The sequence below is a fragment of the Camelus ferus genome, chromosome X (assembly GCF_009834535.1).
Source record: "Camelus ferus isolate YT-003-E chromosome X, BCGSAC_Cfer_1.0, whole genome shotgun sequence".
Classification (NCBI taxonomy): Eukaryota; Metazoa; Chordata; class Mammalia; order Artiodactyla; family Camelidae; genus Camelus; species Camelus ferus.
In genome coordinates this window covers 99,977,924-100,050,012 of record NC_045732.1, presented here as the reverse complement: position 1 = coordinate 100,050,012, position 72,089 = coordinate 99,977,924, and the positions used below count along the sequence as shown (strand labels likewise).

The following is a 72,089-nucleotide window of genomic DNA, read 5'->3' as shown; positions in this document are numbered from 1 at the left end:
TTCCATTCTGAAATTTTACCAAATGCGTTGATAAGCCCTAGTAGTTTTGTCATGCCATCTTTAGGATTTCTGTTTAAAGTATGTCCTCTGCAAACAGATACTTTTAATCATTTTGTTAATTAGTTATATTTTATTTACTTTTATTTTGGATAGCTATGGCTGGAATTTCCAATACTATATTGAATAAAAGTGGTAAGAGTGAGAATTCTTGTCTTCTTGCTGCTCTTACAGGAGATTCTTTCAGCTTTTAATCAGTGAGTGTCATGTTAGCTGAGTTCTTGTCACATATGACCTTAAGTGTGTTAAGATATGTTTCCTCATGCCCACTTTGAGGGGAAATATAATCATAAATACATACTGATTTTGTCAAAGTATTTTATAATTCTATTGAGGTGACCATAAAATTTTTATTCTACAGTTTGTTAGTTTGGTTCATCATATTGATTAATTTGTAGGTATTGAATCAGTTTGGCATCCCTGGAATAAAATGGACTTAATCATATTGCATAAACTTTTAATGTATTGTTTGGCTTGCTAACAATTTAGTGATGATTTTTGCATCTATGCTTATCAGTAATATTTAACCTGTAATTTTTTGAGGTATTTGTTCCAGTTATAGTAGTAGTGTGATATGGAAAGTTGGGGTAGGAAGCCTTCATTCCTCTGCAAATTTTTGGAATACTCTGAGAAGTATAGGTGATTGCTCTTTAAATGTTTGACAGAAGTCACCTGTGAAGATGTCTAGGCCTGGAATTTTGTTTCTTGGGAGATTTTGTTTAATTATTTATTCAATTTCATTAGTGATATTCGGTTCATATTTTCTATTTCTCATTCCATCCTGGAGAATATGTCTTTCTAAGAATTTGTCCATTTCTTCTAGGGTTTCAATTTTATTGGCATATAATTTGTTGCATCCTCTTATGATGCTTTGTATTTCTGTGATATAAGCAGTACTTCTCATTTATTTCTGAGCTTATTAATCTGTATTCTCTTTTTTGCTCATTAGTCTGGTTAAAGTTTGTGAATTTTATTTAGCTTTCAAAAACCATTACTTAGATTGATTAAATATTTCTATTTTTAATCTTTATTTTATTTATTTATCTTCTGAACTTTCAGGTGACTTTCCTTCTACTAACAAGTTTGTTTATTATCTTGTTACATTTTTGGTTGTAAGACTATGTTATAAGAGAGAGATGTTTCTTATTTGTATAAGTGGGATTATTTTGCTATAAACATCCCTATTAATACTGCTTTTGCTAAACCCCATGAACTTTGTTTTTGTTATCATTTTTCTTTATATATTTTTTCTTTGATTTATACAGCAATTCACTGGTAGTTTAATATTGCATGATTTATTCTCCACATTTAAATATTTTCTCAGTTTTTTTCTATTAGTAAATTTGTAGTCTCACAGAATCCATCAGTTTCTTCACAAAACAAGGAGACAAATAATAAAATTTATACAAAAACTTGTAAGACCCAAATTTTCTGAAATAATCTTTGAAAAATTAACAAAGGTGTGGGCATTATCCATGCTGACTTTAGAACATACTGCAAAGCTACAGTAATGAAAACATCAAAATATGGCACTAGAAGAGACACATAGATCAATGGAAAAAAATAAAGAATCCTAAAATAAACCCACACACTTATGGTCAATTAGTCTACAATGAAGTAGGCAAGAGTATACAATGGAAAAAAGGCAGTCTCTTCAACATGTAGTTCTGGGAAAACTGGACAGTACATGTAAAAGGAAGATTTAACAGCACTTCCTTCCATACTAGACAAACTAAGAAACAAATGGATTAATTTCCTAAATGTTAAATCTGAAACTACAGAATTTCTGACCAAGAACATGAGCAGAACTGACTTTCAGGTAAATCATAGCAATATTTATTTTTGATGTGTCTCCTAACAAAAAAAAAAACATAAAAATAAACAAAACTTATAGTAACAGTTTATAGTTTGGTGAGGAAAAACTAGATGGACTATGTGATACAAGGATTCTACTTCTTGTACAAATGTGAAGTGCAGAAACTTTTGCAGAGGAAAGGAAACCTTCAACAAGAGATATGACAACACACAGAATAGAAGGAAAAATTTCAGACAATGAGACCAACAAGGTGTTAATATCCATAAAATATATAAAGCATATTAGACTCAATATTTAAAAAACAAAGAGCCCAACATAAAAATAGTTGAAGGATCTTCATGGAAACATTTCAAAAACAGACATGTGGATGATTTTCATGCACATAAAAAGATACATAAAGTTGCTATTAATTAGGAAAACATAAAACCAGAATGAAATATAATCTCACAGCATTCAAAATGGCTATTAACACAAAGTCTACAAATGACAAACATTAATAAGAATGTTCAGAAAAATGATCCCAGGTACACTGTTGGTGGAAATATAAATTGATGCATCCACTATTATAAAAGTGTGGACAGTGTTCAGAAAACTAGAAATAGATGCATTATATGCTGCAGCAATTCCAGTTTTTTTATAAATCTGAAAAAAAAAACAATAACTTTAAAGGATATATTACCCCCAATGTCCTAAACATCAACATTTATAATAGCAAAGAATAGAAGCGCAACTCAAATGCCCATCAACAGATGATTGGCTGAAGATTATGTGAGATATATATATAATATAATAAATAATTAACTGTAACAAAAAATAAAATTCTGCCATTTGGAACAATGTGACTGGACCCTGAGGATGTTGCACATAGGAAAATAAGTCATACAGAGGAAAACACTGTACGTTATCACTTACATAAGGAAACTATAGATATAAGAGAAATAATCATTAAAAAAAAAAACAGGAACTGACCCATGTATACATATGTAGTGTTCCAAGTAGTGGTTTCCTGTGGGGACAGATAAGAAGAATGGAAAAGATTGTCCATAATTATGCAAGCTACTAGTTAGAAATTAGAAAAGCAAAGGGCTATATTTATAGCACTGAGAAGTATTTTAATAGTTTAAATGGTCTTAAAGAGATTATAGGCACATATTATAGGAAAATGTGCATGCATGTGGGAAAAACATTGAAGAAAGAACCCAGGAAAAACTGAAAATATTTTGTAGTTCTCCGATTTTAAGGGAGGTGATTTGTTCAATTTCTTTACTGATATTATTATGTCCTTAGTAGAATTTAAGCTATTCAATGAAAAATTATGTACTTTTAAAAAGTGACATAAGTTTAAACTATTTTTGTCTCTCCCCTTAAATCTACAGTCAGTAAAATGTTCACATCTCAACGAAATAACTACAACACAAAACAGTACTCCAGAATGAATGTGTAGAGCTGAAATGTGGTGGAGTAAAACACATAAAGAAGGCTGAATTGAGGGAAGAGCAGAGTTGGTGCCTGCAACCAAGGCCCACTGACTAGGGTATCTGAGCCCACAGGTTCAGAGAACCCAGTAGAAATCAGGGTCTCAGTGGTTCACACAGCTTCACCCTCCAACTGCACCAGTACTCATGGTCACACATAACTAGGAGGGAGCCACAATGGAGACAGAAATTCCATCCTTCAGACACTCAGACATTCATGACACTGTCCCTACTCCCCATTCACAGTGGTGGAGACAAGGTACCTTGCAACACTGGACATGGCAAAGGCACTTGCCTGATTCCAACTACCCACCTGCCTTTACACCTTTCCTCAATGTTTACACTGAGTCTCAAGGGATATCAGATAAAAGGAAGGTTTCCCCATCCCAGTGACAAGAGTGGCATTAACTACCAGAGAATTCTAAGAAGTGACAATGAAAGCACATCTTTTATCCAGACAGTAGTGACTGGAAAGTGCCATTTTGAAATATTATCAGAGGTAGCTCTGGTAAGGAAAACTAAATATTGTGCAATATTGCAAACTACCAGAAAACAAAAGCAAGGACTCGAGCACCCAATCTGTTATTTAGTGTCATCAGAGCAATAATTTAAAAGATCATAACCTATCACAGTAACATTATAGGGCATGCACACACACAGACAGACACACACACACACAGAGTCACACAGACACAGACACACACACACACACACACACACACACACAATGTCAACCCAGAAGCAAACAAACTTAAAGTCATGGAATATTGCCATATAACTAATAGAGAATTCAAAATAGGTGTCATACAGAAACTCAATACACAAAACAAATCTCAGAAAGCAGTTTAGTGAAGTCAGGAATAAATTAAATGATAATAAGGAATACATTACCAAAGAGACTAAAACTATAAATAACCAAACATTATTGGAGGACCAGAAGAACTTAATAAATGAGATGACGAATGCAATAGAAATCATTGGAAGTAGACTGTCTTTGTGGAAGAGAGATTACCAATCTCACCAATACAAAACTAGAAATGATTGGAAAGGGCAGAGATACAAGATTTTAAAAAGTGAGGAAATTCTACAATAGCCATCAGACTTCTTCAGGAAGTGCACATTAGAGTCAAATCCTGGAGGGAGAAGAAAGGTAGAAGGCAGCTGATGGTTAATTTAAAGAAGTAATAGTCGATAACTTCCCTAACCTGGGTAAGGAACTGATAGACAAGTCCATGAGCCAACAAATCACCAATAACTTTAAGGCAAAGAGACCTCCTTCAAGATGCATCATATGCAAATTGGCATCAATGACAATGTAAAATTTTAAAGGCAGCCAAAAAAGTTATGATAATCTACAAAGGAACCCCCATTAGGCTATCTGCAGATTTCTCAGCAGAAAACATAGGCCAAGGGTAAATAAAATGACATTTTCAAACTACTGACATATGAAATCTCTCACCCAAGAATACTCTAACTTGCACAGTTATCTCTTAGATACAAAGTAAAAATAAAACTTTACTAGACAAACAAAGCCTGAATGAGATTTAAAACAAAACAGAGACACCTTACAAGAGATGTAGGAAAGAGCTCTTCTGTGAAAAATAAAATGAAAAAAATATGCAAAACTTTGACCAAAATGCTAATGTAGGGACCTCGAGAAAGCTGCAACTGTTTATTTGGGGATGTCTTAAAATGCTACTATACTATATGGATTAAAGAGAGAAAAATAGGAAATCAGGGGCAATAAATATAGATATATAAATCTGGTAACACCCTCTCAACAGTAAAAGAAATAATTTGTGACAATAATCAGAAAAAGTAAAGAGTAAAATTAAAACAACTTTAAAGAAGACGCTATCAGAGGAAAAATTACACAATTAAACATGAGATATTTTATTTTAAATGAAGTACAGTAGATGTTCTATATTGTGTATTTTCAGAAGGAGAGCTTGGTGATTCCAACTGTTTTGTAGATTATATTTCATTATAAATTATTACAAGTTATTATAATATTTGTAACATACAATTGTTATAAAATATTGTGTATAATTCCTTGATCTCTACAGATTATCCTTGTTGCTTATCTCCTTTATGTGTACTGTTTTGTATGTCTTAATGTCCTTCCATTAAAAAGACTTTCCCTTCCCCTTTGGTAAACATAAACTTTTTCCCATATCTTTGAGTCTGCTTCAGTCTGGTTTAGCTTATCTCTCAGTCTCTCAATCTCTCTTTTTATCTCTCTATTTCTCTGTCTATTTCTCTATCTATCTATCTTTCTATGTATCTATCTATCTATCTACCTTTCTATCTATTTATCTGTCATCTATCAATTGATAGCTATTGATAGATATACACAGATATGTGTTATTCTTTAGATTCAACATATATATTTTAATATATACTTTTGTCTTTGTCTAAGTTACTTCACTAAGCATAATATTTACTAGGCCCATTCATGATTTTGAAATAGCAATGTTTTATACTATTTCATGACTGAGTATTATTCCATTGCATATTTATAAACACGTCATATCTTCTTAAGGCCATAGTCTATTGTGGACTCTTGGATTGCTTCCGTCTCTTGTGTATTATAAACAGTGCTATTTTGCACATTGGTTCTTCTCAATTTAGGGATTTTCCCCAGATTTATCTAGAAGAGGTATTACTGGGTCATATGGTAGTTCCCTTTTTAGTTTTTAAAGTACTCTGAATATTGTTTTCCTTAGAAATTGTAGCAATTTACATTCCTACCAGGAGTATACAGGAGCTTTGTTTCCTCCATATCCTCTCCAACACTTTCTAATTGTAGACCTTTTGATAATCGCCACTTGATGAGTGTGAAGTGGTACCTCATTGTGGTTTTGATTTGCAATTACCTAATAATTAGTAATGTTGAGCATTTTTATCACTTCCTGTCACTCATCATGAATGTTTTCTTTGGAAAAATATTAATTCAGGTACTCTGCTCTTTTTTTGATTGGGTTTTGTTTTTCACATTGAGTTTTGTAACTTAAACCCATATTACATCTAGTAACCTACATCTATTAACCCCTGACCACTTGCAGTGTTTGCATATATGTTCTCCAGTTTCACAGGCAATGTTTTCATTTCATTGATAGTGTCCTTAGCTGTGCAGAAGTTTTCAAGTTTGTTTAGGTCCCACTTGCTTATTTTTACTTTTATTTCTTTTGCCTTAGGAGACTGATATAAGTAAATATTCCTATGATATATATCCAATAGTGTATCACCTATATTCCCTTCTAGCAGTTTTATAGTATCAGGTCTTCCATTTACGTCCTTAATACACTTGGAGTTTATTTTTGTATATGATGTCAGGGAACGTTCTAATTTCACAGTTTCACATGTACATGTCCAGCTTTCCCAACACCATCCATTGAAGAGACTGTCTTTTCTCCACTGTGTACTCTTGCTTCTTTTATCATAGATTCATAGATCATTGGTTTGTGGAATTATTCTTAGGCTCTCTATCTGTTTGTGTTTATTATACCTGTGTGCCAATGCCATGCTGTTTTTATTACTGTAGTTTTGTAGTATAGTAAGGTATCTAGGAGGGTTATACCACCAGATATTTTGTTTTATCTCAAGATCATTTTGGCAATTTTTAATGGTTTCATGTGAAACTTATAATTAGTTTTTTCTAGTTGTGTGGAAAATACTACAGCATTGTAACAGGAATTGCACTAAATCTGTAGGTTTCTTTGTATAGTACGGCCATGTTAACAGAATTAACTGTTTCAATCCAAGAGCACAAGACATCTTTACATTTCTTTGAATCATTTTTTAATTCTTGTCAATGTTTTATAATTTTAAGTGTGTAGACCTTTCACATAAGTGGTTATATTTATTTGAAAATATTTGTGGGGATGGGATATTAAATAGTATTGTTTTCAACATCCAATTTATGTTATCTCATGATTAATGTCTAGATAAGCAAGAGACTTCTTTACATATACCTTGAACCCTGCTCCCTTGCTGAAATTATTTATTGTTCATAATAGTCTGTGTGGAGCCCTTAGAACTCTCTATGTAGATTAGTTATGTCATCAGTACTGTTGACAATTTTGCCTCTTTCTTTCCATTTTGCCTTTCTTTAACTTCTTTTTCTTTTTCATTTTTCTATTTCTATTAAACAGAAGTGGTGAGAGGAGGAATCCTTGTCATGTTCCTGAATTTACCCAGAAGGCTTTCAGCTTTTCCCACTGAGTATTATAATTTATTATATATGGCCTTTAGTATGTTGAGAGATGTTCCCATTGTACTCACTTTCATGAGAGTTCGGATCATGAATGGATGTTGAATTTTGTCAAATGCTTTTTCTGTGTGTATGGACATGGTCCTGTGAATTTTATCTTTCCTTTATTAGATATATATCATGTTGATTGATTTGTGTATGTTGAACCATCCTTGTGAGTCTGGAAGGAATCCAATGGATCATTGTGTATAATCACTTTCTATGTATTGCTGGATTAATTTGTTGATGTTTTATTGAGGAGTTTTGAATGTATATTCATCAAGGTTATTGGCTTTTCATTTTCTTTTCCTTTTTTTTTTTTGTAGTGTCTTTGACTGGATTTGTTATCAGGGTAATGATGGTCTCATAGAATATATTTGAGAATTTTCCTTCCTCCTTCATTTTAGAAATAGTTGGGGGGAAAGAGATTTTAATGAAGGCATCCATGCATTTTGTTCATGGGGTCTTTTTAAAATTATAGATTTTATTTACCTTATACTGATTGCTGTTTTCAAGTTTTCAGTTTTCTCTTTATTCAGTGTTGGCAGGCTTTATGTTTCTAGAAATTTGTCCATTTCTTTTTGGTCATAAAGTTGGTTGTCATATAACTGCTCATACGGGTTTCATAATCTATTTTTATATTTCTGTAATATTTTTTCTAATCTTTCAATTCTTATTTTGTTTGGGTCCACACTCTGTATATCTTGATAAGCCTGGCTAAATGCTTATCAAAATGTTAATAATTTTAAGAAAAAAATGCTCTCGATTTTATAATTGTTAATATATTTTTTAATTTTTATTTTATTTATTTTCAAACTAATCATTAAAGATTTCTCATTCTACTGTCTTGGGATTTTGTTTGTAATTAATAGTAGTTATTATGGGTGGTAAGCTTAGTCCTTTGTGTGAGGTTTTTTTTATATCTTATAGAAGGCATGATTTGTTCTAAATTTCCATTATAGATTTGTCTTTGCCACATCCCATACATTTTATTAAGCTGTGTTATCGTTGCAGTTTGTACCCAGGTATAATTTTACTACCTGTTAGATTTCATCATTGACCATTTATTATTTTTTTAAAAGATGTGGTTTAATCTCATGTATGTGTTTTCCTGTTCTTATTTCTAGATTTGATGCATAGTTTCATACTTTTGTGTATGGAATAATGCTTGCTGTCATCTATATTTGCTTAAAGTTTCTGAGGCTCTTTTCATGACATAATATGTGGTTAATTCCTTAGATAACATCCTGTGCACACTTGAAAAGTTCATGTGTTCTGCTTTTCTGATGCAGTGTCTAAAACTCAGTTAGGTTGAAATGGTCTAATATGCTATTAAGACCTCTGTTTCCTTACAGATATTCTTTCTGGATGATCATTCCATCAGAATAGTGAGGTGTTAAACTCATCTAGTATTATGGCTTTAGAATGAATTAATTCCCTAATGTCTACTAATATTTCTTTTTATATTTAGAATCTATGGTGTTGGGTCCATATATAAGTTAATGAGTGTAATACCCTATTTTTCTATTGATCCTTTTTCTTTATATAATCTCATATTAAACTTTCATTGTGGCCCTTGTTTTAAAACATATTTTGTATGATTTGAGCATTGCAATCTGAACTTTCTTGTCATTTCCATGAAATATCTTCTCCATCTACTTCCAGGCTGTGTATATCTTCCTCCATAAAGTGAGTCTTTTTTTGGGGGAGGCCAAGATGTTATAGAGAAGGATGCTCAGTAGCTCACCCTTTCCCACAAATGCACAAAGACCCACATCCAGAGACTCACTCAGCTAACCAGAGAACCTGCAGAACTCTGAAGGATCATTGTCTTCTTCAAAAGATAAAGATGCCAAAAATCTGGTAGGAGAAAATGAATAAAGAAGGAAAAAAAGGCAACACAGAATGGGACAGGTCCCATGGGGAGGGACCAACAAAGAAGGACAGGCACTCATTCACTGAGTCTCCACTCTCCAACTGAGTGGTCAGTAGGATGTAGGGGTAGCCTCCAAGGCTTGGATCTGTACAGAGTATCAGTTGACTGAAAGAACTAATTTAAACAGGCACAGAGGTTCCCTGTGACACCCAGAACAAGATGCAGCCCAGCAGCTGGTGTCAGGGCCATGCTGCCCGAGCTGGGTGGAAGATGGGGATGGCTGCACTGAGGCCGCCCAGGGGAAATGTAGGTGGCTGTGTGCCATGGCTGTGTGTTCATGGGGCAGAACAAACTGGGCCCTCCATAAAACAACAGGGCAGATTGCCCTGGGGGGAAGGGTGCATACCACCACCTCTGAAAATCCACAATGTTTTCTAGGTGAAGAGAGGTGGGTCTCATGCACAGCCACGATACCCTCTGGCACTTTGCTCCCACTTGGCAATGGGGTCAAAACCTGCAACCACACCTAAGGACTAAGCAGCCTCAAGGGCCAGACACAGTCTTGTCTACAGCCCGAGGCAAATAGGATAATTCTGTCCTGGATCCTCTCAGAACATGTTCAACCAAGACAAACAAGGAGCTGTGATTTGTCCCAGACCAGGGACAGGGATGTTCCTCAGACTTCTCTGAGCCCACCTCTGGGGTGCAAACCCAGTGTGGAGTGCACAGTGTCACAGAGCATTGTAGTGACCGGAAACCTGAAGGGGAGGTTGGCTCCAAAATTTTAGGGCTGGAAAGCAGCCTCTGACCATGGTGCTGGGAGTGGGGGTGATGCCCACTCCTGCCTGGTCAGTCTGAAACATCTGACTGCAGCATCGGGCATGGCAGTGATAAGCCAGCCCACAGTAAAGGAGAGCTGCACCTGACCCATTGTTGGGAGTAGGTGTGTTCTGCTTGCCGACAGGCACTGGGAGCAGCACAGAAGAGGGCTCCAGTGGAGAGCCTCTGGAAACTTCAAGCTGAGCTTCCAAAACAGGATGAAGGAAGAAAGACTTCACATTAAAAGCACACAGTCTCCAGGAGGATTCTGACATCACCCCCTTTTTCTAATCAGTTTTTACCTGTTCCATTTTCTATTACCCTCTTAATTTTTACTTCTTAGACAATTATATATAACCCCATATTCATCCCTTTGAAATTTTATAAAAATATTTTTATTATTATTTTTCAAAAGTTTGCTTCCACTTGCCTTTCTATTATTCATTATACAATGTTTTCAAAATTTTATTTCTCCCTTCTTTAAAATTCTTTATCACTCTGTCTCTTTTTTCTCTTTCCTAAGTTGTATTTCTACATAGGCATTAGGTAGATTAACTATTTTAGGACCACATTAGATACCTGATACTCCATAAAACACAGTTCCAGAGAGCTTGGAGCAAGAGGAAGAAGCAGAGAAACCATTCCCAATTAAAAGAACGAAAGAATTCCCTGAAAGAATGATCAGTGAAGTAGACATCGATATCCTACTAGATCGAGATTTCAAAAAAGGAATGATCAAAGTACAGAAGGAAATAAAAGAGATAGTGTTTAGAGATGTAAAATATGTCATTAATGAAATGGCAGCTATAAAGAAGAGCAGAGTAGAATAGGTAAACTCATTGACTGAGTTGAGGAATGATTTAAAGGCAGGGCAAGACTGACTAGATAACGGAGAGGAATGAATTAGTGATTTAGGAGACAGGACAATAGAAAGCACCCAATCAGAAGAGGTACAAGAGAAACAACCAGAAACAAATGAAAAAAGCATAAGTACATATGGGAATATATAAAACATGCCAATTTTACTTGATAGAGGTCCCAGAAGGGGAAAAAAGATCAAAGGGGTTTGCAAAGGTGTTTGATAAAGTCATGACTGAGAACTTCCAAACTTAAAGAAGGAATCAGATATCCAACTACAGGAAGCTCAGAGGGTCCCAAATAAGAAGACCCCAAATACACCCACACCAAGACATATAATTAAGATGGCCAGAGTCAAGGATAAAGAAGTGATCCAAAAGGCAGCAAGAGAAAAGCAAAGAGTGAGTTACAAAGGAACCCTCATAAGTATCACAGTTGGTTTCTCTACACAAACACTACAGGCCAGAAGGGCAGTGGCAAGATATATTCAAAGTCCTGAATGAAAAAACAGATATAATCTAGGATACTTTATCCATCAAGGCTATCCTTTATGATAGAAGGAGACTTAAAAATTTCACAGAGAAGAAACAACTACAAGAGTTTAGCAACACTAAACCCATGCTTCAAGAAATATTCAAAGGTCGACTCTAAATTGAAAAGCAGCAAGATGTTACAGAAATGAGAAACTCAACAGCTGGAAAGGTGATAACTCATGAATTACAAATAAAATAAACACAAAATTATAAAAAAAAAAGACATACAAATCATTGAGAGTGAGACAGGGAGGCAGGAAAATACAGAACTGTTTTCTTTGTCTTTCCTTTTAAAATTTTTTGTTCTTGGTAGAATGGGTTTGAGATCAAGTTACTGTCAGTTTAATAAAAGCAGTTATAATAATGGGCTAATAGATTTATAAAAAAAAGTAAAAACAAGACAAAAACTTATCAGGGAGTCACTAAAACTAAATAAAATTCATGATAATACAAAGGAAATTTACCAAACCATAAAAGGAAGATGAAGGGAACAAACAGGAATACTAAGTCAACTGCAAAGGTAAATTCAAAGTGGCAATAAACACAAACCTCTCACAAATTACTGTAAATGTGAATAGACTAAATGCTCCAGTCAAAAGACATACAGTGACAGGCTGGATAATAAAGCAGGAAAGTTAAATATGCTGCATACAGGAGACCCACTTCAGGGAGAAGGACACATTTAGATTGAGAGTGAAAGGATGAAAAAAGGTATTCCATACAAATGGAAAAGCCCAAAATGCACTTGTTGCAGTACTGATTTCAGACAAAATAGACTTTAAAACAAATTCATAGGGAAAGATAAAGAATGACATTTTATAATGATTAAAGGAGTGATACAAGATGAGGATAGTACACTCATTAACACATATGCAGGAAGTAAAAGAGCACCTAAGTACATAAAATAATTACCAACAGTGATAAAGTGTGATAGTGATGGGAATAGAATCATAGTTGGAGATTTCAACACTGCATTAATATCACAGGACAGATCACCGAGACAGAAAATAAATAAGGCAACAGAGAAGTTAAATAATACAATAGGAATATTAGACTTGGTGGATATTTTCAGAGCATTGCATCCCCCCAAAGTAGGATATACATTCTTTTCAAGGGCACCTGGAACATTTTCCAGGATTGATCATGTACTTGGGCACAAAAGAAACCTCAGCAATTTTAAGAAGATAGAAATTACCTCGAGCATCATTACTGCACACAATGCCATGAAGCTAGAAATCATCAACAGAGAAACAAAGAGAACAAAAGGAAAATATGGAGATTAAACAATATGTTTTTAAAAACCAACTGGTCAATGAAGAAATCAAACTGAAATAGAAAAAATACCATGAGACAAAAGAAAATGAAAGCAAAACCACACAAAATTTATGGGACACAGCAAAAGCAGTGCAAAGAGGGGAGTTTATAGCAATACAGGCCTTCCTCAAAAAAGAAGAACAATCACGAATAAACAATTTAACCCACCAGCCGAATGAACTAGAAGACAAAGAACAAAAAACCCCAAAATGCAGCAGTAGGAAAGAAAGTATAAATATTGTGGAGGAAATAAATAAAATGGATGTTCCAAAGACCATAGGAAAAAAATCAACCAATCCAAAAGCTGGTTTTTTGAAAAAGTAAGAAAAATCAACAACTTCTGCCCAAACTATAAAAGAAGAAAAGAGAGAGAGCACAAATTACCTAAATAAGAAAGGAGAATGAAGAAATTACAACAAATAAAATAGAAATACATAATATCATAAGAGAATATTATGAAAAACTCCATGGAAACAAACTGGATAACCTAGAAGAGATGGACAAGTTTCTGGAAACATACTGTCCACCAAGAATGAATCAAGAAGTAACTGATCCCTTGAACAAACAGATCACTAGGAATGAAATCAAAATAGCAATATAAAACCTCCCTACAAATAACAGTCCAGGACCGGATGGCTTCACGGCAGAATTCTACTAAACATACAAAGAAGAAATCATACCAGTCCTTCTCAAATGCTTCCAGAAGATTGAAAAGGAGGGAATACTCCCAAAGTCATTCTATGAAGCCAGAATCACCCTGATTCCAGAACCAGGAAAAGACACTACCAAAAAAGAGAATTATAGGCCAATATCACTGATGAGCTTTGATGCCAAAATCCTCACAAAAATAGTAGCAAATAGAATCCAACAACACATATAAAAGATTATACATCATAACCAAATGGGGTTCATCCCAGATACACAAGGATGGTTCAACATATGCAAATCAATCAATGTAATATATCACATCAAGAGAAAGGGCCAAAATCACATGATCATCTCAATAGATGCAGGAAAAGCTTTTGATAAAATTACAGCACCCATGTATGATAAAAAAGCTCACCAAAGTGGGCATAGAGGGAACATATCTCAACATCATAAAAGCTATATATAACAAACATACAGCCGGCATAGCACTCAAAAGTGAGAAAACCAAATCTTCCCACTAAAGCCTGGGACAAGGCAAGGTTGCACACTATCACCACTCCTAATCAACAAAGTCTTGGAAGTCCTTGCTATGGCAATCAAACAAGAGAGAGAAGGAAAAGGGATCCAAATTGGTAAGGAAGAGGTAAAAGTCTCACTATACGCAGATGACATGTTACTATATATAGAAAACCCAACAAGATCCACAGAAAATACTACTACAGCTGATCAAAGAATTCAGCAAGGTAGCAGGTTACAAGATTCAGGTTGAAAAATCAGTAGCACTCCTTTACGTTAACGATTCAGATAATACTATAGAGCTACAGTCAACATGACAGCACTGTATTGGTACAAAAACAGACATATAGACCAATGGAACAGAATAGAGAGCCCAGAAATGAACCCAAAAACATTTGGTCAATTAATTTTTGACAAAGGAGGGCAAAAATATACAATGGAATAGAGACAGTCTCTTCTGCAAATGGTGTTGTGAAAGCTGGACAGCAGCATGTAAATCAATGAAGCTAGAACACTCACTTACACCAGACACAAAAATAAACTCAGAATGGATCAAAGACTTAAACATAAGACAAGATACAGTAAACCTCCTAGAGGAAAATACAGGTAAAAGTGTATCTGACATACCTCTTGAAACTTTTCTCATAGAAGAAATGAAAGGAAGAATAAACAAAAGAGACAGAATGAAACTTGGAAGCCTTTACACAGTAAGCAAATCAGAAGTAAAACAAAAAGAGAACCTACAGAATGGGAACAAATTTTGCAAATGAAACTGACAAAGGCTTGATCTCCAGAATATATAAGCAGGTCATCCAACTGAATAAGAAAAAAAAAAAAAAAACCCAATCCAAAAATGGGCAGAAGACCTTAAACAAGCCATTCTCCATGAAAGACATACAGATGATCAACAGGCACATCAAAAAATGCTCAATATCACTGATTATCAGAGAAATGCAAATCAAAACTACAGTGATGTAACATCTTACACCAGTCAGAATGGCCATCATTCAAAAATCCACAAATGACAAATGTTTGAGAGGCTGTGGAGAATAGGGAACCTCATACACTGCTGGTGGGAATGCAGTTTGGTGCAGCCACTGTGGAAAACAAGATGGAGATTCCTCAAAAGCCTAGGAATGTACATATCACTTGAAGCACGAATACCACTCCTGGTCATAAATCCAGAAGGAACCCTAATTCAGGATGATACCTGCACCCCAATGTTCATAGCCAGCACTATTTACAATAGCCAAGACATGGAAACAGCCTAAATGTCCATCGACAGATGACTGGATAAACAATAGGCAGTATATTTATACAATGGAATACTACTCAGCCATATAAACCGACAACATAATGCCATTTTCAGGGACATGGTTGCTCCTGGAAAATGTCATTCTAATTGAAGTAAGACAGAAAGAGAAAGATAAATAACATATGAGATCGCTCATATGTGAAATAGAAAAACAAAATGAAACAAAACAACCCAAGCATAAATACAAAACAGAAATAGACTCGCAGACATAGAATACAAAGTTTTGGGTGCCAAGGGTGCGGCGGTTGGGAAGATATAGACTGGGATGCCAAAATTGTAGAATACATAAGCAAGATTTTACTGTATAGTACAGGGAAATATGTAAAAGATATTATGGCAGCTCACAGAGAAAAAAATGTGACAACAAATATATATATGTTCATTGTAACTGAAAAATTTTGCTGTACTCTGGAATTTGAGGTAAATTTTTAAAATGAATGTAAATAAATAAGAAAAAGTTAAAAAAAGGAAAAACATGATCCGAATATTACAGGCATAATTATAAATTAGATAGAAAAAAGATACAAAAGTGAAGTAAAACCAGTTTTTTGGTTTTGCTTTCTTTGAAGATAAGCAAAATCAAAAAACGTCTTGCCAGGTGCATCATTAAGAAAAGAGTGATGCTCCAAAGCAATAAAGTAAGAAATAAAAGAAGAGAAAAAACAATTGTTACCTCAGATATACAAAAAAGGGATCATTTTGTCTACAATTTCATGCCAAAAATCTGGACAACTTAGAAGAAATAGACACATGTCTAAAAAGAGACAGAGATAAGGAGAAACAAATAATTGGAACAAACTGATTAGTAGAAGAAAGATGGAATCTGCATTTCAAAAAAATGGTTAAATAGAAGTGCAGATTTAAACAGCTCACGCAGAGAATTGTACAAAAGTACAAAGCAGAAATTATACTTTTCAAACTATTGAAAAATAGTGAAGATGAGGGAAACTCCCAAATTAAATCTATGAAGCTTTCATCACCCTGATAGCAAAGCCAACAAACAAAGTACGGGCAAAGAGAAATTCAAGCCAATATCTTTGATTGTTTTAGACGCAAAAATTCTACAAAGCATTATTAGCAAACTAAATCCAGCAATACATAAAATGAATCATGCACCATGATCAAATTGGATTCATTGCAGTGTCACAAGGGAGGTTCAACATACACAAATCAATCAGTTTGATACAACACATTAACCAAAGAAAAAGGGAAACAACGTCATCCCAATAAACCCATAAAAAGCATTTCACAAAATTCAACGATTTATTCATTAAAGCAACAACAACAACAAACAGCAACAAAAATAGAAAACTTTTACCAAAGTAGGATACAGTAAATACATCTCAACATAACTAAAGTCATTTATTACAGACCCACATACAACATAATATGCAAAGGTGAATATCTGAAAGACCAATTAAGAAATAAGACAAGGATGCCCACTCTCACCATTTCTATTAAATACAGTATGGGAAGTCCTAGCAACAGCAATTAGACAAGAAAAAAAGTTATTCAAGTTTGATTGAAAGAAGTAAAACTGTTATTATTTTAGATGACATGATAATCTATATAGAGAACCCTAAAGTTTCTCCACACAAAGACAACTAAAACTAATAAATACATTTAGCAAAGTAGCATGATTCATGATTAATATAGAAAAACTGTCACATTTCTTTACACTAACAATGAAATATTCCATAATTTAAAAAAATCCATATGAAATCACATCAAAAAATGAAAAACCTATGAATAAACCAATATAATAAAATCTATAAGACAGTGATAAACAAATTTGAAGATGATGCAAAGAAATGGAAAGAAATCTCATGGTCTTAGTTTACAGGAATTAATATTGTTAAAATATACATACTACAAAAGATGTCTACAGATATAAAGTGATTCAGATAGAAGTACATGATATTTTCCACAAAACTAAAAACAGTCCTAAAATTTGTATGGAACTGCAAAAGAACCAGAACTGCAAAAGAAATATTGAGGAAAAAGAACAAAGTTGGAGGCATAACCCACCCAGATCTCAGACTGTATTACAAATATACAGTAATCAAAACAGCACAATACTGGAAAACAAACATACATCTATATCACTGGAACAGAAAACAGAGGCAGAAATATAACATCACACCTATGGTCAATTAAAGTTTGACAAAGGAAACAAAAATATACAATGCCTAAAAGACAGTCTTCAGCAAGTGATGTTGAGAAAGCAAGACAGCTACATGGAAATCAATGAAATTAGAACACTCCCTCACACTGTACAAAAATAAACTCAAAATGTTTTAAAGATCTGAACTTAATACATGACACAATAAATCTCCAAGAAGCTAACATAGGCAAAACAAGACATAAATTGTAGCAAAATTTTCTTATGTCACTCTCCCAAGCTGAAAACTATGAAAGCAAAATAAAACAAATAGGTCCTAATTAAACTTAAAAGCTTCTACACAGCAAAATAAACAAAATGAAAAGATAAACATCCAAATGGGAGAAAATATTTGGAAACAATGCAGTCAACAAGAGGCTAATTTCTAAAATACACAAATTGTTCATACAACTCCATTTCAAAAATTTACAAACAACTCAGCCAGAAAATGAGCAGAAGACAATTCTCTAAAGAAGACACACAGATGACAAACAGGAACATAAAAACATGCTCACATTACTAATCATTTTACAAAGGCAAGACAAAAATAAAATAAAGTTTTACCTCACATTAATGAGAAGGGCTGTCATCAAAATGTCTACAAATAATGAAGGCTGGGGAGGTTGTGGAGGAAAAGGAACTCTCCTATGCTGTTGGTGGGAATGAAAATTGGTGCAACCATTTTGGAAACAGTATGGAAGTAACTTTAAAAAATAAAAATAGACCTATCATATGACCCAGCAATCCCACTCATGGTCATATAAAACATATGAAACCCGAAGGCAAAGAATCCTAGGTTTAAACATAAGAAGTACACTCTGACATTGGACTTAATTGGATTCTACATATTTCTCCTCTGGCAAGGGAAGCAGAAGCAAAACTAAAGAAATATGATTGTATCACTCTAAACAGATTTACCCAGCAGAGGAAATGATCAATAAAATGAAGTCAACCAACACAATGGGAGGATATATTTGCAAGTGATATTTTCCAATCAAGTGTTAATATCCAAAATATATGGCAAACTCATACCCCACAACAACAACAAATACGACCAAAGAATCCACCAAAAAGAAAATGTCCATAAGAATTGAATAGATAGTTCTGACTCAATTTTCCATAGAAAACATAGAGTTGGCTAAATGATGCATGAAATTATGTTGAGTTATAAATTATTAGGAAAGTAATAAACCAAAAATGAGACAAGAACTCACACTTGTCAGAAGGCTCTCATCAAAAAGAAGAGAAATAGATGTTGGTGGAGAAAAAAGAACACCATGGACACTGTTGATAGGAATGCTAAGTATTGATTCCATTGTATATATACATATCAAATTTTCTTCATCCACTTTTCTGTTAAGGGATGTTGGGTTTGTAGGCCCCTGTCTGAAGGCTCTAGAGAAGAAGCCCAAGGGCTGATCTCATAAACTATCTGTCAGGAATGTCACATATCCATGCTGGATAAGAAATGGCCTACTCAATGTATCCAGTATGGATTGCTGGTTAGCCAATGATGGGTAAGATCCTCAGAGAAGGACAACCTAAGACAGGCACAGCAGGCTGGATAAGAGATGGCCTATTTAGTGAAGTTTTGTGATGAACTTTGAAACAATTCTTGATCATTTAACATCCTGTGCTTTCTGCAGGAACATGGGGACATAAATAGCTTCAGATTATTAACATTGTTATAACTTAGATGATATGTGAGTCATTGTGCATGTGATATATAAATCCTTTTTCTAAGAATCAATAAACAGAGAAGCTGCTTCGCTTCTCTCCACACAGTGTTTGTGTGTATATGATACTGTGCCACTGACAGAGTTAATTTAATTATTGGTAGTATCATAAAAAGATGTTGCATTATATACAATGCTCTTTCTGCACCTATTGAGACGATTATGTGATTTTTATTTCTCATTCTAGTAGTGTGGCGTGTCACCTTTATTGATTTGAAAATTTTGAAGTATCCTTAAACCCAGGGATAAATCCTTTTATTCATAGTGTATGGTACTTTAAATGTGTGGTTGAATTCATTTTGCTTGCGTTTTGTTGAGAATGTTGGCACATATGTTCATCAGGGATATTATTCTTTACTTTGCATATAATATCCTTTCTAGCTTTGTTTTGCAAATATAGCTGGCATCATAAAACCAGTTTGGAATCTTTCACCCCTTCAAATTCTTGGAAGATTTGGGGAAGAATTGGTGAAAAATTGTCTTCAAATATATGAGAGAATTCACTAGTGAAGTCATCTTGTAAATATTATCTGTTTTCGGAGGTTTGGATTACTGATTTACTCATACACACTTTTGCTCTATTTAACGTTCTAATTTGTTCTTGACTCAGTATTGGATGACATATGTTTCTGGGTATTTGTCTTTTGTTCTAGGTCATTCAAATTTTTTGGCTAGTGGTAATTTCTTATGATCCTATGTATCTCTGTAACATCAGTGTTAATATCGTCTCTTTTATTTCTTATTTTATGTGATTCTTTATTTTCTCAGCCAAACTGAACGTTTGTCCACCTTATGTTTAAAAGAAACAGACTTAGGTTTGTTTTTTTTTTTTATCATTTCCATTGTTTCTCTTGTTATTTGCCTTACTGTGATTCATTCAATTTTCTTCCTTATTCTTTCTTTTTTCTCCTAGATTCTTGAGGTGTAAATTTAAGTAGTGTGAATCTTTGTATTACTTTTAATATTAAGTTTTATTCATTTATTTATTTATTTAATTTACTTATTTACTTATTTATTCATTTATTTATCATTGAAATACTGCCATATTCAATGTGTCAATCTGTGTTGTATTGCACAGTGTCCAAGTTGATGCATATATTTGGTTCCTATTAAAGATTACTTCATGATATTTAACATACTTCCCTGTGTCATACAAAAGACCTTTTGAATATATCTTTTTTTATATATAGTGGAAAACATGTATAAACCTACAGCTCCCAAATGTATCCTCTCCCAGCCCCTTTTCGGCAGGAACCATAAGAATATTTAGTAGATCTGTGAGTGTGTTTCAGTTTTATAGATGAAATCATAGTGCCCTCATCCAACTGTTTTTTTTTAAGGTTGCATATATGTCAAGTCATGTGTTATTTTTCTTTCTCTTTCTGGCTTACTTCAATTTTAATGACACTTTTTCTGGACACATATTTTGCTGCAAATGTCATTGTTTTATCATTTTTTATGGCAGAGTATTATTCCATTGTGTAAATATGCCATAACTCCTATATCCTGTCATTTTTTGAGGACAATTAGGTTGCCTCCATGTCGTGGGTGTTGTATATAGCACTGCTATGAACATTGGGGTACAGGTGTCTTTTTGAATTAGGGTTCTCTTTGATATATACTCAGAAGTGGGTTTGCTGGATCATATGTTAAGTGTATTTTCAGTCTTTTGAGGAATCCCCATCCTCTTTTCCACAATGACTGCACCAAACTACATTCTTATCAACAGTTTAGGAGGGTTCTCTTTCTCCAAAGCTTCCCCAGGATTTATTGTTTGTGGACTTTTCAATGATGGCCATTCTGACTATTGTGAGTTGATTCTTCATCATAGTTTTGATTTGCATTTCTCTGATAATTACTGATAGTGAGCATTTTTTTTCATATATCTATTTGGCATTTGTATGCCTTTTTTGGAGGATTGCTTATTTAAGATTTCTGCACATTTTCAGATTGTTTTTCTTTTGTTTTTTATAATCATTAGGTTGTATGAACTCTTTATATTTTGGAAATTAAGGCTTTGCCAGTTGCATCACTTCTAAATATTTTCTTTCGTCCTCTAGCTTGTCATTTTGCTTTGTTTATGGCTCCTTTTGCTTTGCAAAATCTGATAAGCTTAATTAGGTCCCATTTATTAATTTTGCTCTTGTATCCATTACCTGGGTAAGCTGTTCTAAGAGATCATTGCTGAGATTTATCTCAGAGGTTTTGCCTATATTTTCTTCTAAGGGATTTACTGTGTCTTGCCTTACAGTTAAATCTTGAAGCCATTTTGAGTTTATTCTTATGTATGGAGTGAAGGAGTGTTCTAATTTCATTGCTCTGCATGCTGCTATCCAGTTTACCCAACACCAGTTGGTAAAGAGTTAGTCTTTTCTGTGTCATATTCTTGGATATTTTTACAAAGATTATTTGAGCATAGGCCTGTACATTTATTCCTAGGCTCTCTATTCTGATCCATTGGTCCAATGCCTGTCTGTGTTCCAATATCATGTCATTTTGATTATCTTCTAGCTCAGCAATTGTGTATGGAGACCAGGCTGGTTATTCCTCCAGCCTCTTACTTTTTCTTCAATATTGCTTTGGAAATTATGAATCCTTTCTGATTCTATATAAATCTTAGGATCATCTGTTCCAGTTCTAAAAAGAAATGTTTAGCATAAATTGATAGGAACTCACATTAATTCTGTGGATTGCTTTGGGCAGTATGGCCATTTTAACAATATTGTCTCTTCCTTTATAAGAACATTGGGTATCTTTTCAATTCTTCAAATTTATTTAATTTCCTCAATCAATGTTTTCTAGTTCTCCATGTATAAGTCATTCACCTCCTTGGTCAGATTTATTCCTAAGCATTTTTTACATTTGCGTGCAGTTATAAAAGTGGTTGATTGTATACTTTGTTTTGCTGTTGATTCACTGGTAGTGTAATGAAATGCAATTGATTTTTGTACATTATTCTGGCTACCTTGACCAGTTCCTTTATTAGCATAAGTATTACTTTGTAAAGCTTTTACAGTTTCCTATGTATAGTGTCATGTCTGCATACCGTGACAATTTTACATCTTCTTTTCCAGTCTGAATCCTTTTATTTCTTTCTCTTGCCTGATCGTTGTGTCTAGGACTTCCAAGGCTATATTGAATAGAAATTGTGAGAATGGGCAACCTTGTCTTGTCTCAGATTTTTGTGGGAAGGTTTCAGATTTTCACCCCTAAGTATTTTGCTGGCTATATGTTTATCATAAATAGCTTCCATTATGTTGAGTTATGGTCCCTCTATGACCATTGGGATAAGAATTTTTATTGCAAATAGGTGTTAAATTTCATCAAATGCTTTTTCTGCATCTACTGAGATGATCATGTGGTTTTTGTCCTCTCTATTATTGATATTGTGTATCACAATTCATTGATTGATTTGCATATGTTAAACCATCCTTGTGTTCCTGGGATGAACCTAACTTGATCATGGTGTATGATCTTTTGTTACATGCTGTTGGATTCTGTTCGTTAATAATTTCTTAAGGACTTTACATCTGTGTTTATCAAAGAAATTGGCCTATAATTTACTTTTAGGGTAGTGTCTTTGTCTGGTTTTGGTATCAGGTTGATGTTGGCCTTATGGTGTGAGTTTGGGAGTACTCTCTCCATATCAATCTTTTGGAAGAGTTTGAGGAGGACTGGTTTAGATTTTTCTTTGTATGTTTGGTCAGATTCCCCAGGGAAGCCATTTGGTTCTGAATTTTTGTTTGCAGAGTTTTTTTTTTATTTTATTGATAATTCTATTCCATTTCTGGTGATCTGTCTGTTCAAATGGTCAATTTCTTCTTGATGCAATATTGGTGGGCTAAATGTTTGCAGAAAGTTCTCCATTTCTTCTAGGTTATCCAGTTTGTTTCCATACAGTTGTTCATGGTACTCCCTTATGAAATTTTGCAAATTTGTTGTACTCTTTGTAGTTTCTCCATTTTCATTTCATATATTTCTTGTGTTTTTTCTCTTTTCTTCTTGGTGATCCTGTGCAGAGATTTGTCAATTTTGTTTACTATTTCAAAAAAGAGTTTGATTTTTTTTTCTATTTTTTAAACTCTATATGAATTTTCCATCCTTAATCATTATTATTTCACTCTTTCTGCTGACTTTTGGTTTTGTTTGCTCTTCTTTTCACGATTATTTTACATACAACATTAGATTATTTATTTGAAATTGCTCTTCTACTTTGAGGAGGGCCTTTTCAGTATGAACTTCCCTCTTAAGCCTGCTTTAAGTGTATTCCATAGACTTTGTGTAGTGGTTTTGTGATTTTTCTCAAGATATTCTTTAATTTCTTCTTTTACTTCATCACCCCCTCTTGTTTTAGTATCATGTTGTTTAATCTACATGGTGTCATTTTTTTCTCCCTGAGTTTTCTGTGATTTATTTCTAGTTTCATGGTAGTATATTCAGAAAAGTTGCTTGAAATAATTTTTATATTCTTAAATTTTTGATGCTTCTTCTGTGCCTGAGTACATAATCTTTTCTAGAAAATGTTCCATGTGCACTGGAAGAGAATGTATATTCTGTTTTGGCGAGATGTACTGTTATGAAATTATCAACAAAGTCCAATTATTTTGTTGTATCTTTTGGTATTTTTGTTCCCTTATTAATTTTCTTTCTGAAAGACAAATCCAGTGATGGCATGGGGTGTTATAGTCTCCTACTATGATTGTGTTCCCATCAATTACTCCCTTTTTATCTATTAGTATTTGCTTTATGTATTTAGGTGCTCCAATATTGAGTGCATATATCTTAATGTGTATAATACCCTCATTTTGTATTTCTCCTTTAATCATTTTATCATGTCCCTGTTAATCTTTCTCTATGGCCTTTGTTTTAAAGTCTATTTTGTGTGAAATCTGTACTGCTTGTCCTGCTTTCTTGTCATGTCCTTTTGCATGGACTGTATTTTTCTATCCTGTGATTTTCAATCGATGTGTTTTCCTCTCCCTAAGTGGGTCTCTTGTTTGATTCATAATGTATGGTCTTGTTATATTATCCCATCTGACAATATATATCTTTTGATTGAAGCACTTAGTCCATTAACATTTATGAAAATTATTGATACACGTGTGTTTATTTGCATTTTGAACTTCATTTTCCAGTTGATTTGGTATTTCCTTTTTGTTTATTTCTTTTTCTTTTTGTGGCTTGATAATTTTCTTTTATTATTTTGGTTTCTTTTTCGTTTTGTGACTTCATTGTAAAACTTTGACTTATGGTTACCTTTTTGTTGTATGTTTATGGACCCATTACTATATCTATTTATTTTAACTGATAGTAATACAAATTCAAACACATTCTACAGAGAACAGAAATAAGAAGATAATAATCTAAATTGTCCTGTTTCACTCTCTTACCCTTAAAATTTTTGATGTCCTGATTTACAACGTCATGTTTATTCTGTTGTAAGTCATTGTAGCTATTGCCTTTCGAATATACATTTCTCCTTTCAATAGCATCCTGCTTCTTTTGTATTTAGAGTAGATCTCCCATTATTTATTTTTCTGTTGCTAAGTTGTTTTAGTATTTTCTTGTGTGGAATTTATTTATCCCTCCTTCTATTCTAAGGAATAGCTTTGCTTGATAAAGTATCTTAGATTACAGCTTTCTTTCATTTAGGACTTTGAATAAGTCTTGCCACTGCCTTCTGACTGCTGTATTTGTGTTGGAAACGTGTTTACAAATATTATATATATAATTACATATATGTAAAGAATACCTAGAAAAGAAGTTAACAAATAAGGTCAAAACATATACATTAAAAAATAGAAAACTTTGATGAAAGAAATTAAAACTGATCCAAAGAAGTGAAAAGATCTCTTATGTTAAGGATGTGAAACAATGTGGTTTAAACAACCATATTACCCAAGGCAATCTAGTTTTAGTGTGATTCATATCAAAATACCCATGAGATTTTTCAATTAAATAGAACAAATAATTTCAAAATTTATATGTAACCACAAAGATCATGAGTTGCCAATATAATCTTGAAAAAAAGTATTAAATCTTATAGTGTAAGATTCTCTGATCTTAAAGAGTAGTACAAAGCTTTTGTAATTAAAACAACATGATACTGGCTCAATAACAGACACCAATGAATAGAAGAGAATATATCAACCAGATATAATCAATCACATGATGATCAATTAACCCATGAAAAAGGAAGCAAGAGTATAAAATGAAAAAAAGACATTCTCCTCAATAAATAGTGCAGGGAAGATTGACAATATACAAGATAGATTAGGATATTTCCTCACATTGCATACAATCCATGAGCACAGAAAATGTTTCTATTTATTTTGTTTACTAATAATTCTTCCACCTGTAATTAATAGATTTATGATTAGATCTTTTATTTCACTTATTAAATTTATTCCTATTTTATTCTTTTTGATATAATTGCACACACTATTGTTTTCCTAATTCCTCTTTCTGATAAATTGTTGTTAGTATATAAAAGTGCAACTAATTTTTGTATATTGATTTTCTATTCTTCAAGTTTAATACGTTTGTTCACTATTTCTAACAGTCACTTGAGGAGCTATGGAGTTTTCTATCTATGTGAAATTATGTCATCTGTAAAAGTTTTACTGCTTTTTTACAAGTTGGATGCCTTTTATGTTATTTTCTTGACTAATTGTTCTGTCTAGGACTTCTAGTAGTGTAATTTAGTACTTGTGAGAATGAGCTACTTTTTCTTATTACTGGTCCAGAGGAAAACTTTCCTGTATGTTAACATTGAGCTTGATGTTAGTGATGGGTTTTACATATATGGCTATTATTATGTTTAGTTACATTCTATCTACGAGCGAATTTGTTAAGAACTTTTTTCATAACAAGGTTAAGTTCCGTCAATAAATTTCCTACATCTATTGAGATTATAATTTTTGTATTCTTTGTTTTTTAAGGGATGGTATCACACTTATTGATTTGCATATGTTAATTAATATTTATGAATCAGGACTAATTCCCACTTAACTATAGTTTATAATACTTATAATATGCCATGAATTCAGGTTGCTAATATTTATTTAGAATTGCATATACATATACTGAAGGAAAAAGTTACATTGTAGCTTTGGTGTACATTTATTTATTTAAAAATTTTATCTTTCATTTTGAATTTGGCTTATGATAAATGGAATTTATTTCTAAATGAACAATATAATTTTTGGTAGAACTGGATTTACTACAGTTTACTGATAGAGAACACAGCTATTATTTACAATTAGAACACAAAGTGCTTGCCTTAAAATGCCATATTATACTAACAATGCCAACTGTTTAAGGATTGAGAAACAAATTGCTTCCTAAAATGTATTTAGCTGGTCTTTTCCACCTCAACCCACATATACTGTTATTTCTTTGTTTGTTTGTTTGTTTCCCCTTAATGGAGGCAATGGGTATGGAACCCAGGATCTTGTGCATAAATGTATTTATCAACATCATTGTGGAACACATAAGAGGACCCACAAGGGTATGGAGTATAAAGATGACTTGAAAATTTATTCCTTCTAGGGACTGAAAAACCTCTGAGTGAAAGAATGGCAAAAATAAACATTTATAAGAATACAAAAAGATTTTCTCTTTTGTAATTTTAAAGTAGAATATTTAATTACATTTGTTATACTTATAATGCTGAAGTATAATTTAAAATAAATTCCCAACTTTGGGATTTCTTAAATTTGATTGATTATTTTAACATAATTTTATTTCATAAATATTTACCATTTATTTATAAACATACCAAATAAACTGATATTTATTCTGCTCATTTTTTGAATATAGAACTACTAAATATAAAGCACACAAACAAATAATTAATTCCATAGGCAAATCACATTATGTTTCATTTTAATTACAAATGATAATGAAATAGTTATACCATTTTTGTACAGCTTTTACACAAATTTCCATTAAATTCCAAAAATTTAAAATAAGTTTATTTATTTATTGCATTATTTATACTCTGTTCACCAATCAGGTATATATTTGTGTACAAAAGGAAGGAGATTTATTTTATTTCATAGACCCCAAATTTAATTTTTTAAAAAGATTTTGTGAGAATAATACTTGTAGGTCACACTAAAAATAAACATCTTATATGTTTCATTTTAACTGGATGAATGAGAAGTAAACTCTGGCTGAACTGTTACACTTGGATTGCTAGGAGACCAGTCATTTTGTGATGTCACAGCTACTCAGGTTGAGAACAACTGTGATGGCCTAGCAGTTTATGTGTGAAGGCTTGCCAAAGCAGCATTTGAAGCTGCAGTGCTCAAAATTATGCAGATTAGAAAACGAGCTGTAGAAAAAGTTATTTCTGATGGCACATGTTTCTTCAGAAATTCAAGATATGTCTCCTAAAGATGGACCAACTGGTTCACGAAATGGCAGTAGATCTCTATTGTGTGATCAAACATTCTCTGGGGACTTGGACTTCAGGTCTATGTTTGAACAAAATGCTTTTCAGACTTTGTGTGAAGAATCCTTGATAAAAAGACCAGGTTACATACATTGTGTCTCTGAGCCAGATGAAGATAATGATTTTCGTTCTCTGACATTTCCAAGAAAACTCTGGAAAATGGTTGGGAGTGACCAATTTCAATCCATCTGGTGGGATGATAATGGAACTTCTATAGAGATTGATGAAGATGTCTTTAAGAAGGAAGTTTTGGAAAGAAAGGCCCCTTTCAGAATATTTGAAAATGGAAGTATGAAAAGTTTAGTTAGACAGCTTAACCTTTATGGGTTCAGTAAAGTGCGGCAGAATTTTCAAAGATCTGCTTGTCTAGCTGACTTTCTGGCAGAAGAAAAAGAAGTCTCTGTTTTAAGCAATGTATTCAGAAATTTTAATCACCACTTCATAGTTTATATACAAATTTTTTTTTTACATCAATCTATGGTAATATAAAAGTAAAGCTAGATTTTGAAAATTGTATAAAACTACTAAGGCTAAAATTCTTTATTTTTTCTAAAAAATGAGGACAGTGCATTAAGTATTCAAGATTATGAGAAGCTTTGCTAGCAACTATGAATCTTATCAGAAATCTAAATAAAGGTATTAAAGCTACTTTTAAAAAGGGGCATTCACCATTACTGCAAATGTTAACGTTTTAAATTTGATGACGATACTATTTAAATGTGTATTTTCCAAATAAGGAATTTCAAAAAATAGTCAGCAATGTTCATATGTTGATGATATTATCTTTGTATAGTAAGCGTGAAATCTGAGGTTTTATAGAGTATGCTTATTTTAATGTTGTATATTTGTTGAAAGTATTACTAACTTCTTTCTCCTTTGTTTGTAGCTGCAATTCTATCATAATCCAAAGTTTAAACGAGGCTGCCCCCAGATTTAGTGAGAATAAAAAGAAGAGTTGTGATTAAAAATGCTTCTCTGGTATCTTCATTGTCTCAAAATTTCAACAAGAAGCACTTTAAAGCAGGGGGTATTGTGGACAATCATAATTCTGGTTTTGTGGCTGACACTAGTGGAGAAACTGCATTCTCCTGCATCACCAATATCATTTAGACCACCAGAACAAATTGCAGTGGATCAACGTGCTATTTTAAATCAGTTGACCACATTCCACGTGCACTCACAAAGCAGCTACCCTGAAGCAAATAGCCATGTTGTGAATTTCATTACAACTAAAACTTCTACTTCTCAGTATAGCAACTTATCTCCCATACAGAGCAATTATCTTGGACTGATGGTGGAGTCTTCTACTTTTCCGAATAGATATCACAACATATAGGCCAATGAAGGTCCTTTTTCTAAACTTAAACCAGAGATCAATGCACGGTTTCCAGTGCCGGAGATAGCTGATACATAAGCTACCTCTCTTTCATGGCCAACTCATCAGCCAACTGCAGTTTATGAACATCATCCTAATTTCAACTGATCTACTAGAGGACTACCACATTATGCAGGATAACAAAGATTAAAATTGATGTTGGCAAATGTTGACAAATATCTGCAATTTTTTTATTTGAACAATAAACATACAAGTGTACCTAATTTTTCCTTGTTTTTTTAAAAATACAGTTAAGAGTAAAGTGGGAGACTAAGATAACATTTAAAGAAAAAAAGATATTTGATTGATATGATCATTTGATGGAACAATATGGGAGTAAATTTGAATAGTTTCTTGTAAGGAAGAAGAGAAAAAGGAAGAATTTGGGAAAAGACTAAAACATGTAGAAAGGGAAAAGTGCTAAGTAGCTTCTGCTTCATCCTGGAAAGTATTAACAGTGTTAAGTTAGGAAAGGTTGGAACAGGAGATTAATGCAGGAACCGGCCCTGGGATCATGGTCTCTATTATGTCATCCCTGGAATCATAAAGTTCACTAGATGTAGTCTCAGATGGCACATACAGAATGTGGTATAATTTAAGAAGTAATTTTATCTATGGTCTTCTTTGTGCTGTTCTCAAAGCATTCAAATTGGTGCTTTCATTTCCTCCCCTCAAGGTTGTATACTATATTTTCTGGTGAATACTTTATGTTGCTTTTATGTTGCAGCCAAAGACAAGCTTATATCCTCAGGGTGGCACTTAATGCCGTTCCAAGTCTAAGCCCACAAACTCAACCAAGTTTAGTCATTTCCTTATAGATCTGGCATCTGACTACCTTGGCATGTCTTTATGTTTCACTGTATTTGTAGATACATCCAGGCGAATGATTGTTAGCCATGTTAACTCCAAACTCACAACTTTTGCTCCAGGTCATTCTTGGACTTAGGATGTCCTCCTTTTACCTACTTAGAGTTTCCCAGGCTCAGCACAGAAACCACCTCCTCCAGATGTTTTCTGTCTATCCCCCTTTCCTTTTCTAAATTGGGTACCAGCACAGTAAGCACAGCACATGCCACAGGATACATTTTAGTATTTAGTGAATGAAAAATACATGTTCACTTTAAGCAAAATCTACTTTCCGAAACAACAAAACTCATGGTTTTCAATCTATTTCATTATGGTCGTTTGTCTTCAAAACAAACTAGCTCTTTTCATAGCCCAAGGACTAGTCACTCAAGACAGTAAGTGGAGGTAGATACAGGAGACAAAGTATTAGTTTCTTCTTAATACATGCCTCCATAGTCCTAAAGCATTCCATTCTCATTTGCTGGATATTTTCCTGTCTCTTCCTCATCCACCCACCCCAAAATAACTGATTCTCATCCCCATATCAATAACTATATTGCCTTCTAATTAATTTAATTCTTAGAATCAGAGCTTTTTCCAGAAGGAACAGTGCCACTGGAAATATTTAAAGTAGGTTTATACACACCACATAACTTGTGCCACTTCTAACCTTCACAAAGTTTGTATCTAAGGGGTACTAGACCCTTACTTGGGGTGGTCATATTCACTAACCAAGTTGCAATCTAAGTTGTGTGGACTAGAAGGAGTTGAGGGTGGTAGATTTAAAAATTTGTCCAAATGCAAGATTACCAAATTTCTGCAGGTATTAGGAAATATAAAATATTCATAGAAGACTTTGAATTTTCCCAGTAATTGAAAATAAATGGTGAAGTGTTTTCAGAATGTGAAATGACCTGAAATGCTGGAAAAATTAAAGGCAAGGACAGGGAGCCGAAGGCTTCTGCTCACAGTCATGCAGCCAGTGTCAGCGAATAAGCCTGGAATGGCAATATTGGGTCCTGAAAATGTGTCACCAGTTTTGAAGAAAGCTTTTGAGAATCTGGAGATTGGGCAAATGGGCCAGGGTAAGCTCTAGCCTCATCCCAACAATATGACCTTTACCAAGAGAAGAAAAGAGCCCACTTGCAGCAGAAGAAATGTGTCTGGACAGCAGTGGTTTTTCCTGCAACAGAAACATGAAGCTTTTAAATTTGCCAGCTCAAATCTGATGGTGGCTATGTTGTTGTTTACAGTAGCAGTGTCAGGTTCATATGGGCTGCTTCAGCAGCTAGTTTCCAGATCTCTTGTCAGACAGTGTGTCTTACTGTGATCATCTTAACAAATTCTATACTGATAAGTCAAAAGCTACAGTTTACTTCAAAATTAGAAATCCTAAATAAGAAAATTGTTTGTTCATCATCTGTAGTTATCTACCTGGGAAATCTAGAGTATTGGCAAAAGTACCAACTTTGGCTGGTGCTTTGAAAACTATTCTCTGAGTTCTGCTCACTGTATTCTTCTCACTAAATACTACAAATCTGTCTACCACTGTGTGTGTGTGTGAAGATGGATTGTTAAGCAGTAACTAAGTTTGTCTTAGTTGAGTCATCAGTGAATTATTCTTCTGCATCTGGCAGGATCTCTGTGAATTAAGAGTTTCATTGAGCCAGCAGATTTTCTCAGATCAGGGAGAGGTAGATTATATTTCTCCCAGTATACTAATTGTTACCTGTTCACTGAATCTGGAGTTGATGCTAGGGCCAAGCCACTGAATCCTTGAATTGGACAGTTGCATATGCATTCTCCAGTCCCCAAAGCCCAGTACAGGACTGTGTCTCCTTTTTAACTTAAGCTTATGTCTAAGATTTTTTCTTTTAATTCTCATTGTTGACACAACTTATTTTGGCTTTGAACTCCCCTTGATTAATTTATAAACACTGAAACACTGACTTATTCCCTTTTACCTAGAAATTGCAATAACCTTTCTTTCCTTGGACTACCTGGATTAGAGTGAGCATAGTCATCATTTTGAAAGCAGTCCTCAGTCCTAATAATGCAGAATCTTTTACACTTCTTTGCCCAGCACTTGAGCAAGAATGTTTGTTTTGTATCTCAGGGATTATCCTCACATCCCCAAATGCAACCATGAGAAAACATCACATTGTTATCCAAAATCAATTCTTTGTCAGTATTGAATTCCCATTGCCAAACAGTTAAGCAGTGTTGGTGTTCTGAGATTTTACCATGCTGAGATTTTTCACAACCGAGCACGTTCCTTTCTTGAAGATGCTGTCGGGGAGATGAGACCCTCGGACAGAGACAGTGAACTTTATCACTCACAGCAAAAGCAGACAGGGTTAACATTTGTATCCATTCCCTAATCTCAGATGAATACACAGAGTGAAATTTTGATGCCTAAAGAAGCAGTGGGCTGTTATCAATGAAGAAAGTTTAAAGCATGGGAAAACACTAATTTTATTAGTATCTTTATGTATTATTTATTAGAACCACTTATTTATTAGTATCTTTACCTATAATAAATTCTTCATGATTCAAGGTTACTTGCTGCAAAAACAATCATGAGAAATTACATGGAAAAAATGATCATTGCCTTTCCATTTTTCTCCCACTTTTATTAGATATAATTGGCATAAAACATTGTGTAAGTTTAGGTGCACAGGAAAGTGATTTGATTTACATGTATCATGAATTAAATATCATAGCAACATTAGGGAGAATTCATTATCTCATTTAGATAAATTAATCAAGATATACAATTTGGTTTTTGGTTGTGATGAGAAATCTTAGGGTCTATTCCCTTAACAACATTCATATATATCATAAAACAGTACTAATTGTATTTATCATGTTACTATGTAGCCTCCCTAGAACACATTTATTTTATGGCTGTAGGCTTGTACTATTTTGAGTGCATTAATCTAATTCTCCTTTCCCAACCCCTGCCTCTGTTAAGTACAAATCTGTTTTTTTGTTCTATAATTATGTTTGGTTGTTTTTGAAGTGTACTTTAATCTATAACACTATGTTAGTTTCTCTTTCACAACATTGTCTTTGCTTTCTTTAATACATTTCAAACTGATCAGCACAATAAAACATAATTATGATATGTTGCTATTTAAAGATATTTCATACAATTTGACTATTCCCCATACAGTGCATATCTTGTCCCTGACTCATTTAATTTGCAACTAGAAAATTCTCTTTTAAGTTTCCTCAACTATTTCATTTTCCTCACCCCATTTCCCTCCTTCTTGTGAATAACCTGTTAATTTCTGTATCTATAACCCCTTTTCTGTTTTGTTATGTTCATTTGTTTTAAATTCCAAATGTGAGTAAAATCATTAACATTTGTCTTTCTCTGTCTGACTTATTTCACTTTGCATATTACTCTCTTGGTGTACGCATTTGTTGCAAATGACAAGAATTTATTCTTTTTATAGCTGAGTAATAACCCATTGTATTTTTATGTGTGTGTGTGCTTGTATCTATCTATCAATCTATCTGTATAAATATCTATAAATATAGATAAATCTGTAGTTATTAGATGGGTAGATATATATACTATAAATGCACATCTTCTTTATCCATCATCTACTGATGAGCAATTAATTTTCTTCTATTTCCTGGCTATTTTAAATAATGCTGCAGTAAATATAGGTTTGAATTTATCTTTTCTGATTAGTGTTTATATCTGTTGGAATAAGTATCCAGATATGAAATTTTTGGAACACATTTCATTTTAAATTTTTACATAAAACTGCATACTGTTTTGCACAGTGGCAGTAGAAATTTACTTTCACTCCAGCAGTCCATCAGTGTTCTTTTTCTTACATCCTCACCAACACTTATATTTGTTATCTTTTTGATAATATTCATTTTGACAGCACTGACATAAAATCTTATTGTGTTTTGGACTTGCATTTTTCTGATGGTTAGTGATGTTGCACGTTTTCATATGCCTGTTGTTTATCTTTCCCCCACTCTATATTCATTTTTTTTGTAGTGGGCTACATAACCATATTGTCTTATTTCATTTTTAGGCACTCTGTTGTGTTCCATTATTCTGTTTGTTCTGTGCCAGTAACATATTATTTTTATTACCGTAGCTTTGTATTATAGTTTATAATCAGGGACTGTCACACATCCTCTTTGTTCTTTCTCAAAGTAGTTTGTGTTTTTTGTTTGTTTGCTTTCATTTTTTTCTTTTTCCTTTTTTAGTGATTTCAACCCTTTTGTGATTTCATGTAAATTTTAGAATTACTTATTGTAAGTTTCTGAAAATGCCCTTCATATTTTGATAGGCACTAATTTAATTTGTGTATTTTCTTGTTTAATACTGTCATTTAAACAATAATTTTGTCTTAATCTAAGGGCACAGTATATCCTTTCATCTATTTGCATCATCTTCAATTTCTTTTATAAATATTTTATAGTGTTCTGATTACATGTCTTTTACCTCCTTATTTGGATACATTTCTAGATATTTTATTTTTTTGTAATGCAACTGTAAATGAGCCACTTCCCTCACTTACTCTATCTGTTAGCTTGTTAGTGTGTAGAATGCAAGATTTCTGTATATTAATATTCCATTCTGAAATTTTACCAAATGCATTGATAAGCCCTAGTAGTTTTGCCGTGAAAACATTAGGATTTCTCTTTAAAGTATGTCCTCTGCAAACAGATACTTTTACTCATTTTCTTAATTAGCTATATTTTATTTACTTTTATTTTGGATAGGTATGTCTGGAATTTCCAATACTATATTGAATAAAAGTGGTAAGAGTGAGCATTCTTGTCTCCTGCTGCTCTTACAGGAGATGATTTGAGCTTTTAATCAGTGAGTGTCATGTTAGCGGAGTTCTTGTCACATGTGACCTTAACTGTGTTGAGGTATGTTTCCTCATGCCCAATTTGAGGGGAAATATAATCGTAAATATATACTGAAATTTTCAAAATGATTGATGACTCTATTGAGGTGACCATATAATATTAATTCTTCAGTTTGTTAGTGTGGTGTATCATATTGATTAATTTGTAGGTATTGAATCAGTTTGGCATCCCTGGAATAAAATGGGCTTAATCATATTGTATAATCCTTTTAATTTATTGTTTGGCTTACTAACATTTTAGTGATGATTTTTGCATCTATGCTTATCAGTAATATTTAACCTGTAATTTTTTGAGGTATTTGTTCCTGTTTTAGTTGCAGTGTGATATGGAAATGTGAGGTACAAAGCCTTCCTTCGTCTGCAAAATTTTGGAATACTCTGAGAAGTATACATGATAGCTCTTGTCTAATTGTTTGGCAGAAGTCCCCTGTGAAGCTGTCTAGGATTGGAATTTTGTTCCTTTGGTGATTTTGTTTAATTACTTATTCAATTTCATTAGTGATAATCCGTTCATGATTTCTATTTCTCATTCCATACTGGAGATTATGTCTTTCTAAGAATTTGTCCATTTCTTCTAGGGTTTCCATTTTATTGGCATATAACTTGTTGTATCCTCTTATGATGCTTTGTATTTCTGTGATATAAGCTGTAACTTCTCATTTATTTCTGAGCTTATTAATCTGTATTCTTTTCATGCTCATGAGTCTGTTTACAGTTTATGAATTTTATTTATCTTTAAAAAACCATTATTTATATTGATTAAATGTTTCTATTTTTAATCCTTATTTATTTAAGTTCTGAACTTTCAGGTGTCTTTTCTTCTACTAACAAGTTTTTAAATTATTTTTTTACATATTTTTGTTGTAAGATTATGTTATTATAGAGAGATGTTTTTATTTTGTATAAGTGGGATTATTTTGCTATAAACCTCCCTATTAATACTGCTTTTGCTGTATCCCATGAACTTTGTTTTTCTGGTCAATTTTCACTATATATATATTTTATTTAATTTTTACAGCAATCCATTGTTTATTTAATATTGTATGATTTATCCTCCACATTTTAATATTTTTCTCAGTTTTTTTCTTTTAGTAAATTTTTAGTCTCACAGAATCCATATGTTTCTTCACAAAGCAAGGAGACAAATATTAAAATTTATAGAAAAATATGTAAGATTCAAGTTTTCTAAAATAATCTTTGAAAAATGATCAAAGCTGTGGGCATTATCTTCCCTGACTTTAGAACATACTACAAAGCTACAGTAATCAAAACATCAAAATATAGCACTAAAAGAGACACATCATTCAATGGAACAAATTAGAGAGTCCTAAAATAAACCCACACACATATGGTCAGTTAGTCTACAATGAAGTAGCCAAGAATATACAATGGAAAAAAGGCAGTGTCTTCAAGAAGTAGTTCTGGGAAAACTGGACAGTACATGTATAAAGAAGATATAAGAGCACTTCCTTCCATAGTATACAAACTAAGATACAAATGGATTAATTTCTTAAATGTAAAACCTGAAACTATAGAATTTCTGACAAAGGACATGAGCAGAACTGACTTTGAGGTAAATCATAGCAATATTTATTTTTGATGTGTCTCCTAATTAAGAAAAATTAATAATAAACTAAGAGTAAGAGCTTATAGTTTAGTGAGGAAAACTAAATGTAGTATGTGATACAGGGATTCTACTTTATTTATAAATGTGAAGTGCAAAACCTTTTGCAGAGGAAAGGAAATCTTCAACAAGACATATGACAACACACACAATAGAAGGAAAAATTTCCAACAATGAGACCAACAAGGTGTTAATATGCATAATATATATATTTCATATTAGACTAATAGTTAAAATACAAAGACCCCAACTTAAAAATAGATGAAGGATCTTCATGGAAACTTATCAAAAACAGACATGTGGATGATTTACATGCACGTAAAAAGATACATAACGTTGCTATTCATTAGGAAATCATAAATCAATACCAGAACTGAAATATAATCTCACAGCAACAAAAATGGCTATTAACAAAATGTCTACAAATGACAACCATTAATAAGAATGTTGAGAAAACGAACCCAGGTACACTGTTGGTGGAAATATAAATTGATGCATCCACTATTATAAAAGTGTGGACAGTGCTCAGAGAAGTAGAAAAAGAAGCATTATATGTTGCAGCAATTCCAGTTATTTTTATAAATCTGAAAAAATTGAAAACAATAACTTTAAAGGATACATTTCCCACAGTGTCCTTAACATTATCATTTATAATAGCCAAGGATAGAAGCCCAACTCAACTGCCCATCAACAGATAATTGGCTGAAAATGATGTGAGATATATATATAATATAATAATTACTTAGTTATAACAAAAAATAAAATTGTGCCTTTGGAACAATGTGATTGGACTTAGAGGATTTTGCATATAGGAAAATAAGTAATGCAGAGAAAAACACTCTACGTTATCACTTACATGAGGGAACTAAAGATATAAGAGAAATAATCATAAAAAAAAGAAACAGACTCATGTATGTATGTGTAGTGTACCAAATAGTGGTTTCTTGTGGGGACAGGGAAAAAGGATGGAGAAGACAGAAATATGCAAGCTACTAGTTAAAATTAGAGAAACAACAGGGCTATATTTACATCACAGAGAAATATTTAATAATTTAAATGATTTTTAAAGTGATTATAGGCATATATTATAGGAAAATGTGCATGTATGTGGGAAAAACATTGACGAAAGGAACTCAGGAAAACTGAAAATATTTTGTAGTACTACGATATTAAGGGAGGTGATTTGTTCTATTTCTTTACTGTTCTTATAATGTCCTTAGTAGAATTTAAGTTTTTCAATTAAAAAGTATATACTTTTTAAAAAGTGACATAAGTTCAAACTATTTTTGTCTCTCCCCTTAAATCTACAGTCAGTAAAACGTTCATATCTCTACAAAAATAAATACAACACAAAACAATACTCCAGAACACTTGTGTACAGCTGAAGTGTGGTGTAATAAATCACATAAGGGAGGCTGAATTGAGGGAAGAGGAGAGTTGGTGCCTGCAACCAAGGCCCACTTAGAAGGTTATCTGAGCCCACAGGTTCAGAGAACCCAGTAGAAATAGGGTCTCAGTGGTTCACACAGCTTCAGCCTCCAACTGCACCAGTACTCATGGTCAAATGTAACTAGGAGGGAGCCACAATGGAGATCGAAATTCCATCCTTCAGACACTCAGACATTCATGACACTGTCCCTACTCCCCATTCATGACACTGTCCCTACTCCCTATTCACAGTGGTGGAGACAAGCTACCTTGCAACACTGGACATGGCAAAGGCACTTGTCTGAATCCAACTACCCACCTGTCTTTACACATTTCCTCAATGTGTACACTGAGTCTCAAGGGATATCTGATAAAAGGAAGGGTTCCCCATCCCAGTGACAAGAGTGGCATTAACTACCAGAGAATTCTAAGAAGTGACAATGAAAGCAAATCTATTAACCAGACAGTAGCAATGGCAAACTTCCATTTTGAAATATTATAAGAGGTAGCTCAGGTAAGTAAACCCGAAAATTGTGCAATATTGCAAACTGCCAGAAAACAAAAGTAAGGACTCCAACTCTCAATGTGTTATTTAGTGTCATTAGAGCAATAATTTAAAAAATCATGACCAACCACAGTAACATTATAGGGCATGCACACACACAGATACACAGACACAGACACAAACACACACACACACACACACACACACACACACACACACAGAATGTCAACCTTGAAGCAAACAAACTTAAAGTCAAGGAATATTGCCATATGACTAATAGAGAATTTATAATATGTGTCATACAGAAGCTCAATACATAAAACAAAACTCAGAAAGCAGATTAGTGAACTCAGGAAGAAATTAAATGATGATAAGGAATACATTACCAAAGAGACTGAAACTATAAAATAACCAAACATTATTGGAGGACCAGTAGAACTTAATAAATGAGATGAAGAATGCAATATAAAGCATTGGAAGTAGACTGTCTTTGTGGAAGAGAGATTAGCAAACTCACAAATACAAAACTAGAAATGATAGGAGAGGGTAGTTGTACAAGATATTAAAAAGTGTGGAAATTCTACAATAACCATCAGATTTATTCAGGAAGTGCACATTAGAGTGAAATCCTAGAGGGAGAAGAAAGTTAGAAGGCAGCTGATGGTTTATTTAAAGAAGTAATAGTCAATAACTTCCCTAACCTGGCTAAGGAACTGATAGACAATTCCGTGAGCCAACAAAACACCAATAACTTTAAGGCAAGGAGACCTCCTTCAAGATACATCATATGCAAATTGACAAGTCATTGACAGAGTAAAATTTTAAAGGCAGCCAAAAAAAGTTATGATAATCTACAAAGGAACCCCCATTAGGCTATCTGTAGGTTTCTCAGCAGAAAACATAGGCCAGGGGTAAATGAAATGACATTTTCAAACTCTTGACACATGAAATCTCTCACCCAAGAATACTCTACATTGCACAGTTATCACTTAGATACAAAGTGAAAATAAAGACTTTAACAGACAAACAAATCCTGAATGAGATGAAAAACAAAACCAAGACACCTTACAAGAGATGTAGAAAAGAGCTCTTCTGAGAAAAATACAATGGCAAAAATATGCAAAACATTGACCAAAATGCTAAGTAGAGACCACAAGAAAGCTGCAACTGTTTATTTGTATATGTTTTAGCATGCTACTATACTATATAGGATTAAAGAGGGAAAAATAGGAAATCAGGGGCAATAAATATAGATATATCAATCTGGTAATGTCCTCACAACAGCAAAAGTAAACATTTGATTCAGTAAGCAATCAAGTTAAAGAGTAAAAATAAAACAACATTAAAGGAAGATGCTATCAGAGGAAAAAGGACTAAATTATACATGAGTTATTTTATTTTAAATGAAGTAGAGTAGATATATTATATTGTGTAGGTTCAGATGCACAGCATGGTGATTCCAACCAGTTTGTAAATTATATTGCCTTATAAATTATTACAATAAATGTAACATACAATTTTTATAATTTATTGTGTATAATTCTCTGATCTCTACAGATTATCCTTGTTGTTTATCTCATTTATGTTTACTACTTTGTATCTATCAATGTCCTACCATTAATGTCTTTACATTCCTCTTTGGTAAACATAAATTTTTTCCCATATCTTTGAGTCTGCTTCAGTCTTATCTATCTAATTCCTCAATTTGTCAAACTATTATTTATCTGTCTATTTCTCTCTCTATTTCTCTATCGAATCTATCTATCTTTATATGTATCTATCTATCTAACTTTCTATCTATTTATCTGTAATCTACCGATTGATTGCTATTGATAGATATACTCAGATATTTGTTATTCTTTAGATTCCACATATAAATTATATTATATTTTTTATCTTTGTCTAAGTTACTTCACTAAGCATAATATTTACTGGACACATTCGTGATGCTGAAAAAGCAATATTTTATAGTTTTTCATGACTGAGTAATATTGCATTGCATATTTATAGAAACATCATATCTTCATAAGTGCATAGTCTATTGTGGACCCTTGGATTGCTTCCCTCTGTTGCATATTATAAACCGTGCTTTTGTGAACATAGGTTCTTCTCAATTTAGGGATATTCTCCAGATTTTTCCTAGGAGAGGTATTACTGGGTCATATGGTAGTTCCGTTTATAGATTTTTAAAGTAATCTGAATACTGTTTTCCATAGAAGTTGTACCAATTTACATTCCTGCCAGGAGTATAAAAGAGATTTGTTTCCTCCACATCCTCTCCAAAACTTACTATTTGTAGAATTTTTATTAATCACCATTTGACCAGTGTGAAGTGATACCTCATTGTGCTTTTGATTTGTAATTACCTAACAATTAGTAATGTTGAGAATTTTTGTCACTTGCCTGTTACTCATCTGAATGTTTTCTGTGGAAAAATATTAATTCAGGTACTCTGCTCTTTTTTTGATTGGGTTTTTGTTTTCCACATTGAGTTGTGTAACTTAAATCCATGTTACATCAATTAACCTTAAATCTATTAACTCCTGGCCACTTGCATTGTTTGCAAAAAAAGTACTCCAGATTCACAAGCAATGTTTTCATTTCATAGGTACTGTCCTTAGCTGTGCAGAAGTTTTGAAGTTTGTTTAGTTCCCACTTGCTTATTTTTGCTTTTATTTCTTTTGCCTTAGGAGACTGAAATAAGAAAATATTCCTATGATATATATTCAATAATGAATCACCTATATTCCCTTCTAGAAGTTTTAGAGTATCAGGTCTTCCATTTATATCCTTAATACACATGGAGTTTATTTTTGTATATGATGTCAGGGAATGTTCTAATTTCACTGTTTTATATATAGATGTCCAGCTTTCCCAACACCATCTGTTGGAGAGACTGTCTTTTCTCCACTGTGTACTTTTGCCTCTTTTATCATAGATTCATTGATCATAGGTTTGTGGAATAATTTCTATGCTGTCTATCTGTTGGTTTGATTATACCTGTGTGCCAATGTCATGCTGTTTTTATTACTCTAGGTTTTTAGTATAGAAAGTTATCTGGGAGGGTTATACCTCCAGATTTTTTGTTTTATCTAAAGATAAATTTGGCAATTTTTAATGGTTTCATGTAAAACTTAGAATTATATTTTTCTAGTTGTGTGGAAAATACTACAGCATTGTAACAGGAAATGCACTAACTCTGTAGGTATCTTTGTGTAGTACGGCCATGTTAACATTATTAACTCTTTCAATCCAAGAACACAAGACATCTTTACATTTCTGTGAATCATTTTTAAATTCTTTGTCAATGTTTTATAATTTTCATTGTGTAGAACTTTCACATATGTGGCTACATTTATTCCAAGATATTTGGGGATCGGATTTTAAATAGTATTGCTTTCAACATCCATTTAATGGTATCTCATGATTAATGTGTAGAAATGCAAGAGACTTCTTTACATATATCTTGTCCCTCTCCTCCCTTGCTGAAATTATTTATTGTTCATAATAGTCTGTGTGGAGCCCTTAGGACTCTCTATGTAGATTGTTATGTCATCAGTACTGCTGACAATTTTGCCTCTTTCTTTCCATTTTGCCTTTTATTTCATTTTCTTTTCCTTTATTTAATTACTATTAAACAGAAGTGGTGAGAGTAGGAATACTTGTCATGTTCCTGAATTTACACAGAAGGCTTTCAAATTTTCCCACTGAGTATTATAGTTTGTTATAAATGGCCTTATGTATGTTGAAGGATGTTCCCATTGTACTCACTTTCATTAGAGTTCTGATCATGAATTGATGTTGTATTTTGTCAAATGCTTTTTCAGTGTGTATTGACATGGTCCTGTGAATTTTGTCCTTCCTTTTTTAGATATTTATCATGCTGATTGACTTGTGTATGTTGAACCATCCTTGTGACTTTGGAAGGTATCCAAAGGATCATCGTGTATAATCCTTTCCATGTATTGCTGGATTAATTTGTTGATGTTTTATTGAGGAGTTTTGAATGTATATTCATCAAGAATATTGGCTTTCATTTTCTTTCTTTTTTTTTTTTGTAGTGTCTTTCACTGGATTTGTTATCAGGGTGATGGTGGTCTCATAGAAAATCTTTGGGAATTTTCCTTCCTCCTTCATTTTTTGAAATAGTTGGGGGGTAAGAGGTTTTAATGAAGGCATCAAGACATTTTGTTCAAGGGGTCCTTTTTAAAATTATACATTTTATTTAACTTATACTGATTGCTGTTTTCAAGTTTTCAGTTTTCCCTTTATTCAGTGTTGGCAAGCTGTATGTTTTTAGAAATTTGTCCATTTCCTTTAGGTCATCCTGCTGGTTTTCATGTAACTGCTCATATGGATTTCATAAACTTATTTTGTAATTCTGTAATATGAGATGTTATTTCTACTCTTTTGATTCTTATTGTGTTTGGGTCCACTCACTTTATATCTTGATAAGCCTGGCTAAATGCTTATCAATTTGTTAATATTTTTAAGAAAAAAATGCCATTGAATTTATGATTTTGAGCTTATTTTTTAATTTTTATTTTATTCATTTTCAACCTAATCATTAAAGATTCCTCATTCTACTGCCTTTGGGTTTTGTTTGTTATTATTAGTAGGTATTATGGGTGGTAAGCTTGGTCCTTTGTGTGAGGTTTTTCTTATTTCTTATAGAAGGCCTGATTTGTTCTAATCTTCCATCATAGATTTGTCCTTGCTTCATCCCATACATATTATGAAGCTGTGTTTTCATTGTTGTTTGTCCCCAGGTATGATTTTATTACCTTTTTGATTACATCATTGACCAGTTTTTTTTTTTAAATAGGTTGTTTAATCTCATGTTTGTGCTTTTCCTGTTCTTCTTTCTAGAGTTGATGCATAGTTTCATACTTTTGTGTATGGAATAATGCTTGCTGTCATCTATATTTGATTAAAGTTTCTGAGGCTCTTTTCATGACATAATATGTAGTTCATTCCTTAGATAACTTCCTGTGCAGACTTGAAAAGTTTATGTGTCCTGCTTTTCTGATGCAGTGTCAAATAGCTCAGTTAGGTTGAAATGATTTAATATGCTATTAGGACCTCTGTTTCCTTACAGAGATTCTTTCTGGATGATCTGTCCATCAGAATAATGAGGTGTTAAACTCATCTACTATTATTGTATTATAATGAATTAATTCCCTAATGCTTACTAATATTTCTTTTTATATTTAAGATCTATGGTGTTGTGACCATATAAAAGTTAATGAGTGTAATACCCTATTTTTATATTGATCTCTTTTTCTTTATATAATCTCATATTAAACTTTTTATTGTGGCCCCTGTTTTAAAACATATTTTGTATGCTTTGAACTTTGCAATCTGCACTTTCTTGTCATTTCCATGAAATAACTTCTTCATTTATTTCCAGGCTGTGTATATTCTCCCCCATAAATTGAGTCCTTTTTGGGGGAGGCAAAGATGGTGGAGTAGAAGGAGGCTCATAGCTCACCCTTTCTCACAAATGCAAAAAGACTCACATCCACAGACTCACTCAGCTAACCCAGAGAACCTGCAAGACTCTGAAAGGAGATTGTCCTCTTCAAAAGATAAAGATGCCTAAAATCTGGTAGGAGAAAATGAATAAGAAGGAAGAAAAGACAACACAGAGTGGGACAGGTCCCTTGGGGAGGGAGCAATAAAGAAGTTCTGGCACTCATTCACTGAGTCTCTCCTCTCCAACTGAGATGTAAGTAGGATGGAGGGGGTGTCTCCAAGTCTTGTATCTGTACATAGAATCAGCTGACAGACAGAACTAAGTTAAACAGGCACAGAGGGTCCCTGTGACACCAAGCCCAAGATGCAGCCAAGCATCTGGGGGCAGGGCCATGCTGCACTAGCTGTGTGGAAGATGGGGATGGCTGCACTGAAGAAGACCAGGGGAAATGAATGTGGCTGTGTGCCATGACTGTACATTCATGGGGCAGAAAAATCTGGGCCCTCCATAAAACAACATGGCAGATGTGCCCTGGGGGAAGGATGCATACACCCATCTCTGAAAATCCACAAAATTTTCTAGGTGAAGAGAGGTGGGTCACATGCACAGCCACCATACCCTCTGGCAATTTGCACCCACGTGGCAGTGGATGAATAACCTGTATCCACACCTAAGGACTACATAGTCTCAAGGGCCACACATAGACTAGTCTACAGCTTGAGGCAAATAGGATAATTCTTTCCTGGTTCCTAAGAGAACTTGCTCCACCAAGACAAATAAGGAGCTATGTTTTGTCCCAGACCAGGTACAGGGCTGTTCCTCAGTCCTCTCTGAGCCCACCTCCAGGGTGCAAACCGAAGGCTGGAGTGCACAGTGGCACATAGCAGTGTAGTGACCGGCACCCTGAGGGGGAGGGTGGCCCCAAACTTTTGTGCAGTAATGCAGCCCCTGACCATGTAGATGGGTGAGAACATGATGCCCAATCCTGCCTGGTCGGTCTGCAACATCTGACTGAAGCATCAGGCAGGGCAGTGACAAGCCAGCCCACAGTAAATGAGAACTGCACCTGACCCACTGTTGGGAGTATGTGTGATCTGCTTGCTGACAGGCACTGGGAGCCGCACAGATGAGGGCTCCAATGGAGGGCCTCTGGAAACAGCAAGCTGAGCTTCCAGAACAGGAAGAAGGCAGAAAGACGTCACATTAAAATCACACAGTATCCAGGAGGACACCGATATCCCCCCTTTTTTAAATCTGTTTTTACCTGTTCCATTTTCTATTACCTTCTTAATTTTTACTCAGTAGACAATTATATATACCCCAATTTAATCCCTTTGAAATTTTATAAAAATGTTTTATTATTATTATTTTTCAAAATTCTGCTTCCACTTGCTTTTCTATTATTCATTATACAATGTTTTCAAACCTTTATTTCTCCCTTCTTTAAAATTCTTTATCTCTCTCTTTCTTTTTTCTCTTTCCTAAGTTGCATTACTACATAGGCATTAGGTAGATAAACTCCTTTAGGACAACAGTAGATAACTGATAATCCATAAAACACACTGCCAGAGAAGTAGGAGCAAGATGAAGAAGCAGAGAAAGTATTCCCAGTTAAAAAAACAAGAGAAATCCCCTGAATGATCAGTGAAATACACATTGATAGCCTAATAGATCGAGATTTCAAAAAAGGACTGATCAAAGTACAGAAAGAAATAAAAGAGATAGTGTTTAGAGATATACAATATTTCAAAAATGGAATGGAAGCTATAAAAAAGACCTAAGCAGAATAGCTAAATTCATTGACTTAGACGAGGAATGATCTAAAGGTGGTGCAATGCTGACTAGATAACACAGAGGAACGAATTAGTGACTTAGGAGACAGGAGAATAGAAAGCACCCAATCAGAAAGCTGCAAGATAAAAAACCAGAAACAAATGAAAAAAGCATAAGGGACCTATGGGATAATATAAAGCATGCCAATCTTTGCATGATAGAGGTCCCAGAAGGGGAAGAAAGATTAAAGGGGATTGATTGCAAAGGTGTTTGAAGAATTCATGACTGAGAACTTCTCAAACTTAAAGGAGGAATGAGATATCCCTGTACAGGGAGCTCAGAGTGTCCCAAACAGGAAGACCTAAATACACCCACACCAATACATATAATTAAGATGGTCAGAGTCAAGGATAAAAAAGTGTTCCTAAAGGCAGCAAGAGAAAAGCAAAGAGTGAGTTACAGGGGAACCCCCATAAGGATCTCAGCTGGTTTCTCTTCACAAACATTACAGGCCAGAAGGGAGTGGCAAGATATATTCAAAGTCCTGAATGAAAAAAAAGATATACTCTAGGATACTTTATCCATCAAGGCTATCCTTTATGATAGAAGGAGACATAAAGAATTTCACAGACAAGAAAAAGCTACAACAGTTTAGCAACACTACACCCATGCTAAAAGAATAGTTGAAAGTTCTACTCTAAATAGAAAAACAGAAGAATGCTACAGAAATGAGAAACTCACAGCTGGAAAGGTGATAACTCATGAATTACAAATAAAATAAACACCAATTTATAAAGCAAGACATACAAATCATTGAGATTGGGAGAGGGAGGCAGGAAAATACAGAATTGTTGTTTCTTTTCTTTTAAAATTTTTTGTTCTCGGTAGTACGGGTTTGAGATCAGGTTACTTTCAGTTTAATAAAAGCAGTTATAGTAATGGGCTAATAGGCTTAAAAAAATGGTAACAACAAGGCAAAAACTTTTCAGGGAGTCACTAAACCTAAATAAAATTCATGATAATACAAAGGAAAATTACCAAACCATAAAAGGAAGATGAAAGGAACAAAGAGGAAATAACAAATCAACTGCAAAAATAAGGTCAAAGTGGCAATAAACACAAACCTATCATCAATTACTGTAAATGTGAATGGACTAAATGCTCCAGTCGAAAGACATAGACTGGCAGGCTGGATAATAAATCAAGAAACTTAATTATGCTGCATACAAGAGACCCAATTCAGGGAGAAGGACACATATAGATTGAGAGTGAAAGGATGGAAAAGGTTATTCCATAAAAATGGAAAAACCAGAAAATCAGGTGTTGCAGTACTGATCTCAGACAAAATAGAGTTTAAAACAAAGGTCATAATGAAAGATAAAGAAGGATATTTTATAATGATTAAAGAAGTGATACAAGATGAGGATAGTACACACATTAACACATATGCACCAAATAGATGAGCACCTAAATACATAAAATAATTACTAACAGATATAAAGGGGGATAGTGATGGGAATAAAATCATAGTTGGAGATTTAAACACTGCATTAACATCACTGGACAGATCACCGTGACAGAAAATAAATAAGGCAAAATAGAAATTAATTAATAGAATAGAAATATTAGTCTTGGTGGATACTTTTAGACCATTGCCCTCCCCCTCAAAATAGGATATACATTCTTTTCAGGTGCACATGGAGAATTTTCCACATTTGATCATTTACTTGGACACAAAATAAACCACAGCAATTTTAAAAAGCTAGAAATTACCTCAAGCATCTTTACTGACCACAATGGCATGAAGCTAGAAATCAGCAACAGAAAAACAAAGACGAACAAAAGGAAAACATGGAGATTAAACAATATGTTTTTAAAAACCAATGGGTCAATGAAGATATGAAAGCTGAATAGAAAAAAAAAATACCTTGAGAGAAAAGAAAATGAAAGCAAAAACACACAAAATTTATGGGACACACCAAAAGCTGTGCTAAGAGGGGAGTTTATAGTGATAGCATCCTTACTCAATAAAGAACAATCACAAATGAAAAATTAAACCACCGGCTGAATGAACTTGTAAAGGAAGAACAAAAAAGCCCAAAAGGAAGCAGCAGGAAGGAAATCATAAATATTGTGGAGGAAATAAATAAAATGGAGTTTACAAAGAACATAGGAAAAAATCAACCAATCCAAAAAATGGTTTTTTGAAAAAGTGAGATAAATGGACAACCTTCTGGCCAAACTCAAAAAGAACAAATGAGAGAGAGCACAAAGTAGCAAAATAAGAAAGGAGAATGAAGAAATTACAACAATAAAATAGATATACAGAATATCATTTGAGAATATTATGAAATAATCCATGGAACCAAACTGGATAACCTAGTGAAGATGGACAAGTTTCTGGAAACATACAGTCCACCAACAGTGATTCAAGAAGAAACTGACCCCATGAACAAACAGATCACTAGAAATGAAATAAATATAGCAATATAAAACCTCCCTACAAATAACAGTCCAGGACTGGATGGCTTCACTGCAGAATTCTACCAAACATACAAAGAAGAATTCATACCAGTCCTTCTCAAATGCTTCCAGAAGTATGAAAAGGAGGGAATACACTCAAAGTAATTCTATGAAGCCAGAATCACCCTGATACCAAAAACAGGCAAAGACACTACCAGAAAAGAGAATTATAGGCCAATATCACTAATGAGCTTGATGTTAAAATCCTCACCAAAATACTAGCAAATAGAATCCAACAACACATATAAAAGATTATACATCCTAACCAAATAGGGTTCATCCCAGGGACACAGGGGTGGTTCAACATATGCACATAAATTAATGCAATATATCACATCAACAAGAGAAACGGCCAAAACCACATGATCATCTCAATAGATGCAGGAAAAACATCTGATAAAACTCAGCACCTATGTATGATAAAAATGCTCACCAAAGTGGGCATAGAGGAAACATATCTCAACATCATTAAAAGCTATATATAACAAATCTACAGCTGGCATAAGCACTCAACTGTGAGAAACTCAAAATGTTCCCACTAAAATATGGTACAAGACAAGGTTGCACACTATCACCACTCCTACTGAACAAAATATTCGAAGTGCTAGCCACAGCAATCAAAGTAGAGAGAGGAGGAAAAGGGATCCAAATTGGAAAGGAAGAGGTAAAAGTCTCACTATACGCAGATGACATGTTACTATATATAGAAAACCCTACAAGATCCATATAAAAACAACTACAGCTGATCAAAGAATTCAGCAAGGTAGCAGGTTACATGATTAAGGTTCAGAAATCAGTGGCATTTCTTCACGCTACCGATTCAGATAATATTATACAGCTACAGTCAACATGACAGCACTGTATTGGTACTAAAAGAGACATATAGGCCAATGGAACAGAATAGAGAGCCCAGAAATGAACCCACAAAATTTTGGTCAATTAATCTTCGACAGAGGAGGCAAGAGTATACAATGGAATAGAGACAGTCTCTTCAGCAAATGGTGTTGTGAACACTGGACAGCAGCATGTTAATCAATGAAGCTAGAACACTCCCTTACACTAGACACAAAAATAAACTCAGAATGGATCAAAGACTTAAACATAAGAAAAGATACAATAAACCTCCAAGAGGAAAATAAAGGCAAAATATTATCTGACATTCATCTCGAAACTTTTCTCGTAGAAGAAATGAATGCAGTAAGAAACAAATGTTACCTAAAGAAACTTGCAAGCCTCTACACAGTAAGCAAAACACAAGTAAAACAAAAAGACAGCCTTAGGAATGGGAAAAAAATTTTGCAAATGAAACTGAGAAAGGCTTGATCTCCAGAATATATTAGCAGCTCATCCAACTGAATAAGAAAAAACAAACAACCCATTCCAAAAATGGGCAGAAGACCTAAACAAGCAACTCTCTAAGGAAGACATACACTTGATCAACAGGCACATCAAAAAATGCTCAATATCACTGATTATCAGAGAAATGCAAATCAAAACTACAATGAGATATCAACTCATACCAGTCAGAATGGCCATCATTCAAAAATCCTCAAATGACAAATACTGGATAGGCTGTGGAGAATACGGAACCCTTCTACACTGCTGACTGGAATGCAGTTTGGTGCAGCCACTCTGGAAAACAGGATGGAGATCCCTCAAAAGCCTAGGAATAGACTTATCATATGACCCACGAATACCACTCCTGGTCATGAATCCAGAAGAAACAAAACTTCAGGAAGATACCTGCACCCCAAAGTACATAGGCAGCACTATTTAAATAGCCAATACATGGAAAAAGCCTAAATGTTCATCGACAGATAACTGGTTAAAAAAAGGAAGTATATTTATACAATGGAATACTACTCAGCCATATAAACCAACAGCATAACATCATTTTCAGTGAAAAGGATGTTCCCGGAGAATGTCATTCTAATTGAAGTAAGCCAGAAAAGAAAGAAAAATACCATATGAGATCACTCATATTTGAAATCTAAGAACAAAATGAAATGAAACAGAACAAGCATAAATACAAAACAGAAATAGACTCACAGATATAGAATGCAAAGTTTTGGGTGACAAGGGTGCGGGAGTTGGGAAGAGATAGACTGGGATGCCAAAATTGTAGAATAGATAAGCAAGATTTTACTGTATAGCACACGGAAATATATAAAAGATCTTATGGCAGCTCACGTAGAAAAAGATGTGACAACAAATATATATATGTTCATTGTATGTGAAAAAGTTTGCTCTACATTGGAATTTGAGGCAACTTTGTAAAATGATTGTAAATCAATAAAAAAGTTAATGGAAGGAAAAACATGATCCTAAATATTACAGGCATAAATAAAATTAGAGAGAAAAACAGTATGCAAAACAGTAATTACACCAAAGATTTTTTCGTTTGTTTTCTTTTTTAAGATAGGCAAAATCAAAAATCCTCTTGCCAGGTGCATAATGAAGAAAAGAGAGATGCTCCAAAGCAATAAACTATGAAATGAAAGAAGAGAAATAACAATTGTTACCTCAGATATATAAAAAGGGATCATTTTGTGAACAGTTTCATGCCAATAAACTGGACAAATTAGAAGATATAGACACATGTGTAGAAAGAGACAGAGATAAGGAGAAACAAATAATTTGAACAAACTGATTAGTAGAAGAAAGATAGAATCTGCATTTAAATAAATTCGTTAAATACAAGTGCAGATTAAAAGCTCGTCTGGAGAACTGAACAAAAATACAGAGCAGAACATATAATCTTCAAACTACTCAAAAATAGTGAAGATGAGGGATTCTCCCAAATTAATTCTATGAATCTTTCATCACCCTGGTAGCAAAGCCAACAAACAAAGTATGGGCAAAGAGAAATTCAAGCCAATATCTTTGATTGATATAGATGCAAAAATTCTACAAAATATTGTTAGCAAATTAAATCCAACAATATATAAATGAATCATAAACCATGATAAAATTGGTTTCACTGCAGTGTCACAAAGGAGGGTCAACATATACAAATCAATCAGTTTGATACAACATATTAAAAAAAAGTAAAAGGAAAAACAAATTGGTCATCCCAATAAACCCATAAAATCATTTCACAAAATTCAACATTCATTCATTAAAACAACAACAACAACAACAACAGCAACAACAGTAGAAACTTCTTACCAAAGAAGGATACAGGAAACATATCTCAACATAACTAAAGTCACTTATTACAGACTCACAGACAACATAATATGCAAAGGTGAAAATCTGAAAACCAAGTTAAGGAATAAGACAAGGATGCCCACTCTCACCATTTCTATTAAACACAGTATGGGAAGTCCTAGCAACAGCAATCGGAAAAGAAAAAAGTTATTCAAGTTTAGATGAAAGAAGTAAAAGTGTTATTATTTCAGATGACATGATAATCTATATAGAGAATCCTAAAATTTCTCCACACATAAGCAACTAAAACTAATAAATACATTTAGCAAAGTAGGATGATTCATGAATAATATACAAATACTGTCACATTTCTTTACACTAACAATGAAATATTCCATAATTAAAAAAATCCATATGAAATCACATCAAAAAATGAAAAATCTATGAATAAACCAATATAATAAAATGTATAAGACAGTGATAAAAAATTTGAAGATGATGCAAACAAATGGAAAGAAATTTCATGGTCTTAGTTTAGAGGATTTAACATTGTTAAAATATACATACATACAAAAGATGTCTAAAGATATAAAGTGATTCAGATAGAACTAGGTGATATTTTCCACAAAAATAAAAACAGTCGTAAGATTTGTATGGAACTGCAGAGGAACCAAAACTGCAAAAGAAACATTGAGGAAAAAGAGCAAAGTTGGAGGCATAACCCTCCCAGATCTCAGAATATATAACAGAAATACAGTAATCAAAACAGCACAATACTGGAAAACAAACAAACATCTATATCACTGGAAGAGAACACAGAGGCAGAAATAAAACATCACACCTATCGTCAATTAAACTATGAAAAAGGAAACAAAAATATACAATGCCTAAAAGACAGTCTTCAGCAAGTGATGTTGAGAAAGCTAGACAGCTACATGGAAATCAATGAAATTAGAACACTCCCTCAAACTTTACAAAAATAAACTTAAAAAGTTTTAAAGATCTGAATCTAATACATGACAGAATAAAACTCCTAGAAGCTAACATATGCAAAACAAGACATAAATTGTAGCAAAATTTTCTTATGTCACTCTCCCAAGCTGAAAATTATGAAAGCAAAATAAACAAATAGGTCCTAATTAAACTTAAAATCTTCTACACAGCAAAATAAACAAAATGAAAAGAAAAACTTCCAAATGGGAGAAAATATTTGGAAACAATGCAATCAACAAGAGGCTAATTTCAAAGATACACAAATATTTCATACAGCTCCATTTCAAAAATTTACAAACAACTCAGCCAGAAAATTAGCAGAAGACAATTCTCTAAAGAAGACACACAGATGACAAACAGGAACATAAAAACATGCTCACATTACTAATCATTATATAAGAGCAAGAAAACATAAATTAATGTATTTCCTCACAGTAATGAGAAGGGCTTTCATCAAAATGTCTACAAATAATGAAGGCTGGGGAGGTTGTGGAGAAAAAGGTCCTCTCCTATGCTGTTGGTGGGAATGAAATTTGCTGCAACCACTTTGGAAATAGTATGGAAGTTCTTTAAAAAATAAAAATAAACCGATCGTAAGACCCAGCAATCCCACACCTGGGTATATAAAAGATACAAAACCAGAAGACAAAGAAACTAGTTTGAAACGTAAGAAGTACTGTCAGACATTGGACTTAATTGGATTCTACATATGTCTCCTCTGACAAGGGAAGCAGAAGCAAAACTAAAGAAATATGATTGTATCACTCTAAACAGATTTACACTGCAGAAGAAATGATCAATAAAATGAAGTCAACCAACAAAATGGGAGAATATTGTTGCAATTGATATTTTCCAATCAAGTGTTAATATCCAAAATATATGGCAAACTCATACCCCACAACAACACAAAAAAGACCAAACAATCCAATTTTAAAAAGTCCATAGGAACTGAATAGATAGATCGGACTCAATTTTCCCTAGAAAACAGAGTTGGCTAAATGATGCATGAGAATATGTTCAGAGTTATAAATTATTAGGAAAGTAATAAACCAAAAATGAGGCAAGACCTCACAGTAGTCAGAAGGCTCTCATCAAAAAGAAAAGAAATATTTGTTGGTGGAGTAAAAGGAACACCATGGACAGTGTTGATAGGAATGCAAAATATTGATTCCATTTTATATATACATCAAATTTTCTTCATCCACTTTTCTGTCAAGGGATGTTGGGTTTGTAGGCCCCTGTCTGAAGGCTCTAAAGAAGAAGCCCAAGGGCTGAACTGATAAATAAGCTGTTAGGAATGTCACATATCCATGCTGGATAAGAAATCGCCTACTCAATGTATCCAGCATGGTTGGCTGGATAGCAAATGATGGGTAAGATCCTCAGAGGAGGACAACCTAAGAAAGGCACTGCAGGCTGGATAAGAGATGGCCTATTTAATGAAGTTTCATGATGAACTTTAAAACAATCCTTGATCATTTAACATCCTGTGCTTATTGCAGGAGCATGGGGACAAAAATAGCTTAAGATTATTAAGATTGTTATAACTTAGATGTGAGAATTTGTGCATGTCCTACATAAAACCTTTAAGAATCAATAAACAGAGAACTGCTTCGCTTCTCTCCACACAGTGTTTTTGTGTATATGATATCGTGCCACTGACATGGTTATTTAACTTTGGGAGTATCATAAAATGATGTTGCATTATACACAAGGCTCTTTCTGCACCTATTGAGTAGATTATGTAATTTTTATTTCTCATTGTATTAGTGTGGCATGTCACATTTATTGATTTGATGATTTTGAAGTATCTTTAAACCCAGGGAGAAATCGCTTTACTCATGGTGTATGATAGTTTAAATGTGTTGTTGAATTCATTTTGCTTGTGTTTTGTTGAGAATGTTGGCACATAAGTTCATCAGGGATATTATTCTATAATTTGCATATAATGTCCTTACTAGCTTTGTTTTGCAAATAAATCTGGCATCATAATTCCAGTTTGGAATCTTTCACCCATTTAAATTCTTGGGAGATTTGGGGAAAAATTGGTGTAAAATTGTCTTCAAATGTAGGGCAGAATTCACCAGAAAAGTCATCTTGTAAATAATTTCTGTTTTGGGAGGTTTGGATTACTGATTTACTCATAGAAACTTTTGCTCTATAACTTTTTAATTTCTTCTTGATTCAGTATTGGAAGACATATATTTCTGGGAATTTTCTTTTGTTTTAGGTCATTCAACTTTTTGGCTAGTGGTAATTTCTTATGATTCTATGTATCTCTGTAACATCAGTGGTAATATCTTCTCTTTTATTTCTAACTCTATTTGAGTCTTTATTTTCTTAGCCAAACTAAACGTTTGTCCACTTTATGTTTAAAAGAAACAGACTTAACTTGTTTTTTATCATTTCCATTGTTTCTCTTATTATTTGCCTTACTCTGATTCATTCAATTTTATTCCTTATTCTTTCTTTTTTCTCATAGACTCTTGAGGTTTAAATTTAAGTAGTGTGAATATTTATATTTCTTTTATTATTAAATATTATTTATTATTTATTATTTATTTATTATTTATTTATTTATTACATTTACTTATTTACTTATTTATTATGTGTTCATTTATTTACCATTGAAGAACTGCCATTTACAATGTGTCAATCTGTGTTGTATAGCACAGCGTCCCAGTTCATGCATATATTTGTGTTCCTATTAAATATTACTTCATGATATTTAACATACTGCCCTGTGTCATGTAAAAGAAATTATGATAAAATCTAATTTTATATATATTGGATAACATTTATAAACCTACAGCTCCCAAATATATCCTCTCCCAGACCCTTTCTGCAGAAACCATTAGAGTATTTACTAGATCTGCGAGTGTGTTTCATTTTTGTATATGAAATCATAGTGCCCTCATCCAACATTTTTTTAAGGTCCCTTATATGTCATGTCATGTGTTCTTTTTCTTTCTCTTTCTGGCTTACTTCAATGAGAATGACAGTTTTTGTGGACACCCATTTTGCTGCACATGGCATTGTTTTATCATTTTTTATGGCAGAGTATTATTCCATTGTGTAAATATGCCACAACTCCTGTATCTTGTCATCTGTTGATGGACAATTAGGTTGCTTCCATGTCGTGGGTGTTGTATATAGCACTACTATGAACATTGGGGTGCAGGTTTCTTTTTGAATTAGGGTTCTCTTTGATATATACCCAGAAGTGAAATTGCTAGATTGTATGTTAAGTCTATTTTCAGTATTTTGAGGAATCCCCATCCTATTTTCCACAATGATTGCATGAAAATATATTCTTACGAACAGTTTAGGATGGTTCCTTTTCTCCACAGCTTCCCCAGCATTGATTGTTTGTGGACTTTTGAATGATGGCCATTCTAAATATTGTGAGTTGATACTTCATTACAGTTTTGATTTGCATTTCCCTGATAATTAATGATAGTGAGCATTTTATTTCATATATCTATTTTGCATTTGTATGTCTTTTTTGGAGAGTTGCTTATTTTAGGTTTCTGCCCATTTTCAGATTGGGTTTCTTCTTCTTTTTTTTTTTTATTAGGTTGTATGAACTCTTTATATTTTGGAAATAAAGCCTTTGCCAGTTGCATCACTTCTAAATATTTTCTTACATCCTTTAGCTTGTCATTTTTCTTCGTTTATGGCTCCCTCTGCTGTGCAAAAGCTGCTAAGTTTAATTAGGTCCAATTTATTAATTTTGCTCTTATATCCATTACCTGGGTAGGCTGTTCTAGGAGATCATTGATGAGATTTATCTCAGAGTGCTTTTCCTATGTTTTCTTCTAGGAGATTTACTGTCTCTTCCCTTACACATAAGTGTTCAAACCATTTTGAGTTTATTCTTGTGTATGGAGTGAAAGAGTGCTCTAATTTCTTTGCTTTGCAGGCTGCTATCCAGTTTTCCAAACACCAGTTGGTGAAGAGATGGTCTTTTCTGTGTCATATTCTTGGCTAATTTTCAAAGATTATTTGAACATAGGTCTGTACATTTATTCCTAGGCTCTCTATTCTATTCCATTGGTCCATATGCCTGTTTCTATTCCATTATCATGTCATTTTTATTGTTGTAGCTCTGCAATTGTGTTTGGAAACCAGGCTATTTATACCTCCAGCCTCATTCTTTTTCTTCAATGTTGATTAGGAAATTATGAATCTTTTCTGATTGTATATAAATTTTAAGATCATTTGTTCCAGTCCTAAAAAGAAATGTTTTTCATAATTTGATAGGAACTCACATTAGTTCTGTGGATTGCCTTGGGCAGTATGGCCATTTTAACAATATTGTCTCTTCCTTTATAAGAACACTGGGTATCTTTTCAATTCTTCAAATCTTTTTTAATTTCCTCAATCAATGTTTTCTAGTTCTCCATGTATAAGTCATTCACCTACTTGGTCAGATTTATTCCTAAGCATTTTATACTTTTGGGTGCAGTTGTAAAAGCGGTTGTTTCTCTACTTTGTTTTCTTGTTGATTCACTGGTAGTGTAAAGAAATGCAATTGATTTTTGTACATTATTCTGGCTAACTTGCACAGTTCCTTTTATAGTCTAAGTATATTTTTGTGAGGCTTTTACATTTTCATATGTATAGTGTCATGTGTGCATACCTTGACAATTTTACGTCTTTTTTTCCAGTCTGAATACTTTTATTTCTTTTTCTTACCTGATCATTGTTGATAGGAATTCCAAGACCATATTGAATAGAAATTGTGAGAATGGGCAACCTTGTCTTGTCTCAGATTTTTGTGGGAAGTGTTTCAATTTTCACCCCTGAGTAGTTTGCTTGCTATATGTTTGTCTTAAATTGCTTTCATTATGTTGAGATATGGTCCCTCTATGCCCAATGGGATAAGAATTTTTATTGCAAATAGGTGTTAAATTTTATCAAATGCTTTTTCTGCATCTACTGAGATGATCATGTGGTTTTTGTCCTCTCTTTTGTTGATATGGTGTATCAAAATTGATTGATTTGCATATGTTAAACCATCCTTGTGTTCCTGGGATGAACTTAACTTGATCATAGTGTATGATCTTTTTTTACATGCTGTTGGATTCTGTTTGTTAATAATTTCTTAAGGACTTTTACATCTTAGTTTCTCAATGATATTGGCCTAAAATTTTCTTTTAGGGTAGTGTCTTTGGTTTTGTTATCAGGTTGATATTGGCCTTATGGTGTGAGTTTGGGAGTACTCTCTCCATATCAATCTTTTGGAAGAGTTTGAGGAAGACTGGTATGGATTTTTCTTTGTATGTTTGGTCAGATTCCCCAGGGAAGCCATTTGGTTCTGAATTTTTGCTTGCAGAGATTTTTTTTATTTCTTTGATAATCCTATTCCATTTCTGGTGATCTGTCTGTTCAAATGGTCACTTTCTTCTTGATGCAGTATTGGTGGGCTGAATGTTTCCAGAAACTTCTCCATTTCTTCTAGGTTATCCAGTTAGTTTCCATACAGTTGTTCACGGTATTCCCTTATGAAATTTTGCAAATTTGTTTTACTCTTTTTAGATTCTCCATTTTCATTTAATATATTTCTTGTGTTCTCTGTCTTTTCTTGTTGGTGAGCCTGTCCAGAGTTTTGTTAACTGTGTGTACTATTTCAAAAATAAGTTTGATTTTTTTTTTCTCTTTTATAAACACTATATGAATTATTTTATCCTTGATCATTATTATTTCCCTCATTCTGCTGACTTTTGGTTTGTTTGCTCTTCTTTTCAAGATTATTTTACATACAACGTTAGATTATTTATTTGAAATTGCTCTTCTTCTTGGAGGAGGGTCTTGTCACTCTGAACTTCCCTCTTAAGCCTGCTTTAAGTGTATTCCATAGACTTTGTGTAGTGGTTTTGTGATTTTTCTCAAGATATTTTTTAATTCTTCTTTAACTTCATCACCCCCTTACTTGTTTTAGTATCATGTTGTTTAATCTACATGGTGTCATTTTTTTCTCCCTGGTTTTTCTGTGATTTATTTCTAGTTTCATGGTATTATATTCAGAAAATTTGCTTGAAATAATTTTTATCTTCTTAAATTTTTTGAGGGTTCTTCTCTGCCTGAGTACATAATCTTTCCTTGAAATTGTTCCATGTGCACTGGGAAAGAATGTGTATTCTGTTTTGGGGAGATGTAGTGTTTTGAAAATATCAACCAAGTCCAATTATTTTATTGTATCTTTTAGTATCTTTGTTCCCTTATTAATTTTCTGTCTGAAACACAAGTCCAGTGATGCTATGGGGTGTTATAGTTTCCTACTATGATTGTGTTCCCATCAATTACTCCCTTTTTATCAATTAGTGTTTGCTTTATGTATTTAGGTGCTCCAATATTGAGTGCATATATCTTAATGAGTATAAAGTCCTCATTTTTTATTGCTCCTTTAATCAATATATGATGTCCTTGTTAATCATTCTCTATGGCCTTTGTTATAAATCTATTTTGTGTGAAATCTGTACTACTAGTCCTGTCTTCTTGTCATGTCCATTTGCATGGAATATATTTTTCCATCCACTGACATTCAATTGATATGTGTTCCTCTCCCTAGAGTGGGTCTCTTCTATGATTCTTAACATAGGGTCTTGTTATATTATCCCTTCTAACAATATATGTCTTTTGATTGAAGCACTTATTCTATTAACATTTGTGATAATTATTTTTAGATGAGTGTTTATTTCAATTTTGAACCTCATTTTCCAGTTGATTTGGTATTTCCTTTTTGTTCATTTCTTTTTCTTTTTGTAGCTTGATAATTTTCTTTTATTATCTTCGTTTCTTTTTGGTTTTGTGAGTTCATTGTAAGCTTATGACTTATGGTTGCCATTTTTGTATGTATATGGACACATTACTATATCTTTTTATTTTAACTGATACTAATACAAACTCTAACCCATTCTACAGAGAACAGAAACAAGAAGAAAATACTCTGTAGTATCCTGTTTCTCTCTCTGACCCTTAAAAATTTTGATGTCCTGTTTTACAATGTCATGTTTATTCTGTTGTATGTCATTGTAGTTATTGCCTTTCTAATTATGCCTTTCTCCTTTATATAGCGTCCTGCTTCTTTTGTATTTAGAGTCTTTCATTATTTTCTTTCATTATTTTCTTTCTGTTGCTATGTTCTTTTAATATTTGCTTGTGTGGAAGTTATTTATCTCTCTTTCTATTCCAAGGGATGGCCTTGCTTGATATAGTATCTTAAATTACAGCTTCCTTTCATTCAGGACTTTGAATATGTCTTGCCACTGCCTTCTGACTGCTGTATTTGTGTAAGAAACATGTTTCAAATTTTATGTATATAATTATATATATATGTAAAGAATACCTAGAAATGAAGTTAACAAATAAGGTGAAAACCTATACATTAAAAAAATACAAAACATTGATGAAGGAAATTAAAACTGATCCAAAGAAGTGAAAAGATCTCTTATGTAATGATGTGAAACACTAAGATTAAAACAACCATACTACCCAAAGCAATGTAAATTTACTGTGATTCATATCAAAACACCCATGAGCATTTTCAATTAAATAGAACAAATATTTTCAAAATTTATTTGTAACCACAATGATCATGAGTTGCCAATGTAATTTTAAAAAATTATTATGTCTAATAGTGTAAGGTTCTCTGATCTTAAACAGTACTACAAAGCTTTAGTAATTAAAACAACATGATACTGGCTCAAAATCAGACACCAATGAATAGAAGAGAATTGAGTAAGCACATATAATCCCTAACACCTATGATCAATTAACCCATGAAAAAGGAAGCAAGAGTATAAAATGTTGAAAAGACTTTCTCCTCAATAAACAGTGCTGGAAATATTGATAATGTAAAAGATAGATTAGGATATCTCCTTACGTTGCAAACAATCCATGAGCACAGAATATCTTTCTATTTATTTTGTTTACTTTTTTTCTAGCACCTGTTACTAATAGATTAATGATTAGCTTTTTTATTTCACTTATTAAATTTATTCCTATTTTATCCTTTATGATATAATTGTACACACAATTGTTTTCCTAATTTCTCTTTCTGATAATGTGTTGTTAGTATATAAAAGTGCAACTGATTTTTGTATATAGATTTTGTATTCTGCAAGTTTAATACATTTGTTCATTATTCCTAACAGTCACTTGAGAAGTCTATGGAGTTTTCTATCTCTGGGAAGTTATGTCATCTGTAAAAGTTTTACTGCTTTTTTATAAGTTGGATGCCTTTTATGTGATTTTCTTGACTAGTTGTTCTGTCTAGGACTTGCAGTAGTGTATTTTAGGACTTGTTAGAATGAGCTACTTTTTCTTATTACTGTTCCAGTGGAAAATGTTCCTGTATGTTAACATTGAGCTTGATGTTAGTCATGGTTTTTTTCATATATGGCTTTTATTATGTTTAGTTACATTCTACCTAGAGGGAATTTGTTAAGAATTTTTTCATATAAAATTTAAGTTCTGTCAATAATTTTCCTACATCTATTGAGATTATTATTTTTGTATTCTTTTTTTAAGGGATGGTATCACATTTATTGATTAGCATATGTTAAATAAAACTTATTAATCAGGACTGAAACCCACTTAACTATAGCTTATAATACTTATACTATGCCAAGAATTCAGGTTTCTAATATTTATTTAGAATAGAATATACATATACTGAAGGAAAAAATTACATTGTAGCTTAAGTGTGCATTTATTTATTTAAAAATTTTATGTCTCATTTTGAATTTGCCTTATGTTTAATGGAATTTATTTCTAAATAAAGAATATAAACTTTGGTAGAACTGGATTTACTACAGTTTACTGATAGAGAACATTGCTATTATTTTAAATTAGAGCACAAAATACTTGCCTAAAATGCCATATTATACTAACAATTCCAACTGTTTCAGGACTGAGAAACAAATTGCTTCCTTAAAAGTATTTAGCTTGTCTTTTCCACACCAAACTTCATTTACTGTTATTTGTTTGTTTGTTTGTTTGCCCCTTAATGGAGGCACTGTGTATGGAACCGAGGATCTTGTGCATAAGTTTATTTATCATTTTGGAACGCTTAACAGGAGCCACAAGAGTATGGATTATAAAGATGACTAGAAAATTTATTCCTTGTAGGGAGTGAAAAACCTCTGAATGAAAGAATGGCAAAAATAAACATTTAAAGTATACAAAAAGATTTTCTCTTTTGTAATTTTAAACTAGAATATTAAATTACATTTGTTTTACTTTGAATGCTGATTTACAATTTAAAAAATTCCCCCTTTGGGATTTTTTTAAATTTCATTGATTATTTTAATCTAATTTCATTTCATAAATATTTACCATTTATTTATAAAAATACCAAATAAACTGATATTTATTCTGCTCATTTTTTGAATATAGAGCTACTTAATGTAAAGCACACAGATAAATAACTACTTCCATATCGAAATCAAATTATGTTTCATTTTACTTACAAATGATAATGAATAGTTATACCTATATTGTACAGGTTTTACACAAATATCAATTTAAATTCCAAAATTTTAAAATTCGTTTATTTATTTAGTGCATTATTTCTGCTGTTTTCACCAATCTGGTATAAATTTGTGTACAAAAGGAAGGAGATTGATTTCATTTCATAGACCCCAAATTTAATTTATTTAAAAAGATGTTGTGGGAATAATATTTGCAGATCACACTGCAAAAATAAACATCCTACATGTTTCATTTTAACTGGATGAATGAGAACTAAACACTGGCTGAATGTTACACTTGGGTTGCTAGGAGACCAGTCATTTTGTGATCTCACAGCTACTCAGGATGAGAACGACTGTGATGGCCTAGCAGTTTATGTGTGCAGGCCTGCCAAAGCAGCATTTGGAGTTGCAGTGCTCAAAATCATGCAGATTAGAAAAGGAGCTCTGAAAAAGTTATTTCTGATGGCACAAGTTTCCTCATAAACTCAAGATGTGCCTCCTAAAGATGGACCAACTGATTCACGAAATTGCAGTAGATCTCTATTTTGTGATCAAACATTCTCTGGGGACTTGACATGAGGTCTATGATTGAAGAAAATGCTTTTCAGACTTTGTGTGAAGAATCCTTGATAAAATGACCATGTTACACACATTGTGTTTCTGAGCCAGCTGCAGATAATGATTTTCGTTCTCTGACATTTCCAAGAAAACTCTGGAAAATGGTTGGGAGTGACCAATTTCAATCCATCTGGTGGAATGATAATGGAACTTCCATAGTGATCGATGAAGATGTCTTTAAGAAGGATGTTTTATAAAGAAAGGCCCCTTTCAGAATATTTGAAACTGGAAGTATGAAAAGTTTAGTTAGACAGCTTAACCTTTACAGGTTTTAGTAAAGTGCGGCAGAAAGTTCAAAGATCTGCTTGTCTAGCTGACTTTCTGGCAGAAGAAAAAGGAGTCTCTGTTTTAAGCAAGGTATTCAGAAATTTTGGTCACCACTTCATAACTTATATATAAAATTTTATTTTGTACAGTAATCTATGGTAATATAAATTTAAAGCTAGATTTTGAAAATTGTATAAAACTACTAAGGCTAAATTCTTTATATTTTCTAAAAAATGAGGACAGTGCATTAAGTATTCAAGATTATGAGAAGCTTTGCTAGCAACTATGAATCTTATCAGAAATCTAAATAAAGGTATTAAAGCTGCTTTTAAAAAGGGGCATTCACCAGTTACTGCAAATGATAAGGTTTTAAAATTGATGACTATATTATTTAAATGTGTATTTTCCAAATAAGGAATTTCAAAAAATAGTCAGTAATGTTCATATTTTGATGATATTATATTAGTATAGTAAGTGTGAAATCTGAGGTTTTTAGATTATGCTTATTGTAGTCTTGTATTTTGGCTTAAAGTAATACTAAAATATTTCTACTTTGTTTGTAGCTGCAGGTCTATCATAATCCGAATTTTAAATGAGGCTGTCCCCAGCTTTTAGTGAGAATAAAAAGAAGAGTTGGGATTAAAAATGCTTCTCTGGTATCTTCATTGGCTCAAGATTTCAGCAAGAAGCACTTTAAAGCAGGGGGTAATGTGGATGATCATAATTCTGGTTTTGTGGCTGACACTAGAGGAGAAAGTGCATTTTTACCTTCTGCAAATTTAAACATGCCTCTAAAAAGAAAGCCCTCTACTAGCCACATAATTGGTGATACAAGAACCCCGATGAGAGGTGATATTTCTCCTGCATCATCAATGTCAGTTAGACCACCAGAAAAAATTGCAGTGGATAAATGTGCTATTTTAAATCAGTTGACCACTTTCCAGGTGCACTCAGAAAGCAAATACACTGAAGCAAATGGCCATGTTGTGAATTTCATTACAAATACAACCTCTACATTCTCAGTACAGCACCTTATCTCCCATACAGAGCAATTATCTTGGACTGATGGTGGAGCCTTCTACTTTTCCAAATAGATATCATGACATATCAGCAAATGAAGGTCCTTTTCCTAAACTTCAATGAGACAGCAACCCACAGTTTCCAGTGCCAGTGATAGCTGATACATCAGCTACCTCTCTTTCACGGCCAACTCATCAGCCAACTGCAGTATATGAACGTCATCCTAATTACAACTGATCTACCAGAGGACTACCAGACAAGGCAGGATAACAGATTAAAATTGATTTTGGAAAATGTCAACGAATATCTGCAAATTTCTTATTTAAACAATAAACATACAAGTGTACCTGTATCTTCCTTATTTTTTAAATACATTTAAGAGTAAAATGGGAGAGAATAGTTAACATTAAATAAAAAGATATATTTGATTGATATGATCATTTGATGGAAAATTATGGGAGTAAATTTGAATAATTTCTTGTAAGGAAGGAGAGAAAATGGAAGAATTTTGGAAAAGACTAAAATATGTAGAGAGGAAAATGTACTAAGTGGCTTCTGGTTCATCCTGGAAAGTATTAAATGTTTTAAGTTAGATTAGGTTAGAACAGGAGATAAATTCAGAAAACGGCCCAGGGATCATGGTCTCTATTTTGTCATCCCTGAAATCATAAAGGGCACATGATGTAGTCTCAGATGGCACATTAAACATGTGGTAGAATTTCAGAAGTAATTTTATTTATAGTCTTATTTGTGCTGTTCTCAAAGCATTCCAATTGGTGCATTCATTTCCTCCCCTCAAGAGTCTACACTATATTATCTGGTGAATACTTTATGTTGCTTTTATGTTGCAGCCAAGGCAAGCTTATGTCCTCAGGGTGGCACTTAAAGCCTTTCCAACTCTAAGCCCACAAACTCAACATAGTTTAGTCATTTTTTATACATCTGGCATCTGACTACCTTGGCATAACTTTATGTTTCAGTGTATCTGGAGATACATCCAGGCAAATGCTTGTCAACCATGTTAACTCCAAACTCACATCTTTTGCTCCAGCTCACCCTTGAACTTATGATGTCCTCCTTTTACCTACTTAGACTTTCCCAGTCTTAGCACAGAAACCACCTCCTCTAGATATTTTCTGTCTATCCCCCTTTCCCCAGCACATTAAGCACAGCACATGCCACAGGATGCATTTTAGTATTTAGTGAATGAAAAATAAGTGTTGACTTTAAGCAAAATCTACTTTCTGAAACAACAAAACTCATGGTTTTCAAACTATTTCGTTATGATCTTTACTCTTCACCACAAGCTAGCTCTTTCCATAGCCCAAGTACTAGTCTCTCCAGACAGTATGTGGAGGTAGGTACAGGAGAGAAAGTATTATTTTCTTCTTAATTCATGCCTCCAGGAGCCTGAAGCATTCCATTCTCATTTACTGGATATTTTGCTGTCTCTTCCTCACACACCAACCCCAAAATAACTGATTCTCATCCCCATACCAATAACTATATTGTCTTCTAATTAATTTACTTCTTTGAATCAGAGTTTTGTCCAGAAGGGACATTGCCATCGCAAACATTTAAAGTAGGTTTATACACCCCACATAAATTGTGCCCCTTCTAACTTTCACACAGGAATTTCTAAGAGGTACTAGCCCCTTACTTGGGGTGGTCGTATTCAGTAACAAAATTGCATTCTAAAATGTGTGGACTAGAAGGAGTTGAGGGTGGTAGATTTAAAATTTGTCCAAATGCAAGAATACAAATTTCTGCAGATATTGGAAATATAAAATATTCATGGAAGACTTTGTCTATTTCCCATTAATTTAAAATAAAATGTGAAGCGTTTTCAGAATGTGAAATGCCCTGAAATGCTGGAAAAATTGTAGGCAAGTACAGGGAACCTAAGGCTTCTGCTCACAATCATGCAGCCAGTGTCAGCTAATAAGAATGGAATGGCAATACTGAGTCCTGAAAATGTGTCACCAGTTGTGAAGAAAGCCTTTTATAATCTGGAGAATGGGCAAATGGACCAAGGTAAGCTCTAGCCACATCCCACCAATATGACCTTTACCAAGAGAAGAAAAGAGCCCACTTGCAGCAGGAGAACTTTGTATGGAAAGCAGTGGTTGCTCCTACAACAGAAACATGAAGATTTTAAGTTTTCCAGCTCAACTCTGATGGTAGATTTGTTGTTGTTTACATTAACAGTCTGGGGTTCAGATGGGCTGGTTAAGCAGCTACTTTCCAGCTCTCTTATCAGACAGTTTGTCTTACCATGATCATCTTAACAAGGTTCTATATTGATAAGTCAAAAGCTACAGTTTATTTTCAAAATTAGAATTCCTAAACAAGATTATTGTTTGTTTGTCCATCTGTAGTTATCTACCTGGGAATTCTAGACTATTGGCAAAAGTACAAAAGTTGGCTGGTGCTTTGAAAAGTATTCCCTATGCTCTGCCCACTGAATTCTTCCCACTAAATACTGCAAATCTCTCTACCACTGTTTGTGTGTGTGTGAAGATGGATTGTTAAGCAGTAAGTAAGATTGTGTTAGTTGATTCATCAGTGAGTTATTCTTCCCCATCTGGCAGAATCTCTGTGAATTAAGAGTTTCATTGAGCCACCAGATTTTCTTCAGATCAGGGAGAGGTAGATTATATTTCTCATAGTATACTAATTGTTACCTGTTCACTGAATCCGGAGTTGATGCTAGGGCCAAGTCACTGAATCTCTGAATTGGAGTAATGCATATACATACTCCAGTCCCCAAAGCCCAGCACAGGACTGTGTCTCCTTTAAACTTAAGCTTATGCCTAAGATTTCTTTTCTTTTAATTCTCATTGTTGACACAACTTATTTTGTCTTTGAATACACCTTGAATAATTTATAGAGAATGAACCACTGACTTATTCCCGTTCACCTAGATATTGCAATAACCTTTCTTTCCTTGGACTACCTGGAGTACAGTGAGCATAGTCATCATTTTGAAAGCAGTCCTCAGTCCTAATAATGCAGAACTTTTACACTTCTTTGCCCAGCACTTGAGCAAGAATGTTTGTTTTGGATCTCAGGGATTATCCTCACATCCCCTAATGCAACCAAGAGAAAACACCACATTGTTAACCAAAATGAAGTCTTTGTCTGTATTGCATTCCCATTGCCAGTTAAGAAGTGTAGGAGTTCTGAGATTTTACCATGCTGAGATTTATAGCAACTGAGCACGTTTCTTTCTTGTAGATGTTGTTGGGGAGATGACACCCTCTGCCAGAGACAGTGAACTTTATCACTCACAGCAAAAGAAGCCAGGGTTAACTTTTGCATCCATTCCGTATTCTCAGATGAATACACAGAGTGAAATTTTGATGCCTACAGAAGCAGTTGGCTGTTATCATGAAGATATTTTAAGACATGGGAAAACACTACTTTTATTAGTATCTTTATGTATTATTTATTAGAATCACTTATTTATTAGTATCTTTACCTAGGATAAATACATTATGACTCAAGTTTACATGCTGCAATAACAATCATGAGAAATGACATGGAAAAAACTGATCATTGTCTTTCCATTTTTCCTTCAACTTTTTTGAGATTTAATTGGCATAAATCATTGTGTAAGTTTAGGTGCACAGGAAAGTGATTTGATTTACATATATCATGAAATAAATATCCTAGCAACTTTAGGGAGAATTCATTATCTAATTTAGATACAATATTAAAGACATACAATTTGGTTTTTGGTTGTGATGAGAAAACTTATTGTCTACTCCCTTAAAAACATTCATATATAACATAGAGCAGTAGTAATTCTATTTATCATGTTACTATGTTGCCTCCCTAGCACACGATTATTTTATGGCTGGAGGCTTGTACCTTTTGAGTGCATTAATCTAATTCTCCTTTCCCAACTCCTGCCTCTGTTAACTACAAATCTGATTTTTTTCTATAATTATGTTTATTTGTTTTTGAAGTGTACTTTAATCTATAACACTATGTTAGTTTCCCTTACACAACGTACTCTTCGCTACATTTAATACATTTCAAACTGATCAGCAGAATAAATCTAGTTATGATATGTTGCTATTTAAAGATATTTCATAGTTATTTACTATTACCCATACAGTATATTTCTTGTCCCTGACTCATTTAATTTGCAACTGGAAAATTTTCTCTCTTAAGTTTCCTCAACAATTTCTTTTTCCTCACCCCATTTGCCTCCTTCTTTTGAACAACCTGTTCCTTTCTATATGTATAACTCCTTTTCTGTTTTGTTATGATCATTTGTTTTAAATTCCAAATGTGAGTAAAATCATTAACATTTGTCTTTCTCTGTCTGACGTATGTAACTTAGTATATTACCCTCTTAGTCTACCCATTTGTTGCAAATGAGAAGAACTTACTCTTTTTATAGCTGAGTAATAAGCCATTGTACTTTTATGTGTGTGTGTTTTTATATCTATCTATCTATCTGTATATATATCTATAAATATAGATAAATCTGTAGTTAATAGATGGGTAGATATATATACTATAAATGCACATCTTCTTTATGCATCATCTACTGATGAGCAATTAATTTTCTTCTATTTCCTGGCTATTTTAAATAATGCTGCAGAGAATATAGGTTTGAATTTATCTTTTCTGATTAGTGTTTATATCTGTTGGAATAAGTATCCAGATATGAAATTGTTGGATCACATTTCATTTTTAATTTTTAGATAAAATTCCATACTATTTTCCACAGTGGCAGCAGAAATTTACATTCACTCTAGCAGTGCATCAGGGTTCTTTTCCTTATATCCTCACCAACACTTATATTTGTTATATTTTTGATAATAGTCATTTTGACAGCACTGACATAAAATCCCTTTGTGTTTTGGACTTGCATTTTTCTGATGGTTAGTGATGATGCACGGTTTCATGTGCCTGTTGGTTATCTTTCCCCCATTGTATATTCATTTTTTTGTAATGGGCTACATAACCATTTTGTCTGATTTCAATTTACTGCACTCTGTTGTGTTCCGTTATTCTGTTTGTTCTGTGCCAGTACCATATTTTTTATTACCGTAGCTTTGTATTGTAGTTTTAAATCAGGGACAGTGATACATCCTCTTTGTTCTTTCTCAAAGTAGTTTTTTTGTTTGTTTGTTTTCATTTTTGTATTTTTTTTCTATTTTAGTGATTTCAACTCTTTTGTGATTACATGTAAATTTTAGAATTATTTATTGTTATTTTCTGAAAATGCCCTTGGTAGTTTGATAGGCACTGAGTTCAATTTGTGTACTTTCTTGGTTAGTACTGTCATTTAAACAATTAATTTTCCTTAATCTATGAACAGAGTATATCCTTTCATCTATTTGCCTCATCTTCAATTTCTTTTATAAATATTTTATAGTTTTCTGAGTATAGGTCTTTTACCTCCTTGGTTGGATACATTTCTAGATATTTTGTTTTTTTATAATGCAACTGTAAATGAGACAGTTCCCTCACTTACTCTATCTGTTAGCTTGTTAGTGTGTAGAAATGCAAGATTACTTTATATTAATTTTTCATTGTAAAATTTTACCAAGTGCTTTGATAAGCCCTAGTAGTTTTCTCATGCCATCTTTAGGATTTCTGCTTAAAGTATGTCCTCTGCAAACAGATACTTTTACTCATTTTCTTAATTAGCTATATTTTATTTACTTTAATTTTGGATAGGTATGGCTGGAATTTCCAATATTATATTGAATATAACTGGTAACAGTGAGCATTCTTGTCTTCTTGCTGCTCTTACAGGAGATGCTTTCAGATTTTAATCAGTGAGTGTCATGTTAGCAAAGTCCTTGTCACATATGACCTTAGCTGTGCTAATTTATATTTCCTTATGCCCACTTTGAGGGGAAATATAAACATAAATTGATAATAAATTTTTTCAAACATTTTATGACTCTTTTGAGGTGACCATATAATTTTTATTCTTCAGTTTGTTAGTGTGGTGTATCATAGAGATTAATTTGTAGGTATTGAATCACTTTGGCATCCCTGGAATAAAATGGACTTAATCATATTGTATAATCCTTTAATGTATTGTTTGGCTTGCTAGCATTTAGTGATGATTTTTGCATCTATGCTTATCAGTAATATATAACCTGTAATTTTTTGAGATATTGTTCCAATTTTAGTAGAAGTGTGATATGGAAAAGTGGGGTATGAAGCCTTCATTCATCTGCAAATTTTGGAATACACTGAGAAGTATAGGTGATAGCTCTTCTCTAAATGTCTGGCAGAAGTCACCCCTGAAGCTGTCTAGGCCTGGAAACTTGTTTCTTTGTAGATTTTGTGTAATTACTTATTCAATTTCATTAGTGATAATCGGTTCATATTTTTTGTCTCTCATTCCATCCTGGAGATTAGGTCTTTCTAAGAATTTGTCCATTTCTTCTAGGGTTTCCATTTTATTGGCATATAATTTGTTGTATCCTCTTATGATGCTTTGTATTTCTGTGATATAAGCTGTAACTTCTCATTTATTTCTGTGCTTATTAATCTGTATTCTCTTTTTGCTCATGAGTTTGTTTACAGTATTTGAATTTTATTTATTTTTCAAAAACAATTATTTAGGTTGATTAAATGTTTCTATTTGTAATTTTTATTTACTTATGTTCTGAACTTTCAAGTGTCTTTTGTTCTACAAACTATGTTTTTTTAATTTGTTACATCTTATGTTGTAAGATTATGTTATAAGAGAGAGGTGTTTCTTATTTGTATAAGTGGTATTATTTTGCTATAAACATCTTTTCTTTGATTTATACAGCAATCCATTTGTTGTTTAATATTGTATGATTTGTCTTCCACATTTTATTATATTTTTCTCAGGTTTTTTTCTTTTAGTAAACTGGTAGTCTCACAGAATCCATATGTTTCTTCACAAAGAAAGGAGACAAATAATAAAATTTATACAATAATATCTAAGAACTAAATTTTCTGAAATAATCTTTAAAAAATGAACAAAGCTGTGGCATTATCTTCCCTGACTTTAGAACATACTACAAATCTACAGTAATCAAAACATCAAAATATGGCACTAAAAGAGACACATAGATTAATGGAATAAAATAGAGAGTCCTAAAATAAACCCACACACATATGGTCAATTAGTCTACAATGAAGTAGGCAAGAGTATACAATGGAAAAAAGGCAGTCTCTTCAACAAGTAGTTCTGGGAAAACAGGATGGTACATTTAAAAGGAAGATGTAAGAGCACCTCCTTCCATAGTATACAAACTAAGATGCAAATGGATTAATTTCTTAAATGTAAAACCTGAAACTACAAAATTTCTGAAAAAGAACATGAGCAGAACTGACTTTAAGGTAAATCTTAGCAATATTTATTTTTCATGTGTATCCTAATTAAAAAAAATAATAAAATAAGAGTAAGTGTTTATAGTTTAGTGAGGAAAAAATAGATGTACTATGTGATACAAGGATTCTAATTCATGTATAAATGTGAAGTGCAGAGGAAAGGAAACCTTCAACAAGACATATGACAACACACAGAATAGAAGGAAAAGTTTCAGACAATGAGACCAACAAGGTGTTAATATCCATAATATATATATATATAGCATATTAGACTCAATATTTAAAAATCAAAGACCCCAACTTAAAAATAGTTGAAAGATCTTTATGGAAACTTTCAAAAACAGACATGAGGATGATTTTCATGCACATAAAAACATACTTAAAGTTGCTATTCATTAGGAAAACATAAATGAAAACCAGAATGAAATATAATCTCACAGCAACCAAAATGGCTATTAACATAATGTCTACAAATGACAAAAGTAATAAGAATATCGAGTAAAAAGAACACTGGGACTCTGTTGGTGGAAATATAAATTGATGCATCCACTATTATAAAAGTGTTGACAGTGCTTATAAAACAAGGAATAGAAGCATTATATGTTGCAGCAATTCCAGTTTTTGTTATAAATCTGAAAAAAGGAAAACAATAACTTTAAAGGATATATTACCCCCAAAGTTCTTAACATCATAATTTATAGTAGCCAAGGATAGAACAGCAACTCAACTGCCCATCAACAGATGATTGGCTGAAGATGATGTGAGATATATATAAAACAATAAATACTTCATTATAACAAAAAATATAATTCTGCCATTTGGAACAATGCGATTGGACCCAGAGGATGTGGCACATATGAAAATAATTAATACAGAGAAAAACACTCTACATTATAAATTAAATGAAGAAACAAATTATAAGAG

General features: G+C 33.1%; 1 pseudogene; it reads left to right on the top strand.

Annotated features, from left to right (window-relative positions):
- Positions 1 to 27,683: 27,683 nt before the first annotated feature.
- LOC116662084 lies at positions 27,684 to 64,087 on the top strand (annotated as a pseudogene).
- Positions 64,088 to 72,089: the final 8,002 nt, after the last annotated feature.